This window comes from Odontesthes bonariensis, chromosome 4 (genome assembly GCF_027942865.1).
Source record: "Odontesthes bonariensis isolate fOdoBon6 chromosome 4, fOdoBon6.hap1, whole genome shotgun sequence".
Taxonomy (NCBI): Eukaryota; Metazoa; Chordata; class Actinopteri; order Atheriniformes; family Atherinopsidae; genus Odontesthes; species Odontesthes bonariensis.
This window is the reverse complement of record NC_134509.1, coordinates 28,286,305-28,353,332: the sequence shown is the minus strand read 5'-3', so window position 1 is coordinate 28,353,332 and position 67,028 is coordinate 28,286,305. Positions and strand designations below refer to the sequence as shown.

Below are 67,028 nucleotides of genomic sequence, written 5' to 3'. Positions count from 1 at the left end.
AGGTAAAAATATCGAAACCTACGATGCTGATGTAGACCAAGCTCCAAAAACACTGTGCTCCACGTTTCTCTCTGAGAATTTTTACCATGTTGACTTGTAAAGGCCAGTGTCTTTAGATATCTGCAATTCCAGGTTGTAAAGTCTCCAAGTCTAAGTTGAGATTGTGTACAGTGAGGTCACCGTGGAAAAATCTGAGCTTTTACAGACTGTGAAGTCCTTCATGTGTAAACTCATCATAATGTGTGAATATGTGGAGTGTGAATGATTAAACAGCTATGGCAGTACAGACAGCATTGTATTATTACATGGTTCCAAAAGCAATGAAACATGATAGACCCGTACAAGCAAGATAGAATTATTAACAGTGATATATATATATATATATATATCTCTATCATGTACTTTGATTTTAGGACATTGTCTTCCAATTGCTTTCTAAAAGGAAGCAGATGGTTTCTGTTTTGATAGTAAATTCCTCTGCAGAGGAAAAAAGGTGTGGTCAAGTTTCTTTTTTTTTTGTTGTTGTTGTAACAGTGTAACCAACCTGGACCAGTGCATGACCAACTTTACTGAGAGAAAAACCACGCACAACCTGCACGTATTTGGAGACTCTTTGGACAGAGGCTATCGTATCTACCTAAATAAATATTTAAAACTTTTAGAACTCCTGTGTTTGTTTTTTTTTATTAATCACCAAATCTTCACAAGAATGGTTGACCCACAACATTTGTCTCTTTAAAGCAATATAACCATCATTTGTTAACCAACACTGACATCATCACATCCATATTTAACACAAACAGCAAGCATGCTTAACATTTTCCAGTTAGCACTGCTACATCAGATTTATCAATAGGTGCCGTTCATTTAGTCAAAAATAATAATAGTCAGTAATAAAGACATTAAATCACAAAATTGTGAAATTTACCATTGAAACTTATCACTAATATTTTTCACATATAGGCTGCAGCTTCACATTAACATGAGTCTTATCAAGCACATATTAATGACAGTCTACACAAAGAACAAAGGGTTTGGATGTATTTGTGTCAACAGAATGTTTTTGTGTGTGTCTCTTTGTTTTCAGGACGGAAGATGGCAGGTTACTTTCTGGTTTAGATGAGAAGGAAAAAACATAAACCAGAGAGGATCCATCACAAAAGCTGCAACTTCTATAAAAAATACTGACATTCTGATCAATGAGTACAAAGTATTCACTACTACTCTGTCCTCATTGTTTGGATCACACCTATCTTCCAGCTTCTCATTCAGTTTGTATGTTTATATTTTCAATAATCTGTTCACAGACAAATACACACACATAAGAAACTAGCAAAGTACCCAAAACTAACACTGAGCCAAGGTTGTTTTGGCCAAACGATTTTATCCGCCTAAAAATCTATGAAGCATGAAGTATTGAGACAAATATCAAGCAAAATTAATAATCTCCAGTGAATTTATGTAAATGTTCCCCTGTTTGGATGTCTTTCACACAAGATACATTGCATAAAAATACAAAAAGAAATGAAATAAAATCCTCACTGCAGAGCAGAATAGTGAACTAGAAACACAAATCAAGATCATTATTAGTAATCTTCTGTATGGCTTGGATGAATGTCCTGCCAAAGGTTCTATAACTTATTCCAAAATTTGTCTTGAAAATAAATTAGCACTCAGGTAGCACATCCTCTGGCAAGGTCAATTCTCAGTTTCTTTGTGAAAAGTGATTCTAGCATCTCTTCTGTGTGGATTCAGCCCTCCTAAAAAAACAGTCTGTCCTTATTTGAAGAAAAATGAAAGGATGGAAAACAATGGTTGTGAATCTTTTTCAACATGTTCATGGAGTGACAGGATCAACAAGTTCGGAACTTTCTGTGTGTAAAATAAAACTGTGGATTCAGCAGTAACACAATACAGACTCGAAATGTTATCTAAACATTCCTCACGACAACGTTTAGCATGCTGAAGGGAACAGTTTCCTGTTGGCCAATGTACTCTTCCCGTCCTCACTGCAACTTCCTCTATAACAGGAAATCGCTCGTTTTCTTCAGGAGAGTGGGGGAGGGGCTCTGCACACATTTGTGGACCAGGAAAGGGGTTTCTTTTTTCTTTCTTTCTGTCAACACCTTATAAATTTGAGTCGTCCATTTGTCCTTCACATTCAGCCTTACAAAGCATCTCATGGACATCACAGTGATGCAGATGATGCAGTCCATGTGTTTGGGTTAGTGTGGTCAGTGGTAACCAAACAGGAATCAGAAGTTAGGTCTTACCGTTAAAGGGTGTCTTTGTGTCGACATGTCATGATTACGAAAGGTGGTTTTTTGGGGGAAATACTTTGTTCATAACATGACTGAAACTTTGTGATAACAAGCTGATTCCCTCATGTGGTTAGAGTTTGTGCTACTCTGAGTTTCTTTGGAATCGCACCCACATCTAGTTATTAATTAGTGAAACACAAACATATCATTGTTGATGTATGATGAGGAGGGACTGCAAATTCCTGAGAAAGATTATGTTTCCACTTGAGACCGTTGAAGCAGTTTGTTAAAAATAACTTCAGTTTCCAAACAATTTGGACCAGAAATACTCAGTCACCTGGGACTATGTGAGGGGTTCTGAATCGTGAAAAAACATATGACATCACTTGGTCTTTGTCTGACAATACACTTTGTTACTTTAGCTACATTAAACATTGTAAAATGAATATTCAGGTGATGTGTTACACCTATGAAACCTACAAGCACACCAGTTTTCTTCAAAATGCAAACTGTTCTGATTCGAAAACCAAATAATAGACTTAGAAATATGTTTAAATGATAAAAACACAATCATTTTCTCATACTGTGCTCTGCTCTGGCTCCTGTCTCTTTCAGTCCCAGTCGGCTCAGTCGGATCGGCTGTTTGATGAAAAGTATTAAAGTCAATGCAGCTGCTATTTTTTGCTTTAGACATGCAAACTAGCCACTAGGCAGGCATTATGCAAATGTCTTTCAGTGAAACTGCAAGAAAAAAACATACTGATTTGCTACAATTAACATTACATTTACTACAAGAGCAAATAAATCAGAAGTACTAAAACAAATCTGAGTATTTTGCTGGTATATTCAATTTGAATTGTTTGGGACTTTACATTGTACAGTAAAACATTTCTCCATATTGGCACAGATAATATGTCTTTTAAAGGTGGAATTCTATGTCTAAAAGCACACGAATGTCTCCTGCAAAAGAGCTGTTGTTGTTCATACATTTTTTACATGTACATACTGTTCTTGCTTGTCTAGATATCCAAAAAAAAAAGGACAAAGAAGTTCATGTCCGAAAGGGTAATTAATAGCTTTCAAATGCTAAAATATGGAGCCTAGTTTTTCTTTCTGTTAAATTGTAGAATTTTTTTGTAACTGACTTTATTTACATGTCTTATCTCATGGTGAACACTCCCTAGTCAAATTGTCTGGATCCTGGGGGGAAGGAAACAGACATGGTGCATGGTATCTGGGCCCTACACTCTCGGCCCCTGTTTACCCACCAACATCCTGCACAAACAGGCCTGCCTCAGAGTCAGACAACAGTGAGTAATCTTGACCAATCTGTTCCTCCATTCCTCTGGCTTCTGCTTCCTCCCAGCAGGCCATAATCCTGAGCCAAGAGCTCAGCTCGCGTCATGCAGAGCTGCCGGGCGGGAGAGCGGTGTGCTGTGTGCGCACGCAGCCCACCTGGCTGTTAAACTAGGTGTGATCTGTGGGGATGATGGTAACGGGGCTACTGTCAGTGAGGATGATCATGACAAAGCTGATATACAATAGGAAATGGGATCCCATCTGGACAAAAATGCTGATGAGCATTTGAGCTGGCCAATTTGGCTGATGCTCCACTGGAGCTACAGTTTTTCCACAGAACATGTTTTTATGTATTTTATCAACTGATATTGATTCTGACTGTAATAAGAAAGTTAATCTGTAATGAGCAGAAGCGCGGCTGATAGTGATCATTGTGTTGCGTAATACAGGTGTCACTTTCTACTGAATAAGTCTGAAATCTTAAAAAGGAAATCAGGTGCTCTCTATTTTAGAAATACGTGAAGAGGTTTGGTCCGGGGAAACATGAGCTGAAAGTGAAACACTCACTGGAAACCACCTGGAAACACCTGGTTGGCTCAAGCAGAACAAACTTCCCCACACTGTTTCGAGCCTGGCAAAGAAACTTTGTAAGTGAGTTTTCTATAAGCGTTGTTAATCTTTATTACATTTTTACACAACATTGAGATTAAAACAATTTATGTTTACCAGCAACAGACAGCACTACAACTTCAAAGTCAACCATCACCAAACCAAGTGTGAAGTAGTGCACCAGGAAGTGCTAGACTAAAAAAATCGTATCCCATGAGCTTCATATTCCTGATCTCCAATGGCAAAAGCTTAAGCCATCAATTAAATAACAATTTTTTCATCATTGATCAGTATGTCTGGCAAGAGGTTGGAATCATATGTTCTGTTTCCAGCAATGTTTTCTTGTTCACATATTTTGATGTTTGGCTACGTTAGACCAGTTTTGAAAAGATTTTAATCAGTCTTGAATACATTTGGCTAAGAAACTGAGAACCCGAAACTACTCCTGACAAAGACCAATTTGAGATGTCTTGTACATTACATGTAATTTCTGTCAAGTGTGACAGGTTGTAAAGTATTACTTGTCACGGTCATTATTACATACCGAGCCCAGTAACCTAACATTAGCATTAAAGGGGAACTGCGGTATTTTCAACATTAAGCCTCTTTTGACATTTTGTACTGGATGTTCGTTGATATTACTCCGCCACCGCTAAGAAAATAGTCCGAGCATGAACGAGCTGCCAAATAAAACACGACAGAAGCAACTTTTCGCAACGAAATTTGATATGGATTACCAGTACACACCAGTAACCACTCCGGTGAGTTGATGATTTTGAAAATGGACGTTTATGGTGCTTTTACGGACCTTTTTGTACATGCACATGACTTGCCGTTCTGAAGCAGGTTGAGATGAATCAAAATTAGGCAAATACCTGAGACAGCAGTAAACATCAAAAAAGCGGTGAGGGGGGGGTTCTAAAACATTGCAGACGACTCATAAAAGAGGCTTAATGTTGAAAATACCGCAGTTCCCCTTTAACATCACCATATTGCTATTATCAAATAAGAAGAGCAGAAACACAACAGTCAAAACCCAGGTGATTCAAAATTTATTGGAATAAAAAAGCTGTTTATTACAGTTATTACAGTTTATTATCGTGCCCAAGTCCCTATACTGCCATTTTGTCACCTGCATGTGCTCACATCCAGTAATGTCTGTAAGCATAAATAATGTGGTTATATGTCTTCAAAACTACATACATACAAAAGTTCTTAAGACTCTAATACCTGACTTGATTCTTATGTATTAAACTGAAGCAACGTTTTTCCACTTTGGGAATTATATTTTGCTCTCGTCAAGAATCAGGTGATTCATTGAGACTTGGACTCTTGTCTGTCCCTTAGAAATCTATACACAGCAGCCTGTAAGCTAAGGCCAAACGGCAAGCTGTCTTTTCTAAACTGCAACTTCTGTACAAACAAAATCAAGATTCAGTGTCAACAAGGAACCTTTAGAGTATCTTGTTGAATGATAGTGTTACCTAGCACAACCAAATCTGATGTAAGCTCATGTGGCAGCTTATGTGCCAAGCTAAGCTAACATGCAACTGACTCAACATTAAACCTTGAAGCTTTTCTGCTAAGCTAAGCTAATGTGCTACTGGCTCCAACTTTGATACTCTGTATAGGCTACAGGAAAACAAAAGTTTATACCAATCTGGTCTTAGCACAACATACCGAAGCAAAATATTGAAATTTTTTTTTGCATGAATAAACTATGGGACTTTGGGTAAGTATAAAGAAAGAGAACGTGGAGGTCATCTAATGTTCCCACAAAGATGTGCATATTTTAGTTTCACATGAAGTACTTTCATGCCCAGCTGGCAGAGAGGATGACACGTTTAACAAAATAGGGCGTGCTACTACAGGAGAGGCTGAGATCTGTGACTCAGCTGTGACAACTCATCCCTACAAGTACTTAAGTCACATGTTCTTTACAATTTACTGATCTTGCCTTTGTATTTCAGTTTGTCATACACATGTCACTGCCATTAACGCAGTAGCCTACTCTTATTCTATGTTTATGTCACAAGACGTTTCTTAGATCAACTATCATACCTTTCACATGAGTGATGAATAAGTAATTGAATCAAATTTGCTAATTAAACACCTAGTCACACTCCTTAAATTGTGTATGCACATGCCTTCCTGATGAGTCTGCTGAGTTTGTATCTTTTGCTTCATGTGATTTGCCATGTGTCATATATTTGTTCACAAGTTATCTTGCAAAAAAACAACCCAACATTTTGGCCTAATCAGATGTTTTCAGGGGATTTCATTGCTGAAATAGATTTTTTTTTAAATGATCTTTTTACATCCATTATCACTGACAATTCTGATAGTTTTGGTCTGGAAGCACACATTTAATTCTGTCTCATAAGGTTAACTTTCATGATAATTAGTTGTCTAACTGTTCAAAATCTCACCCAGATCTAAATATGGCTTCAGGCGATAACCCTGCTCATAGCCTGACAATAACAAATGTTATGGGATAATCACATCACAAGTGGACAAAGTGCATCACACACCTGTTATTAGAATGCAATACCACATGTGTCTATGACAATTTCACTGTCCCACTCCATTTGAAAATGAATACATACATATTTTGTTTAAAAGACCAAATGTCAGACTTCTGCAGGGACCCGGTTTTGCTAACAAATATCAACCCCTGTAGCTTATGATCCTACCTGAACCTGTAAATGCAACTCTTGCAAATGAGAGTGAGAGTTGTTCACTTTAAAGTGCTTTTTTTCTGAACCTGTGCAACTGGCCAATAATATTATACCAAACAAAATGCTAAATAATGCACCAAATATTTTTCACCAGCAGGAGAAACGTCCTCCAATCTTGGAGGATATTTATTCAACTTTTTTATTTTGAATTACAATCTTGAACGGTTTTATAATCTGTTCCATTATTTCCACTGACAGTTCCACTGGCCATGTTTCCTTTTAATCAGCCAGGTGCACCAGCTCATTAAGATTTGCAAGGGCTTGTTTTTTAACCAGATTTATTTGCATATTTAGACTTGTGCAGGTATTTGTTTTAGAAATGCAAAATTGCTTCAAACAAACAAGAAATAAAAAAGTGTTTAAAATATGTGAAATAGAGCAGCTTCATTGGGAATTTGGTGGTAATATATTATCTGTTGTATTCTAATGCTTTACTGTTTTTAAATAAAGATGCAAAAAATCTTTGCATCTGGGTGTGTTAGTATGGTTTTAGGAAGCTCAATTTTCTACAGTTTCAATTGGATTAACATACACAAAGTCCTGTTTTGGTTGGAATAGATTAGGAAGAAATCTAGCATTTTTACCTTGTTAAAATGAACAAACTATATAAAAAAATATTGTTTCAGGTTGTCTTCACCAAATCTTCCAAAAATAATCTGAGGATATGAACTCATAATGGTTTAAAAAGAATGAGGATTGCTATCACTGGATAATTAAGATTTTTTTTAAATATATTTTGGGGCTTTTTATGCCTTTAATGATAGGACAGTTGGAGAGAGATAGGAAGTAGGGGGCAGAGAAAGGGGGAGATCTGCAGCAAACGGCCGCCCAGTGCTGGACTTGAACCAGGGCCAGCCGCAGCGAGGACCACAGCCTCCATACATGGGGCGGCTGCTTAACCCACTACGCCACCGCCCACCCTGATAATTAAGAAACTTTAAATGAAACTCAGATCCTTTATCCATTTAAAATAAATAAGAATACAACAAAAACCTTGACAGAAACAAGAAAATTAAGAAAAACACCCCTCACATGTTTAGGAAAAAGAGAAAAAAAAAAACCTGGGAGGTAGAACACACCTGGGACAGTGGAATGGCAGATATTAATGGAGAATGACGGTTAAATGACAAACATCTAGAGTCAGAGGAGACAGAAAGATCACAGGATCACAGATAAGTAATTTGTGTGTAAACCCAACATCCACAAGACTTGAATGATTTTATAAATGTTATGATGTCACAAATAAGTAATCGTCATGACTGTGCTCAAACATTAAGTCTGAACAAAGCAAACAGTCACTGTGTGTGAGGCACACACCTTCAGTTTCTGATGCCATTCCTGCTCAGTGCCATCTTTGGCAACAGTGAAAAACTGGCCTGACGCCCCAAGGGACCAGCCCTCTCCCCCAGGTCTTTTGATGACTCAAGCCCTGATGTAGCTGTCTCCAGCTGGGGAGACAACTTTGTCATCTCAGCCTCTCCTTGCAGAAGTTCTGTTAAGGCCAGAGTCATCTTCGCCACTGCTTCACAACCTCCCACGAGCACCCAGACGGCCTGTAAGGAAAGTTAGGTTCCACAGTGGGAGATGAAGGGTGAGGTGTTATTTTGAGCTCCTGTCTTACGCATGGAGGTGTATCATTACGTAAAGCTCGTGAGTTGGACAAAGAGGCTGTACACACAGGCTGTACTTTTCCTATTTCTCTGACATTACATGAATTGAGTCTTCTAAAGGTTCTAGCATTACGAACATAGAAAATTTACTTAAAACCTTCAACCTTTAGAGCAGCTTAAAGGTAGTATCATTCCAAAAGTTTATACATAATATTTTGTTTAAATATGTTCAGAAGAAACGGTATCTTTCTATATATATGTGTGTGTGTGTGTTATTCATTCTTTTTTTTATTCGCAATTTTCCTTGCAAAGACTCAGGACACTGACTTTGTGTACATGGACAGCAATATTCTAATCGTTGACTTGCCATTGATGAGCTGCCATTACGATATAACATTCATATTCTTGGAAATGTTAAAAAGCATAGTCTGAGTAATGCCTCATGCCCACATAACATCCACTTACACAACTGCTCTATTTGATGTAAGCCTTCCTTATGTCAACATCCCTCAAAAGAGGAAGATTTGGGTTTATCTCTTGCCCCAAAAGTGTCTTCATCCTTCCTGTTCTGCACTGACCTCTGAAAGAGCCAGTGTTGCCAGATCTTATGATAAAAAACAAGCTATCCCAACATTATAAACAAGCCTAAAACAAGTGTCAGTTTTCTTAAACAAGGTTGCTCATATTAATCAGGCCTGCCAACTCTGGTCCGTGTATCATCCGTTCATTCAATTATTCCATTCAATCTAGCAAACAGAAAAATGAAAAAACGAGTCAAAAACGAGTTTTTCTGTTTTTCTGTTTAACCAAAAAATGGAAGATTGGTGTTTGTTTTCCTATTTTCAGCTTTTTGGTGGACTTACTATCAAATACAGCTGTTTATCTCAAATAAACTTGCTGCTTATCTTAGATAGCTAGCTAGATAAGTAGTAAGGCAGTATCCCTAATGGTAAATACACGTCAGGTTGGGCAAAACCGGGCCTGTCTGTACTGACGTTGATGCAGGCGGCAAATTCCTTAAATTCATTCCAAATGCAACAGCCGTGCTCATTAAATCAGGCAAAGGACTTACAGCTGCCACGGTTACTTTAAATTTGGATAACCACTGTTGTTTTTATTAATCTGCTTTAAAGGAAAAAAAGCAGCTAGTTTTGAAAGTTAAAAGTTTGAACAGTCAGAGTGTATTCTGATAAAAGAAAGTGCAACAACTATTGAGACAGATTGAGACAGCACACAGGACTCCTTATGCTTAAAGGAGTCTTTAAAATAACCATGATGAGTGCATCTGAGATGTCAGACTGTGGCTCAAATCAGCAGCTGCTGCATCCCTGTAGCCACTCACCACCATTCAGCATCACTGCCTCCTTTGTCTGTCCCACTTTGCTTGATGCAAAGTCATCGGTGACATCATTACAGTACACCTGCCCGCTGGCGTTTAGTTTATACTAACAAGTGAAATGACAAGTGCGGTAAGCCATCAAAGCCCTGCCTCTTATCTTCAGTCTAGAGGCGTTTTTGTTTGGGACCGATGGCCTCAAAACATGTCACAGCTCAATGTTGACGTCAAGCAGCACAGCACGGGCTGTGTGCTTTGGAATGGTAGTTTGCTGCATAACGCACGTACAAAATCAAATTCACAGTTATGGAAGAAGCTAATATGAGTATTTGGGGCAATATTATCCTGTAAGTCTACAGAGGAATATCATCTTTGATTGACCACATTTATCTGTGGGCACGGTTTAAAAGACGATTAAATATTTTCTGGTACAGATATGGGAAAAAGTCAACAATTTCCATGGGATGAGTTTATAAATCTATATTCTGGGTGTAATGCCAAGTTACGGTGTTTAAAAGTCTATTTGTTCCAATGAAATACATCCCAATGGTTTGTGCTTTGTGTCATACTTCATTCATGTGTCAGAACGCAGAGGAACACAAACAACGCTGCAGGCACATGCATATCAAGACAGAGACAGACTCCTGCAGGCGTTAACACACACAACAAAGAAAAAGAGGGACAGACGGAGGAAGAAGCCGATGGGCATTAACACAAATACAGAGAAGAGAGAGTATGGCAGTAGAGAAAGAGAAAAGAAGAAAAGAGGGAAGCAGCACACACAGAGAAAAGGCTTTAATGTGTAATTAACTGGTGACTCAGACTCTTTTGTCAAACCACTCACATGCATCTCCATGTGCACACACGCAGCCACATAAAGCTGATGTTGCATTGCTCTGTCAGTTCTTTTCATACAGCAGATGAAGACGGCAGGCTACTGAAGCTTAGAGGGCAGAGTTGCCCTCCATCCTCAGTGTAACAGGATGGGACTGGTTTGGAGGTAGTCACCGGTGTTCGACCCGGTCTTTGCATTTCAACAGACTAAGAACCAACTCTTGGCCAGAAAAACTAGCTTCAGCTTGGACTGTATCTTTAAAGTGTCTTATTCTGGACTGGACCCAATAAGTACTTATGTCAGGGCAGGATTATGAACAATGACACAAACTAAAACTTTGTGGTTGACATTAAAAAACAAACTCAAAAATAATCTGAATAATTCAAGCGACATCTGGAGCATTTGGGTATGAAATTTATGCAGCAGTATAACGTCATTGACGTAATAATTTGTGCATTGTTCAAATAATTCTGGACACCCAAAAACACTATTACAAACTATTTACAAACAGATTATTTTATTTGTTATACGACCCATAGCATCCTGTAAAGTACCACCCCAACAAGCCTCAAGAGGAAAATGTATCTAATATGAGTGTTTCTAGATAAGAACAGATTCAATCCACTTTTAATCCACTGAATTAATGATAAGATTCATATCTAATATTTGAAGTCCACCAACGGGCAAATTAATATAAAGGTATGAGACAGAAAAGAGAACTAATATGGAGAAGTCCCTCTCTACTAGTCTCTACATAATATGAAGCAGTGGAGGCTTCTTCGAAAACACATCAAGCCTTGTCACAAAGGCTTTATTAAGATGTGTGGTGATGACATGACTGTGTTCCCAGTGTGATTCACTATTCCTCATTTCCTGTTGACCACAGTCAGGGAGGCACAAAGCGCCACAAGGATCAAGGCGGACAGAGAGCAGAGCATGGAGATCAGAGGGAGATCAAGCAGGCGAAAACATGACTGCTTCATCATGGTCGATGCAACCACCACAGATAGTTCTCATTAGTGTTGATATGATAAGGTGTGAATGACGCTGAGTGTCAGGCGTACCAGATCTTACACTCTCACAGTCTCACGTCCAATTGAACTGGTGGCGGCTTTACTCATGTTGTTGTTGTTGCAGTTTGAGGGAGGCAGGGTGCTTAGAGGCAAGGACGGATGAAATAACAAAGGAATGTCTGTGATACTCTTTCACACAAAGGCAAACCCACGCAGGCTCATATCACCAGACAAAATGTCCTGTGTTTTCTTAACATAAAAGAAAAAGAAAAAAAGCTGTGCAGAAAATAATACGCACATACGCACATTCATAGCTCTGGGAGATGATACTGTGAAATTTGAATTTCATTAACACGGTTTTCCTTCTCTGGTGTAAGATGTGGCGGTGCGGGGGTGATGCTGCTAGTGCCGTTAACGTAGCAATTATCCCTTTTGTGCTCCAGTATTATAGCCAATCCTCGAAGATTAAGGCCACAGAAGAAGAGGAGTTAGTCATTAACCTAGCACAAGCTAGCGTCATCTCTTTCATCATACAGTCATCTGCTGTAAAGACACGTTATTAAAGGGGGAAGCAGCTTTGATGAGTCTGATCAGAAGAGATGCCTTTAGAGAGCCTCCTCAGCAGGTGAATTCCTGCGGCTTCCTCTGTTCTTTTCTGATGCAAGATCTAGCTGAATAAACCTCTGAGAGAGGCCTGCAGCACCACCAGCAGCAGCAACTTCTTCTGATGAATGCAAATTACAGTGATTCCATACGTTTTTTCCATGGGCTGTAGATAAATCGTACACACCTTTGAAAATACTGGGGAATCCCTCCTGTATTCAATTTTTCATGTGGTGACAATTCCAGTATAGACTGGCATACACAAACACTGTGATTTCCTGTACCTCTTACTTGTCGTTGCCCTTGTATAGTTGTCAAACAACTTGAAAGACAATCTGTTATATAAGCTATGCAATCTAGGCTTGTTCCGGCCAGCAACCAGATCTCTTGTATTCACTGTAGCCATTGGTCATTGAAGGTGTAACTGACAACCTTTGCAATTAGTGGTCAATTAGTGCCCCCCCCCCCCAGTTGCCAGGCAAATCCAAAAGTCCAACAAATTATATGCCCCACCTGAGTGCGGCCAATGGCTATTAAGTAACATATATTTCAAATTATTTTTTTAAATAGAACAGGCTTGCTCTGGGATGCAATTTTAACAGTGCATAAGTGGAATATGTGATATTGAATAATACTAACAGCCGCAGTCACTACATGAAAAGAGATTTTTTTTTAAATGTGCTTAATAACTTTATTATAGATAGATTATATCGAATAGAAATTAAATGCTTTGAAATGCCATGTTCTCACTGTGTTCATTATGATATTTGTCACAGCCCCGTTCTGAGACTGGCAAAGATAGGAGACCAGACTGTACAGTGAAATTATTCCAAGCATTTATTCACAACCCAGGAGTGTTAACAGAGGAAAATATATATAAAAGTGCGTAATCAGTCATGTAAGCATGTGTTTGAGTGTGTCAAACAAAAAAAGCAAACAGAACAAAAGGAGTGGATGCGGCGCCAGGAGCAAGACAGAGCTCTGCAGTATGGATAGCCTTATCTAGACACCACACCAGGTGCATCATGAACAGGATAACACTCCCACAAGTTGGTATCTGCAAAGGAAAGCTTGGGAAGGAGAAAACAAAGAGGCACCTTGATAGAACCTTACAAAAACAGCGATGAGACCATAAAAAATTAAAAGAACGAAAATTGCTGACTTTTTTACAGACTCTGTGCCTTTTCAACAACTTCTCCATTTAAAAAGATTTGAGAACTCTAGGTACAGTGGTTTTTGATCTGGGCCTGGTCTAATGTGGTCTACATGCTGAAAAAACGGTATAATGTGCCTTTATTGCATTTTCACAAATAGAAAAAGGTTTCACAAATCAGGGACTGTGTTATAATGAATCTTCAGGGTCTGTACTTCAATCCAGTCCAGATTTGAGAAGTCTAATGTAGTTTCCATACAGGACCCTTTTAGGGTGAGCAGAATACCAAAAATGCATTGAAATTGACCTGTTCTGCATTTTCACAAATCAGAAAAAGGTTTCACAAATCACAAACGAGGTTTTAATGAATCTACAACCTCTTTAGAATAATTCCATCCAGATTTGAGCAGTCTAAGTAATGTAGTTTCCATACAGGACTATGTTTTGGCCGATCAAAATGCAAGAAATGCAGTGAAATGGCCCTTTATGCCCATCCTTTTAATTCGCGAATCGGAGGCTGGCGAATCGGATGCCAACTTCAGCGTCGTCTGCTGGTAGATTTACAAAAGTTTCGGCCATTGCTGTGTTTACTGTGTCATTAATTAGGAACCTGTCCTTCAACAAGATCGACAAAACGTTGTAATCGTACACGGTATTAGTGAAAAATACAGTCTGTGCAGTGCTGCCTCCCCTTCCCCTCCCTCTCTCATGTTAGACTGAGAGCAGACTGGAGACTAAAATGACTCACTATCCACTTTGAGGTAAAAATGGTTATGCGGGATGGGATTGTTGTTAGGAAGCCCCTTTCAGCTCACATCTCAGCAACATGACATAACGCAGTGGCTGTTGTTTCTGCATCTTCTGTTGATCATTTTAGTTTATTTTCAAACCTGAATCATTTGATTTTCTCTTCATTTGAAGAGCAGAGACTTAGATTAATTGTTGTTGTTTGGGATGGTGCCATATGCTTCTTTGGTGGTGCAAAAAAAGGCCTCCTAATATGCCACTCAGATGAGTGGTAAAAAATGTCTGTCAGTGTAATGAGAAATTCTCATCTTTCTATCTCATTTCAGATTATAGTTGTCATTACAAACACACAGTGAACGTTGGCTCATGTTCCTGTGAATTGATGACCATAAAAGGAGATGATCCTTTGCTTGCTGGTAAGTTAATTTGCATTTTGTCATAAATATCACAACAAGTATTACTTGTAATTATCAAGACAGGCCAGAATTACAATTGATAATCAATAAACGACAAATATCATTGATAATATCGCACGTCGCAAATGTGTCTGTTAGTGGAGTAAGCAGAAGTTCATTTATTTGTCATGTAGAATAATGAACAGCATAACTTAGCCTGTTAACTCTGAGGGAGCTTTAGAAAGAAATAAAATGACCCAGCAAATGTCACTGTGTTTTTTCAGGTACAGCTTAGAGCTTTTATGTTCAACTGACAAAACAGCCTGTTTTACATACTGCTGGTTGAGAAATAAACCAACATTATATACATGATATAATGTTTTAAAGAAACTTGCTATTAAGATGTTTTTTAACATGACGAACAAAAGACAGTCAGGATACCTCTGCCTAGAAATCGTCTAATTCTGCTGGGAGTTTTTTCTTTCTTTCTTTTTTATTTTTCATGAGCATTTGAAACAAAAAATAATCAGAACCTCAATGACAATCTTCTAATTGAGAAAAAAAAATATTATTGCTTATTGCTCATTTTGTTGCAGACATTTTTTCAGTGTTGCTCTAAAGGTTAAAACCGTAAAAATGTTATACAAAAACGTTTTATAATAACTACAAGCTAATAGTGTGGTGACAGGGCTTTGCCAACCTAAAATACATGTTTTTAAGATGTAAATTCACTAGATTTTGCTTAAATTAAATACCTTTTGGTCACATTCTTTGAGATTTGTTGCCTTGCCTTGTAGTGGTAAACAAATAGCTGCAGGGAATGGAGAGAAATACAGAGAAAGAGTCAGACAAACTGATCGGGACTATGCTTGTCATTCATACCACAAACTCTGGTGACTCATAGTCTCCCTTCTCTCTATTTTCTTCTTCACAAACAACATTTTTCAGCTCTTATTGTTTTGTTAGAAACTTTTCTGCGGATATTCACACTCACACTTGTGTATCCATGGCTTCAGAGAATTTTGCACTGACTCAAATGCATCTCCTGGAGACTTGAATACTCACTCACAAACAAAAATATTATACTTGAGATCCCCTGCTGAGCTCCTTTCCACTTTTTTTTAAATAATTTTTTGGGCTTTTTTTGCCTTTATTAGATAGGACAGTGTAGAGAGACAGGAAGCAGGGGGCAGAGAGAGGGGGAACAACAAGCAGCAAAGGGCCATCCGATGCGGGACTCAAACCGGGGCCAGCTGCAGCGAGGACTATTGCCTCTTGTACATGGGGCGCCTACTGTACCCACTACGCCATAGACCGCCCCTCCTTGCCACTTTTGACATGTACCCATCCCCATCTGATGGGGGCTACGGGACAGGTGAGGAGACAGATGGAGGGTCTCCACAAAGACAGGGCTCCATGCCTGGATGGTATCAGCCGGCAGGTGTCTGATCTGTCCCGGCCAGCTGTTTGCAAGCCTGAGACTCATTTACAGTGTGAGTCTGAACCAGGGGACGATACAAAGGATGTTGGCGACCTTCTGCCTGAGTCCTGTTCAAGAAGCCAACTCTATCTGACCCCAGTGACTATCAACCAGTTGCTCCCACAACTCATGTGATAAAGGTGCTGGAGAGGCTTGGGTTGACCTTCCATACATCACAGGTGTTTAGTATGCATGATCCTCTGCAGTCTGCGGATCAACCTGGACCTGGAAGTGAATGATGCTATATTCTATGTGCTGCAGACAGCTCACTCATATTTGGATGGAATTTTGAACACCTGGATTTGTGCAGCAGGAATCCAATTCTTGGATTTCAACAATGTAATGAACAGAATTCAGCCAGTCTTACTGAGGAAGCCGCTGCACATTTACACCTCAGATCATCAATATAGGTCAGGCTCTACCACTTCTAGAAGTTTTCTTTGCAGAGCTTGAGCATTTAAATGGTGAGTGAGAGGAGGAAAACAGAGGACTGGTGTATTTTATCTGCCTCAGAGCGTGGCAGAGACTGGGGGGATGTGGCTGACGTCACAGGGGAGAGGAAGTGGACAGCTATAATCCTCCTGGATACTATAGGAGAGCACATTTGAGACTATAAGTACCTGGGAGTTCACACTAAGAATAGACTGAACTGGAAACCCAACCAACTTTCCTGAAAAGGATCCTCTCTTTGGCCGGTGCAATGTCCTGCACTGTGCTGTAAGAGTAGAGTTGGAGCTGGCCACATCAGCACACTCAATAAATTGATCAAGCGCTTTCTTACTGGCTAATATCCAGATATGAAGATGTGGTGGGAAGGAGGATGCTGACAAACTGTTATCTATTATAGATGATCCCATCCACCCCTCTCTACTGTCCTTCTTTCAAAACTGACCCCACTGGTCGTTGGTTAATGCAATAATTATGTTAAATGAATATGTTACCTCCAGTCGTTGTGAAAGCAACTGCATGTGTCAAACTGGTGTCAGTGACACCAAAATGATCACAGTTAGAAAGTATGAGGAATGTATTTAGTCCTAACTGGGATGTTTTTATCGAACCCTAAACAAGTAGTATGAATTTCTCACCAAAACCAATGATGTTACAACCTAAAGCTAACAGGGACATGACAAAGTTTTATTGCAATGTGTTGTTGTGTTTGCATGTAACACTGAAACCTTGTAGGTGTCAGATGCTTTCTAAAAAGGATGCATTTTTAGTTCAAACCATGCTCGTTTTTAACAGTTCAAAAGCAGTATTTTGTCTAAAGCCGACAAAGATGTGAAATGAGTGTTTTAATGTTGTTGTGTTAATAACAGAGCATATGTTGGTCTCAAACTCACGTTTCACAAAAACCTGTGGCTGAAATCACAGCTTTTAGCTGCTCAATGCAAGCACCCGTTCTTCCTCCTTATGCAGACTTTATGGCTTGTTAAACAGTAGACTTTACAATGACTTCAGCTCCAGTGTGGAAATGCCTATGTGAGGTGTATTTCCCTCAAGTTGCTTGTAGGGACGGTACTTTACAGGGCAGTATACAGGGTTGTATAAAAGGCTATGGACAAACAACAGATTGGAGGACTTGGTAAAACCTAAAGTTTACGGACTTTTATGATCAATTGTGGATATTAAATAGGAGATAACAGAAAGGTGGAAAAATAAATATACTCTGAATACTTGACTGTCACAAATGTTCAAGCCCCACCCCAAAGGTTCAGAGTAATCTACAAAATATTACCTCCCTGTCAGGGCTCTTTTTGGGGCTGAAATACTTTTACTGGTTCTGCAATCAAAATGGAGGGGGCCAACGAAAGGACCCTGCTTTCTGGAAAATGTTCCTGTGGTGGAAATACAGTTTTTAACAATCTACCATATTCTACCTTATCTGTCCCCAAAATTTAAACATCACAAGTAAAATAATCTCCCCACAACACGAGCAACTGAAATACACACAAACACACACACTGCAGATGCCGGATGATGATGTGCTGACAGTTTCCATGATGTAGTCCCGTCTCAGCACTGACATCTTTGCTGCTGTAATCAGACCAACCCACACTAACTCAGTGCACGCCAAACACAGAGCTGCATTCATAAATCTGCTATCATAAAACCAAACCAGGTGAACTACCAGTGAATCAGCTTCAGCGTTTCCAGGTGTGAGGCAGCAGTTCTGTCACATACGTAGGTCATTCAAACCACCCTGTCACCACTGAAAACGCTGAACTATACAACAAATCAACCAGCATTTGAAACTCAGAGATGGTCAGAACAGACAGACATGAAGTAAATGTCAATTTCAGGAAACTTACAGAAACTTGATTCATGAAAGCCCCAAACTAGTGCTTTTTTGTTTAATAGTTAAAGTGTTTATGGTCAAAATGTTAATCCTAACATTCTTTTATGGTTTGTTTCGCTTGTGGTTTAAAAGTAAATCACTTATTCAAAGTACGACAGTCAGTTATGAAAAACAACGCACATACTAATACAGAATGCTGTGTTTTTTCACTGGGGAACATAAACTATGCAACATGATGCTTGCTCATCCTCCAAACAGGCGTGTGGTTGCACACATCACCTACCAAGCCCACAGAGTCTGTCTCAACAACGTTAGAGTGGATGATTATCGTATGAGACATCTCCAGGGCAGCTGCTCTAACTGGCTCAGGTCTCTCTGCATGCTGTGCCTTTTAAAACTGCAGAATGTCTCTTTGCTTCTGCAATATTACTCCCACACACTGAAAACACACACACATACCCAGAAAACAAGATTGATTTCTGTGTTGTGAACCCTATGTTAGAGGATATTCACTCCTTAAGTCATACAAAAATCAGATGAGGACAGACACTACTGAGCCAGCAGGTCAGACATTTTTGGATTTTTAAAGGTATTGACATAAATAAATGAAGGTTAAATGAATAATAGATAATGAGACGAGAAAGAAAAGCACCAGTTGCATTGTTACATGTGACAACAGCAAGGGGTTAGTCAGCAATAAGGACACCTATGGAGTAGAACAACCAAGTCTATCAGCAGAACATGAAATAGTTACACATCTTTGAGTGGTACCAAACATGAAAGTAGCCTCAAAGAGGGACACCCTGTCAGCACATTTTATGAAATAGTCATGAGACAACTGTTTTATCACATCAACGAGTCAACAAAGTCAGCCTTTAGAGGCCAGAGGGGTGTGGGGATGGCGCTACACTAACACCGCCTCGACTCCTGTCCCACCTGCGCCTGTTTAAACTGGCTTTACTTCAAAATGTCATTTCAGGATTCAGTTGATGTTTTGTCACTGTTTTACGCATGAAAATGTCTTATTACAAGACTATAAATCAAAACACACACGGCAAACACACATCGCATCAAAACTGGCGACCGAGTCCAACCACATCGGCAAAACACACATAAACTTATTGAACCCCTGACTTTAAAAAAAAATGTATTTCAGCAGAAGTGGAGGTCGCCCTGATATGTGTTCCTTTTAAAGATGTGTAAGTTCCATTGGCACTATCAGAAATGCAGGCTTTTGAACTGAGCGCTGATAACAAGCCAGATGGTCCCACTCCTCTTAAAGTTTGTTTTGTTTGACCACAGAGCAGTTTTCCACATTGCCTCAGTCAATCTCAAATAAACTTTGGCTCCGAGAAGGATGGCAGCGTTTCTGGATCATGTTCACATATGGCTTCTTCTTTGCATGATAGACCTTTAACATGCATTTGCGAATGGCACAGAGAACTGTGTTAACAATGATTTCTGGAAGTGTTTCTGAGCATTCTGTCATGAGTAATTTCCATGACAGAATCATATCTGTTTTTAGTGCAGTGCTGCCCGAGGTTCCAAAGATCAATGCCATCCATTGTATATATTAGGCCATCTCCCTTTGTCACAGAGATGTCCCCAGATTCTCTGAATCTTTTGATGATATTATCTACTGTGATACATCTAATGTCCAAAGTCTTCTCAATTTTACATTGAGGAAGAGTATGCTTAGATTGCTTCACAATTTGAGATGCACTTTTTATGCAGATTGCTGAACCTCTGCCCATTTTTATCTCTCAGAGACTCTGCCTGTCTCAGGGGCATGTTACTAATCTGTTGCCAATTAACAGAGGCTGAACCTACATACTGTATTCAGATAGCCAGAAACAGAGTATTTTTACAAATAATTTTACACAGCGTCCCATTTGAAATATTCTCTGCCCTCGCTCACTGCCATCACTGCTTCACTGTCACCAGTTCATTTAGAAAGGAAGAAGAGTAATGTAGCAATGAGACGAAGGGGGGGCCAGCGTCAAAGGATAAGAAAGACAAGGTTGATGGATCTGTGCTGCTGTCCTCCAAAAGCTGTCACCTCTCCAGAGGCTACAAACGCTGGCAAACAACACTGCAGAGCTGAGAAGAGAAACAGCAAGAGTAGGAAATCAGGGCAGGTTGGATGAAGAGAAGGGGAGATTGGAAAATAGAAACTAGAAAGCAAAAAGAGGTTTACAGTAAGCCCTTACATAAATACTCCTACCAAACCTCGAGGGTCTAGCAAGAGCAGCCCGGCGTCTATGCGACATCATGACCAAGTCAGTGCAATAAAAGTGTGTTTGTACCCAAAATGTGTCATTGGTCTATGTAGAAGTGCATGTGTGTGTGTGTGTGTGAAGCAGGACAGTGGAAATGACACATCACTCTATCAGCAAAGTGCTACTTTGCAATATTCATCACTAAAGAGATGGTGCTCAGCAAAACAGAGAGGGCAGAGGGGAGTTCAGAGCGGGAGGGAGGGAACTTTACCCACGCAGGGTTGAGATTCATCACTGCTGCACATGTCAGGCCGTGAGGCAGAAAGACAGGTATCCATCTCTGGTTGTTAGTCATAGAAAACAGTTTGTCTCATGGCCACACGTGTAAATCTCACAAGAAGAAGCTGCTGGCAAAGACTTGCTTTGGGAGAGTTTATGAGAGATGGTACATAACAGCATGCTTTGAGGTTGCAGTGTGGAACTTTTTCTTCATGTCCTCCCTCCTCCACATAGTGTGTAATAAAAAAACACATGCTTTTCTCTTTAATTTGGTACATAGAAACTGTTGGTCTTCCTGCAAGACCGGGTCTGATGATGAGGCTGTAAATTAGTACAAGTGTCTCCTGCAGGCTCGGATTTCAATTGTATTTCGACTCAGGGTTAGATGCAGCGTGACAAAGTGTGTATTCTATTTTTCATAATGCAGCAATCACAATACTGTGATGCCAGAACCTTGTCTCCTAAGGAAGGCTTTGAAACCTCGTTTCAAAAAAAGGTTTTGAAGCCGTGTTGAATATAGATAAAAAACAGAACTACATGACTAATTCATACTCTCCACACACCATTTGATTCCTTAAAATATATGCTCATTTAGGATTTAAGGGATTTTCAAATTAATAATAATAATAATAATAAATTTAATTTAGAAGGCGCCTTTCTGGACACTCAAGGTCACCTTACATAAAGTAGATAAAAACACATCAATATCACAAGTAGTAAAAAAAACCAAAAAAATAACAATATCACAAATAGACAGAATATGGATTGTTACAAACAAAGGCTGGGACAAGGAAGTTGATATCAAACAGAATAAGCAATTTTGTGATTTGAAATGGGGGAGTGAGTCAGTGTTTCTAAGTGGGTGGTAGAGAATTCCAGAGGCGAGGGGCAGAGCGGCTGAATGCTCTGCTCCCCATGGTGGTGAGACGGGCGGAGGGGACAGACAGGTGTATGGCAGAGGAGGATCTGAGAGAGCGGGAGAGGGTGGGAACATGGAGGAGGTCTGACAGATATGAGGGGCCGAGATTGTGAAGAGCCTTGAATGTTACCATGTACCTTTGTACTGAATGCGAAACTGAACCGGGAGCCAGTGGAGCCGCTGAAGGATACGGGTGATGTGGTGGATAGAGTTTTTTTTTTTTACATAATGCGGGCAGCTGAATTCTGGACCAGTTGGAGTTTGTGGAGTGATTTTTGAGGGAGGCTAAAGAGGAGAGAGTTGCAATAGTCCAGGCGGGAGGTGACCATTAATTGCCAAATGGTCAGTCACTTGATTGAGTATATAAAAAAAATAAAAATGAACTGCCTCCCTGTCTTTTTACCAACTTAAAACTAGCATTTCTCAACAGAAAACTGCAATGATTTTGGTCATTTAATCATTTCTGGTTCATTGTTAACATATAAGAGTCATAAAGCTTAAAGAAATACATGCACTTTAAAGCGGTTAAAATTCTGAAGTGGAGATCAGGGTTGCAGGGGAGCTGGAGCCCATCCCAGCTGCCATCGGGTAAGAGGCGGGGTATATCGTGAAGAGGTCACCCATCTGTTGCAGGGTCATTTTCAACCATCAGTGCTGAAATTCAGTGAATCTTTCAGTCAATTCAGTGAAAAACTCTTTTCAAATAAATTTCCAAAGAGGTATAACAGGCGGCCGACAATTCACAGCTATATCTTGGTGTTAATTGTAGCAGACATAAATTCTGTGAATAAACTGGTTATTTCATGGAAGCTGCTGTCACTTCAGTGTACTTTTCCTAATGTTTTTAAGAAAAAAAAAAGTAGATTTGTCTCCTTTTCCATCAAACAAAAAGAGCTTCCTTTATGGAGTTCACCTACAGATGTATGGAAGGCATAAGAAAAATCGAAATCTTTTATTTTATATTTGATTTAAAATCTCCAGAACAGCCTTCCTCCAAAATGTAACAACAGCTTGCCTGTGAAAGAGTCCACCTGTTTTGCTCAGGCTCTCCACCTGCTCAAAAGGGAATGTATTTATGGGAGTGGAAATGGGTTATAGGACCAGTTGTTCTGTTGCCAAGCTGCTCTTCACATTCGCAAACACAAACGGATGCTCCAATTACAAAAATAACATTTGCTCAAGAAATGTAGTCTGTTTAATACTGTGCTCACAGTCAGAGTGACGTAAAGTTTGTTAAAGTGGATGCACTGTATGACGTATGAACGATCCGGACTGCTGCTGGCCAAGCCTCCATTCAGAAATCTACCCAACACCATCACTATGCGTCAAAAGCTCTTTCTTATCTTGCAGAATTAGTTGCTCGAATGCAGCTGGCAAACAAAGCGGTAAACAACGGCTTCATCAGAAAATGTCTGGCTGACTCACGGGTCACGGCCTGCAAATTTTCCATCCAGGCTTTTCACGTTTGTGTTTGCCAGGCTCTGAAAAAGCTGGACTACGTGAGTTGAGGGAGAGACCTACGTGCCTGCTGGGTCTCCTCTCCCTGACAGCACGACTGAACTGAACCCACAGCAGAGACACACACAGAAGACTTGTTATGATTGGGTGCCCTGGAGTCTGTTGGGTGTGACGTCGACCAGCCTCCAAACCTGTCCTTCTCCCTGCAACTGCAATTACTCTCACTGTCTATCACACTGATATCACAGACGCACACACACCTGTCTCTTTGTTTCAGAATAACAACACACCTCAGGTTCTTCTACACGCTGCCAGTCTACGCAGAGACTTGATGAATAATTTGCCCTCATCCTTCGGCGTTGAAGGACATTTGTAGCGAATTGCTTTCCTCCTCTGATAAGACTGCTGTGATGTCAGAAGCCGAGTTGCCGTGGGGATGGTGACTCATGCACATCACCAGAGGAACCCCCAACCCTCATCCCCACACACAGAGCCCCAGTGCCCGGCTTAATTTTACCTCCTCTTAAACCCCTGCGGATTCCAGCAGCTCCTCAGCCTGTGCAGTAATTGGCTGCATGGGTTTGCTCCCCCGCGAGCAAACTGGAGGGGGGTTGAACAGGGACTACGATATGGCGATGAGGTTCCGGAGTATGAGTCATAAAGCAGAGCAGATATTGCTTGAAACAGCCAAACTCCAGTGTTTGCCCTTTCAGAGGACCGAAGCACCTCTGGCGATAAAGGAGACATGACCTTGACCAAAGTGCAACTCACTGAGTTGAAATCACGTATGAAAAAAAAAACGCCCTTCCATGTTTACTCGCTTTGACTCTTTAGTCCCAGTCCCAGCCACATAAACACAGGCATGTGCCTCTTTCTTATCAAACTGTCAGCAGTGGCTCGTTGATTTCACCTGACGACTCAGTCCCTGACAGAGGGTGGCTTCCCACCACAAAGTGCAGCTAGAATTCCTTATATAACACCGATGACGGAGTCTCACATCTCATGTACCGTCTAAATCTAAGCGCTGCGCAGACTGAATCATGGCAGTTCCATGTGAAAAGTAAAAAGAAAATGAGAAATATCTTACACTAAAACCAGGCATTAACATGTTTAACGTGCTGCAGCAGCCACTTCAGTGGAAAGCCAGCAGCTTTTGTGGATGACATTTCTAGGACGGCGCGATCACCAACACGACTAAAAATTCATGATCTGGAGTTGCCTGCAGCTTCTTTTTTCGCCTGCCCAGAAGCGTGTATGTAAATTGTAGCCGAGTTTCTTCACTTTGACATTTTTACAGCTTGGCAGCCTCTTAACATGAGCTAACTGTGCCATATTGTTGGCATTGCAGTTCATTTTTGAATGTTTACGATGAGCAGTGGGCTTCCCAGGAGCAAGAGTCAGTGTGTCAGTAGTGATCGTCGTCTAGAAAGGTTGTGTTGGTCTCCCTCGGATGACAGATCTCTGATGTTTTGACCGGTAGGACAACTGAAGCACTGAACCTCGTTTTCAGAAGTTGTTTTGTAAAACTAATTCAAATCCAACAAATAGATTCACATCTTCCCAGGTATAACTATGGACAGGTCGGGTGGGAGGATGTCTCATTTTTAGTAGCACGGATTGATGCTTTTGTGTGGCAGAAGGCTTCAGTAACTCGGATTTTTGTGGCATATCTGGAGAGCACACTCTTATCCCACTTATCATGCAACAACTCTTCACAGCCTCTCTGTTTTCTAATGTTTCATTCAAAGCAGCTCTCTGATGATGTAGATGCCAGCTTTCTCTGAGTCCTCGTCATGTTTTGTGGTGCTTTTGTGCGGCCTTGTGTTGTAATTAAACATTGCGGCTTCTCATTGTGCCTACAGGCACCTTAGTCCCATGTTTTGCAGTACATTGACCTTTGTTATAAAACTGCCCCAGAGCATCTCTGGGCTGAGGTACAGCAGTTCATGACTTTGGTTTGCAGCCCCATACGAAGAAGTGTTGCTTTACGGTCACTTGACTTTTTTTTTATGGGCTTTTGATGGTGTTCTTGTGGCCTCTTAAACATGACATCAAAGTGTGTGGCTGTACATTTGCTGGGCCCACATGAAAACTGTTTTTTATGACATCACTCTTCGTGTGCGATCTCTAACCGGCCACAAAAGCAACTCATTCAACTCCAGACTTTGACGGGGACTCAAAACGTTTACTGTGTGTCTTCTGAGCCACCCAGATGTGCTCTTTCTCTTTTGCTTGGGATTTTTGCTATGCAGATTAAGACAGCTGTTTTTGAGCTTCACCTCACAGGCTGATCACCCGATGCTAAATTCAGCATTTCAGTATTCATGCTCCCATAAAAAATAGCATTTTTCTCTGAGGCAGCAGTATATTTTTTTAATCACACCTTTTTGTACCAAGGACAAAGTTTTCCAAAAAAAAAAAATATTATTGGATCCATTTAGATATGAAAACTGACTCCAATCTGGATGAATCATCTTAGGTTTAGCCGTTCCGTCCCTGTCTCCACATGATTTGCTGCTGTCAGTGGACACAGACACACTTGAAAGTGTCTAGTGTCACCTAGTGGTTTAAACTGTGCTGCATTACAGTGGCTTGGTGCAGAAAAAATGCATCAAATGTTTTTTTTCACATTGTTCATGATAACCACATGTTCTACGTTGATATTCTGAGATTATAACTGAATGAGAAGCCATCTTATCACACACAGTTTGTCTTTCATAGGAAGATAAAGGGTTGTTCTGATAATAATAAATGATAATAATCTGATTAGACATCACTTTTCTTTGGGGTTTTATTCATTCCTTTGCACAACATGCTGATATATCATGCCAATGATAACAGTCACACACACAAACCTTATATGTTTGTGCCAATATGAGCCACACTCTGATTAATAAGGCATTTTTATTTGACTAAGCGTTTTCTTCTGGCTGGAAATGACATCACAAAGTGACAAAAGAAAGCATGATGAATGCTTACTAAACATGGAAATTGTTCAAAGTTTTTGATTGGTCCTGTCACACAACGTTCCACGATCACTGCCACTGGTGTCATTTCCAGCCAGACGACACTTAATGGTAAAATAAGAAGACATTATGAAGAAAAGAGATTTTTTTTCTTTCTTTTTAGAGATGAAAGTAAGAGATCAGACAGTTGAACTGCGCTGTCATCATCAGAAACTACTGACAGCTTTTTATCCACTGGGTGGAAGCATTTCCCTGATAAAGGGAGACTCCCACAGTTACTACACAATGTTCTAGGTTATCTCAGCAGCAGAAAGACAGGACACTCTGTCTTTAATAACAGGACATGAGTCTACACTCATCTTTCCTTCCAGATGATACACCCTGAGATAACCAGATAAATATAAGTAGTGATTACTGCAAATAATTGCTCTTGTCATACTGCCATTTACTGTGAAACTGAATCCTTTTATGGAGCTGATGCTGGTCATAGACTCTAGTTTTATACTCACTGAATTATAGGTTCATTTATAAGCCTCCTTGTTTCCAATTTGCTTTTTAACTTTTGATCACAGTTTCTGTTTGCATGCTTCAACATATCGGTAACAGCTGACGAGGAGTTGTAATCAACCCCAGATTGTCTGGAGCCACCGTGAGCTCTTCCTGACGTGGAAAGTGCAACGTCTTCATTACCACATGTCCACTCCGGTGCAACATGGTGATTTTGTGCATCTGGGAAGAGTTCAGCTTCTAAATCTTCTTTCCTCAAACTGAGCTTTTACGAATGATAAAACATTAAGTACATGCAACCCTCGATCACACGCACTTCATGTGTTCTGAGACAGATTTACAGCTCGTGCAGACTGCTGGACGTAGTCCTAAAAGCAGTGTGCACAGTTCTGAAAAATATGACACCTGACAGTAAAGAGAAGCTGCTTTCTGCAACTCATAAAATCTGTCTCTCTTTTAACTTAACTTCCTGTTTTACATGACAATTCAGAAACTTCTGACCATAAATGACTGTTACTATCATGAATAAGTGTTAATCATTTCAATACTGTACATTTTTCTTTTTCTTTTTCTGTTCTTTTTTTTTTTTTTTTAGATTTTTTAAAAGAAAATTGTGCCTTAAATGGATTGTGAAAGTTTTGTTACAGGACACAGGCCTTGGTGGTGAGAGGTCTATATGCGGTATATAAATACATATATAAATATATATATATATATATATAAATCTAAAATGGGTTTGAGAGAAGTAGGCTACTTATGAGTAGTCGGTTTAAGGAATCAGAACGTTTCCTTATGCGTGAGCTAAGCTAATAGTTGCTCAGAAGAAGGGTGCCAGAAGATGGAATATTTCTCCATTTAAAACAACTCGAACCAAAAAGATTTCAAAGAAGTTTAAGCTAACGCAGTATTTTGGATTTTCACATCACTTCGGTTCTGCATCGGTAAAGAAATGTCTAGCTATGAAATTTAGGAGGTATGGGTTGTTTTAGAAGCTGAAAAAGAAATCACTCCTCTGATAGCCCCGCTCTGAGTAGCTTCAAGCTTAGCTCTCCTGGTAGGATTTTGTTTCCGATTCTCCAAATTGAGAGTGCTTCGACCGCTGTCAACAGCAGGTCGACACCGGCTACTCTTAAGTGCTTCAAACAACCCCGACTGGTCAGGTTCTCTCGACCATCTGGGGGTTCCCAACCCTTAGGGAAGGAGATATATTGTCATTTCACATGAATAAAAGCAGTTTTGATTTAATTATGAAGATGAAAGTCAGTAAAAATCTATATTTAGTTGATAACGGCATGCATCTCAAGGTGGGAGAGACACAGAATGTTCAACCACATCCCAACACTTTCATCTGTGAATCTTGCTGTGCTCAGTTACCAAAAACCATCAAACCCCCCCACCCCACCACCCCCAGACTGCATCTCAGGAGAAAACGGGTCCACACAGAAACTATTTCTGTGTGTAAAACCTCATTCTCACCTAACAGTTATGAGACACAAGCATGTTACAGCTAATCTCTAAAAATTCTGGCTTCTCATGTGACTTAAGTTTATTATTATATGGTCTGATTTATCTTGAGACCCACAGAAAGGGTGCAGACTGCCTGCAGGCAACAACTGTGGCATGATGTGTCTTTTCAGGAGTAAAGCGAGAATAATGTGAACAAACTGCTTATGTTTTTTCTTGTGGAAATAATGTGAGCAAGTGACTAGGACAAAAGCCTTTAAAAGGTTTTTGATACAGGGTGTTTTAAAGTCACAACCTTTATTCATCTCAGTCAGTGTGAGCCATTGCTTTACAGTACATTCAGGATAGAGACATTTCATTGTATTAAGAGCTTCAGTCCTTCAGGTTTGAAAATCTTGGTGTTTTTATTGTAAGTATTGCATCTTCAACTTACACGGCTAGAATCAAAACCATCGAAGTGCAAGTTTTACAAAGGATGGCCACAGGTTCAGAACAACAGGAGGGCTCCCGACTGCACACAGGACTGCTTGCTGAACTGGGCTGACCTGGGACCCATTCGCTCAAATCAGCCTCCTGAGAGACCAACCCCAGAGTGGGGCGTGGTTTACAGGCAACACTGCAACTTTCACCTCGGCAGGCCGGTCCGCTTCAGGCCAAGGGGATAAACTAGAACTCAACCTTTATCAAAGTCTAAACCTTAAACAGAGAGGTGGATAATATAGCTTATAAATCTGCAGCGTAGCCAGAAATATTGTTCAGACCTCCCAGTTAACTGATCCAGGACCTGTCCGAACTAAATTCTCAGTGCAACATTAAAGCTGCACTAGCTGCACTAGACAGATTTGTCATTTTAAGATAAAAATTCTTCAAAAGCCTGATATTCACCGAACAGCAGCCTGAAAAGATCTGTCCAGATCTTTAGTCCCGGATCAGGGGCCCTTCTAAAGCTCAGCCTCAGGAAGAACATGAAGACAAACAGACGCTGTACACACTCACACGAGAAAGGACGGACCTGGCTTCAGTCAAAGCAATTCTTAAACTTTGTTTTAACCCATCATGGATACACAGAGTACAGAGCTTACAAACACTCCGATTTGTCCCAGTGCAGTAAAACAACACGTTTTACAGGTTAAAAAGTCAAGCATCCGATTCAGGTCCGACCAGCGAGCGGAATACATCCGTTGTCAAACTAGGGACCCGTCTCCCGTCAGCAGTCAGGTTCATAAAAACCAATAAATGAGGAAGAAATCAGAGCAACGATAAGATGAAGGTTAATAACTTAAATGGGGCAGAATACATGTAAACTGTCCCTCAGAGAGAGATAAAGAGAGAGGACACTGAGGTGTTCGGAGGTGTTTTTGGCATTTTTGAAAAATATTCAAGCACCAAAAGTGGTGACTTTCTGATTCCGTGCCAAGCCCAACAACCTCAAAAGATCTCTGCACAGAGCTTACAAGTCAAACTCTACACCATAGCGACGTCCTTCAGAGAAACCAAAGGTTTGTTCTTTTGAGTTGAATTTTGCTTTAAATCCTCAGTCGGAGGCCTTGTAAATGTAAGACACATTTTGTCAACTAAAACACGAGTCTAATAGAGACTACGATCCTCCTAATAGAGGAAAGTGGAGTTTTAGACCCCTTTAATTGTGTAGTAGCCGGCTCAGTATTTGCCAGTAAAGTCTTGGCTATCAGTGAGTCTTGAGCAGAGGAAACTCCCCTCAGCGCAGGTCCCAAACAAGATGGAGAACCTCGTGACGGCGGGCAGCGGTCGGTTTGGGTCCGTGTTAATCGTCACAGGAATGGCGTGCTGTTGGGGAGTCGGCTCTGAACAAGTGACTCTAAACAGGCGAGGCTCAGCACTAGGAGCAGCTTAGGGGCCAATTACATTTCAAGTGTCCACTGAATAAAACATTAGAAAAAAAAAAATGGCTACATTTTTTTTAATAACCCTCCCACCCTCCCCACCAAAAAGATAAAACACAATAACCCATAAAATATATAATTCTTAATATAAGGAATGAGGAATATGCATCAAAAATAGGAGTAAAATAAGACAGAACCAAAATAAGTTAGCTTTTTCCCATTTCTTGTGCTCTTTTAGGGATGGAGAAATAAATATTTAAAATGGTGGAGTTCTTTTTTTTTTCCTTTCACACACAAACGGATGGATGACAGAAAGTAAAGAAAACTACGGCCGAAGTGCAGTTCTTAATGCCAGTGGAGATGGCGATAATTGACATCATTACAACCCGTTTTCTTCTTGCCACACTTCAAACACCCGCCCACCAGTGGAATGCCACATGCAGCTTTTTTTTTACCCCCCCGTTCACAAGTAATATAAACAGGAGGAGACCAAACGAAAAAAAAAAAAAAAAAAAAAAAAAAAAAGAGTCTAATAAATAAAAATTGTGCCAAAAAAAATAAAATTAAATAAAATTAAATCTGCGTCCTCCAATAAGTCCTGCTGGATGGGGGAGCTGCTCTGTTGTTTTAATCACATGGGTTTGTTTCAACCAGCAAAGAAATTCACTCTGAAAAGGACGAGAAAAATGTGTTTTTCCCCCAAAAAATGGAATTAAAAAAGCACAATAAACACAGGTCAAACAGCAACAGAGGCAATACTTCTATGTTCCATGAGCTCTACCGTTTTTAAAACTCATCTTTAAAGTTTCATTTGTTAAACTATTTGTATGTACAAAAAATAAGAATATTTACTTTTTTTTGGGGGGGGGGGGACGGTCACACACACGACTCTTAAATGAGGGGGAAAAACAACAGGAAGGACCTCAAACTGACGAAATGAAAACTACAAGAGTTATTGCTTGTTACTGCTGGATAAAGGATGGGTTTTTATTCCAAAGTTTGTAGTTTGTTTGGACTGTTTTCCTTGTTGCTGTTGTTTTCTGTGTGTTTTTCATTTCTTGGTTTGCGCCTTCTCGTTGTAGCTGCTTGTGGAGGGCAAAGAAACCAAAACAGAACACGCACATACACACAAAGTTACAATTTCCACTCTGAAAATGCACCGAGAACCCACATTCGACAGGAATGTTTGTTTTCTTTTTCCTTTCCTCCACCTTTGGAGCCGTTTTCCTCCACGTCTGGTTAAAAAAAAAAAAAACAATCACGGCAGACGAGCTCAGCGGTGGTGGATTTGATCGGCTTCCACATCGGTTGGTTTGTTTCACAATAGCACCAATTCAAGAGTCCGAGCTTCTGCGGTGTCAAGCAGAGGTAATGAAAGAATAAGATGGGGATTAAATTCGGGGCTGGAGGGATTTATTTATTTATTTATTTTTCCAGGGCCAAGCTAGCTGCGTTGATATGGCAAAGTTCAGCCACAGTGTGCATAAGACGTGCTCTGCTGTATCCAGGCCCAGCACCAGGAGGGGTAAGGTGACGCACACTGGATCAGCTCAACACACACCCACACTGGAGAGAAACTCTGCATTTCTTCAATTTTATAAGGATTTAAGTGCATTTCGAGTAAAAGTAGGGGTTGTAAATCTCTTAAAAATTCAAACATTTGGTGGTCTAAAGAAACAACAGGAGTCAAAATCAACAGCTAATTTTTGTTGTGGGTTTAAGAATCAAGATGATGTGTATACATTAAGTGTCTAATCTCCCTTTAAAATAAGCTTCAAACCAATTGGCAGCCTCGCATCACTGCGTCTGAGTCCCTGGTACCAGTGTTGGTCGGGGGCGTAGGGGCTCAAAGTTCAGAGGCAAGGCTCCTGCAGTGGGTTCAGCAGCGTGGACTGAAAGGATGGGCAGAAACTAAAAGGCTCAGTGCGAGCGGGGGCCGGCGTTGGGGGATGCAGTTGGAACGCCATTAGCTGTGGGCCTGCCCGTCGTCGTAGGTGATGGCATGGCTGGATGGACAAACAGATGGGAGGGCAGGCGGGGTTTGGCAGGGGTGGTGGTGGCGGTGTGGGGCTCTAGGAGGAGAAGGCAAGTTTGACACTGCAGGAGGAGTAGCCCTCGTCACTGGCCATGCTCTGCAGGCTGCTGTGGTCGTCCAGGTCGCTGGTGCTGGCCATGCTCACACTGTCCAGCTCTCCATGGGAGAACTCCGTGCTTTCCACGTCAACCTCGATCTCCTCTGCAACCGAGGATGGAGAGAAAAACAGACGACAAAGGGGGAGAAAAAAGAGAAATGAAGCATTTTGTTGAAAAAAAATCTCTTCTACGACTACAAAGACAACAAACAATATCGGTTTCCTGACAGAGAAACGTTCGCATTCTAAACCTTTAGCCTGTAAATCTCCTCCCACTGACGGCTGTAAAATTAGCCCGAGAGCAGCTGAGGCTGGAGGCTTACTCACCTTGGTCGGAGTCGGAGCGGTCGGAGCAGAGGGTGGAGCCAACGCTGTCCATGCGTATCCTCTCCCCCTCCCCTGGGCTGTTCTGGACTGCATCAACATTGCCTCCCCTCAGCAGCTCCAGCTGACGTTGGAGGTGTCTCTGCTCCCGCTCCAGAGACTCCAGTTGGTACTGGCTCTTCCTGTCCGCCTCTTCAAGTTTCTGCTCCAGAAAAAGAGAGAAGAGAAGACAGAGGAAAGGTCAGCTGTGGTCACCAAGAGTTATTAAGACTTTTATTTCAATTTCATTTGAAATGATGGCTATTGAAAGCTATCAGGACATGATTTTACAGACAGCATCATGTAGCCTTTGTTTCAGAACCTCTCAGGTTGTGCGGAGAGAAAATAGGAGCACAGGCAAAAAATGGTTATCCGACCTGAACGTGATCATATGCTATCAGTGAATGTTTCTTTCTCATAAGCTTCTGCAGAAGAAGTGTAACTGTTTGATTGAGACAGTATCCTGAAAAGCAACCCACCCTCACAATAATAAACCTCTGAGTTTAAAAATGTTCACCAGCAGGATATCTATTCACTGGCAAAGAAAATGTGAAGTGATCTTTGGAAAAGTCACAAAAAATGAAAGTGAGTAAACTTGGACTACATATGGTCTCCAGAGGGTGGTGGTATAGCTTTTGTGTAACTCAAGAGAACTTTGTTTTTACCATTTCTGTCTACCTTTTCTTTTTCACATCTTCTAAATGCAAATCAAAAACAGTCGTGGGGAACCTCGGTATAGGCCGATTGCACGTGGAACTGTGGCAAAGCTCTGTCGGTTACAGCTGCCCTCTTCCGCTCCAGCTCAGACTCGGGCCCTGCGCAACTCAACACAGAACAGCCCCAGTCGAGATTCAATATAATATCTATATTTAGAGTGTTACCGACCATTCTTATTTGAGAGCTGAGAGATAAGAACGTGATTAGAGGGAGGGGAATGACATGCAGAAAAGGGCCAAAAGTCAAACCTCAACGTGAACAGAGGAAGGGAAGTAATATAACTAGAGGAGCAACCTAAACATCAGTGCTAAATTAGGTGTAAATCATAATGTAAGGACAACGATTTCATAAGGAAACTAAACCACAGCAGCACAAAACAAACCTGAATGATTTTCCTCTCTCGTGGTGTTTACACTGCGCTGGCTCCTCGCTGCCTTTGTTTATGTCATGACGATACAAGCAGGGGCCGTGGCAGCGCCTGATACAGCAGTGCTGTGCTCTAACCTTGTAGTCTTATGTCACAGTCGCTAACACTAACGAGCGTGACTCCCAGCGACACACCAAAACAATAGGCCATCAATGAGCATTGGAGAGACTCCAGTTGACAGCAGCAGAAGTGCAGAGTGTTGGTAGTGAGGGACAACAATATCGGCTTTATACTCCCCTCCACCTCTGTCACGTGAATGCAGCTAAGCCAAGCTTTTCACATGCGGGCTGCTCAATCTGAGGCAGTCACATGCCTGTTTTCACTGTGGATGGGAATGTGCGATGCAGAACGTCTTGGTGCTTTAAAGCCCAATTATGAGGCAGGGAAAATATCACCAGTGACCAGCTGAGTTCTATTTTACACGAGCCAATCTTAAGCTGCCTGTGGTGTCTGTGCATGTCTAACTAATTACTGTAGGTACAATGTCAATTCACCACTGACCACTGATGAAAGGCTCCCTAACAGGACCGGCTGAATTTCTCGCCTTCAATTAGTAAAGAAAGATTTACTTCCAAATACTTCCAATTCAGATTTATTACAAAGCAAGTGCTCCATTCTCCTCATCTTCCAGCTTTCGCGATGAATTTGTTCATAAACTCAATGATTTTTCATTGGTACTCTAGTTTCTTTCTTTTTTTAAATCACAGTTTTGATCAGAAACTATGTGCATCATTAGGTCTTATGAATGATCCAAGCAGTGGGTCTCTGGCAGCAAAGGTCAAATCAAACTAAATCCAAACAAAGACTTATTTTTCTTTATGGTACATATATTTAAAAATTGAACAGTACGTTATTAGATGCCATTTAGGCAGGGTTCAAATTACAGGGGTAAAGAAGAGTTTGACCCCTCGAAATAAGACTTGGATTCCCCACTTAAAAAGGAAAAAAAAACAACAGGTTGGTGGGTTGTTGAATGATTTATGTAATTATGTGAATAATCTATACACTCAATCTTCTATCTTACTTGTAAGCGTAAAAGCGAAAATGTATGTGTTTATGTAAGTTGCTATCTAGTCAGTTTAATACACTTTACTTGTTTTCAGAGCTCCTAAATTAGTCTGTGTCATTCAGGCCAGTCCATAAAGCCCCCGACTACAGGAGGTAGATGAAGAGTTCTCAACTGTTGCTATGACAGTAGATTGAGTCAGGACATGAGGGTGCTGCTGCTTCAACCACAAACTCGGGTTGGTGAAGAACTGAGGCTTTCATGGCCCAGCTACAAAACACTAGCTCAGCGGTTCTTCGTTGTTTTTGTTTTTTTTCTTTGCAAAAAATAAATGATAGCGAGATAAAACAACTATCTCAGAATCAGGATATTCCAAAACAAAAAACTGACCTTACAAACGGCGTCATAGACTAGCTTACAAAATATATTTACCCGAGTGAGAGAAAAGCTCAACATACTAAGTGTAGAAGCAGACAGGAAGCTAAGCTCACGTCATCATAAATGAGACTAAATCCAAGGCACACCAGTCGGTGTGATCAGATAACAGATTAAGTCCCAATACATATTAAATAAACACATAAATATCTTATCAGCGCGGCGTGTGCTGTACTGATTCCCTTTGTGCCCTGAAGAAAAAGCCCCCCCCCCTCAACTGTCACTGTAATATTTACACCCGGCATTTAAGTAGTGCGTGGTCTGATTTTCATCTTAATCCATTTCGACTTAAAGCTTCATTTAAAACAGACTTCAAACACCTTTTGGGCTTTTGGGAAAACTTGAAAATGTCCACTGAAACGTCTTCTCTCTCAGAAGAATCGAAAGACACGGATCAGAGGCCATCTGATGTGTTAAACCTTCAGCTTTTATTGTTAATGATTGACTTTGCCCTCATGTTCAGAAATACTTCCTAAAATGCTAAGTTACTGTGTCTTGAAAGTGTGGATGTGAGGAGTGTATCGCTTCAGGCTAGAAAAGGTAAAATTACACAGGGGTTAGCTGTGCCTCATTCTAACATTCTTTGGGTCCCTGTAATGTAAATCATTCCACCATTGGTGGGTTTTTTGTGCGCCAAAACATGTAACCAGGATCAGCTTTAACATACGTACTTTTATATGTGCTTTGGCTTTGGTGAGTAGGCCCAGGGTGGTGTGGCGATTGCAGTCAGGTCCCAGAGGTATGAGGGCCTTCAAGCGCTCCAGACACAGCCGTAGATGAGCTCTTCTGAAAAAGGAGAGACAAACAGAGAGAAACAAAAACAGTTGAATGAGTAAGAATGCACAGTGGGCCAGGGCGATGGCATGGGCAGCATAATGTGACAACAAGCTGGTAGTTTAGTGGCTTGTTCAAAAGCATTTGTGACGTTGTTCAGGTTATTCAGAATATGAGATCCCTTTGAATTCCAAAAATCATGTCAAAAACATGATGCAATCCATCACAAACACACATCAAAAGGTCTGAAGGCTCTTAAAAGCACCCTAAAAACCCAGCTGAAGGCAGAGAGCTGTCATCACACCGTGATTCTCACTTTGTAGGAATCCTGCAGCTACGCACGTGGCTCACGTATAGTCGATCTCCAGTTTTCAGGTCAGCAAGACAGCAGGTCACATATGATTCATGTCGAACGTGAGCCCCGAGGCGATACATTATCCTGTGTCTTGCGCCCAGTTTTAGCTACTCTCCTTGTCTACATTACAAACAAGTTTCACCTGGTGGGTGTAGGAAGGGTGATGGTGGTTGCAGTGGTGTAATGGCATTTCCTGGACCCTGCTCGGCTCATACGCTCCATCATCCTGATAGTACCTTATTCTGTCACTGGAGACAGGCACCAGGTACTATCTATCCAGCTAATGGACCCGAGTTGAGAGGTAAAGAGAGATAATTGTTGCTTTAACACAATCAGCGCTCCATTAGTAGGGGCTGCCCTTTCAGCCAGCCTGTAGGGAGGGGTGGAGAGACATTAAGAGTCAGTATAGTAAGTGGAGTGACCCCAGACTTAGGAATGATCTCTGGGGAGCTAGAAGGAGACAAGCCCAGAGGTCCAGAGCAGGAATTCGCTGGACATGCTGGGCTACACAGCTCTCTGCCATGCTCTGCTGCTTTAAGACTGGTGGATACGTGTGAGTGCTAACTAGAGCATATCCGTCTGTGTGCATGTGTGTGTGCGCAGGGGTTAAGGTATGCATGGATGGTGCTGATAAGAACATAACAGCAAGCCATTCCATCAGTACTGTATGGGTTATTGTATGTGCATAAGTGCTTCACGTCTACAAAACAAGAAAATGCCCTGATGCAGTCTGCACTGCTATGAGTTTGGAAGTCACAAGACACACACGTGCGCAGCCGTTAATACTGAAGGCTCGTATGATGCCTATCAGTCTGGCTCGCGTATTCTGTGGGTTTAATCAGTTCTATTCAACCCACCTTTTCATGTCATCAGGGAAATGTCTACCTGTACCTTTCATCTGCACATACACAGATATCAATCACCACCTATTCACATCCTACTCTCACAGCAGCCTGAGGGGATGCACACAGCTCCACCTGGACGATATCACAGACACAACACGGCAGAACATTTCTCAGTGATTCCATCTCTGTCCATTGTGTTCGGCACTGTAATCAGGAAAATTAGTCCGGGGGAAACAAGTGTATTTTACTATGACATGCCACGTCTGTTATCAGACCAAACAGAGTGGGCCATGCAGGAGGCGTGTTTAAGCACTGCATATGTTCCAATAAATTATTCACTGTAAGGCTGTAGCTGACGACCTGACACAATTAGAATTTTACATTACACACAAAAGCAACTGTTAAGCTACACAAACCTCATATTTTACATTTTAAAACCTAACCTCGCACATATGGACCTTGAAACTACTTATGCCTGAGTCACAAATGCAAACACAGGCTCTACAGAGCCATGGACTGCCTGAAAAAGAGAGCTACGAGGGAGGAGCTGGACACACAGTGGTCATGCATGGGCCTGTCAGTTTGGGTGTCTAGTCTACCAGGGAGAAAATGCACCAACTCCAGACACTGAAGGGTCTTAGTTGAGATTAAAACCACCATCTTGGCAGACAACCCCAGATAACCCCATTTACAAGCACTCCTGTTCTTCATCCTCCCTTCACCCAGACCCACTGACATGATAAATGTTCAGACGGAGCCGAGGTACACCGACCACACAGGCACCGCAGAGAGTCACCATATTTCACTCTTGGCAATTATTGAAGCATCTCATTACGGCTCTTAGTACTTAGACCACAAGTAGTGGGTGTGGTATGAAGCGTCACTTGCTGGGCTGCTCATCCCCACTTTTTCCTGAACCAGTGTGAAACCACAAACACCTTTCTGCCCTTTTTCACAGCAACTTTAACTACAGTTTAATATCCTCTCGTGGCAAAAAAAAAAAAAAACTTCCTGACAGCATTCAGACACCCCCACTGTACCTCTTATTGATGGATGGGTGTGAGAGATGTGTGCTGGCATTTTATCTAATCTCTCCAAGTATGACACACTCCTCTGTGTAGCATTCTGATAATTACAGACGGCAAAGAAGCTCCAGACAGCATAAGAGGGAGTGTCGAATGAGCAGTGTGTGGTTGTGAAAGCAAAAAAAAGGAGATTGTTGCAACTCATTGAATTGGACGTCAAACTGTAAAGCCCTTTTTAAAAACCCGCTAACATCTGCCGCTTCAGTGCAATAAGCAGGTGATGAATCAGCCTTCAGTCCCCCATCAAATGACCATACAGTAGACATGGGTTTTTATTGGTAAGCATGAATAGGAACACAAGTGTGCATGCTAATGTTCAATGAGGATGCTGCGGTCAGGGCAAGATGGGCATAGCTCACTTTGTCTTCACACACACGTCTGCTGACTGTAACATCTCACATGGAGGTAAAAACCCAAACAGTGGACAAATAGAGATGAGATTAATCAATTCCAATCAAAAAAAAGTAAACTGCTCTTATTATGTCAGAGTTGTGATTATCAGAAAATGTGATCCAACACAGACTATATAGAATACAGAGTAATGATACCATCTCTTCATGTTATCTAGCCTGTCCTGTGGGCTTTGGTTCCTTTAAAAACGGTGTAAGTTTCAGTAGTTTATAATGCCAGTCAAAACCACCAGCACTATCTCAAATACCAGGATACCAGATGATGGACATTTGACACTTAAAGAGTATTTCAAAGTTAAATGATCTTTAAATGTTTATGTCTATTCATTCTGTATTCCTGAAAGCAATGCAAGTATCTAAAGTTTCTCTGGCTGTGAGGCCATGTCAGCTGATGCAGTCCGACCGACACAGACAGACCCCTGCATCAAAGTGTCAGGCTGAATCAAGCATAGCTGCTTCTCTAAGGGGCTAAAGGTCATTAGCTCCTGGGTCCTGGTGATGCCCCAAACAAGAGGGTTTAATCCCTGGAAAGCCTCGTTTATCGTGTAGACCCACAGCCAAAAAAGCTTAAGCCATGCACAGCTTAAAATATGAGTGGCAGCTTGTGACCATAAATACCTGCATGCTACGGGCAAAAATCTCCATTTGCCTCCGCCCTCTGCAGCCACATTACCAGCAACAGCCTTCTGTTTCCAGTTCTGGTTCTTAGAAAAGACCGATGCCTGTTACATAAACAGCTATGGATTTACTGTGCAGGCTCATAACTTTGTGTCCTCAGCTACTGAAGCTAAAGGACGGTTAAGTATACCTGGTTAAAGGATGTGACGTCAATGGATCACACGCAGTTTCAGTGGATGGCTGTCAGTGTGGCTGACTGAGAGATTTGTTTTTTGATTCAGAAAAAAGATACACATATGTGGTAATGTTAGGTCACACTTCCTGTTTTAAAACTCAAAAGGCAATACGATGGGAGAGTGCTCTCTCAACACGAGCTCTTCCTCTCATCCAAACTCTTTCAGCCCTTGTGTACTCGGGCAGATGCTGAGAAGACTGAAAGACCAAAATCATCTCAAATAATTCTACAAATGCAAAAATAAAAGATGCCAGATAAGTGGCTGATAATAGTTTCACACTTTAAACCTGTAGTGTCCAGCGTCTAATGAATGGCGCAGTAAGCTGCAGGTTGCCTGAATGAAGAACTCTCCATCTGTGGCGGATTACATAACACGTGGCCACTTGCTACCAGGACCTTTGCTCCTAACTGTCACGCACAGCGGGGATATCAAATCCCTCACTGTCAGTAGGACAGCATAGGAAAAAAATAGCCTTGTTTGTCCTTGGATTCAGCAGAAGGAGATCCCCGGGAATCTAAGCAAATATAACAGCACGATTGTTTCTCTTTTGTGTGGTGCCCTGTGGGTATATCAAGGCAAACAGCCGCCGTAGAGATTCTAGGCTTTCTTTGAGAGTGAGCACTTATACACAGAGCGACCAATACATTTCAAAGAAATCCACATCTAAAGCTGCTGCTCTTGCTGCTGATCTCTCACAAGTTCATGGGTTACCTGCGGCTCAGAGAAAAATATTCATAGCATTCATAAAAAGAGCTTTACAGGAGCTCTTAGCTCTTGCTAAACCATCAAAATGGTCAGCAGTGGTGAAAGGTCTTTTTTTGTATGCTGTACTTCAGTGAAAAAAAAAAAGGATTTATTAGCTGTTTCTTTCTTTTCAAGCTACTCTTTACTGCCTTATCTTTAGAGGTAAATATCAATGTTATCGGCTTTACAAATTCAGAATTTCAGCACAAAAAACAGGAAGAAATGATGCAATCTGATGTTTTGCTATGGATTAAAATACCCAACAGTTTGTACAAGTGAAGCAGAGGCAAATCAGTTGATTTGTTAATACTCAATTGACATAAAATTGGCAGCTCCTGTGAAATGCACTCCTCTGCTCTGTCTTTAAAGAGAGGATGGCAAGCAGCCAGCCTTCCCTTTCCTCCTGAGACAATGGGGCACTTCCACTCTACTCACTCCATGAAACACGTGTGTCTTCGTCTTGTTCGGAATTGTGTGTCTGTGTGTGTGCTCCCGTGACGACCTGTGTTCCTGATGGGCCCCAGATGGGCACGCAGGCAGGCAGGCAGCTCTGCCTTTTGGCTTTGACATGTGAACAAGCAGCCAGCCAGCCCTGGCTCACCGCACCGCACCGCACCTTCCCTCCGCATCCACCCATGCACACCGCATCCCCTTTCTTTCAATTCCCACAACTTTAGGTGCTCTTAGCCTGTTTCAGTCCAATTTAAATCAAATGCAATTTCTGCCTCATTCGTGGGGCCCCATTTGACTTCCGATATGAATACAGAACATGTACGTGACCACATTTTGCAGAAAGAAAAGCAGTTGACCAATCAAAATTATGATAACTGATAGATGAGTATTTGTACTGAAACAAACTCGGGTGCCATTGCTGCTGTTGAAATGCATCAGACTGCCTCCAATGTCATCGAAGCTTGAGTCTTTTTAGAGATGCACTTTGAAGCTCTCCATGTTGGTATGGAAGAGCTGCCCACCATAACTCTTACAGAACCTACGCACATCCTATGCACAACAGCTCAGCGCACACCTCCCATTGTTCTTGCATCATCCATGCACACAGCTTTAAAATGGAACTGAAAGGCACACACACTCTGGAGAATTCAGTCTGAATAATGTATGATACAAAATGATAACACGGTGACACAGAGACAAAAACCTCTTTGAATGTGAGTCGATGTGAAGTGAAACAAGTGTTAAAACTATTACTTTTGCATTAACAAGGTGACCAGAGAAATCAGAATGAATTGGCTGTAGTTTCTTGGAAATATCAGAGCGATCGTGGAGAACAATGAGAAATGTGAGAATATCATCAACAAGAACCAGGAAAGTAACAAAAACAGCTTTTGTGTTTTCTGGTAAATCAACTTCTGAACAGAAGTTTTGTTGTCCTTATCTAATCGGTGTTCAATAATAAAGAATTTGTAAAAAGTCATACTATCTCAGGACGAAAAACAATATCTCACATAATTTAAGTCATCATCATCATTACCAACAGTCCAGTCCCTAAGCGAGTTGCTTTTAAACTACACGCTATCTTATACAATCCATCCCTCTATTTACTATATCCGCCCCATCCTATTCAGGATCCTGAAGGGAGGGGGGGCTGCCAAAGGGTGGGATGTAGGGTACACCCTAAACATGTCGCCAGTCCATCACAGAATAAACACAAGACAAAACAACCACTCACTCCTACGGCTAATTTACAATCACCAATTAACCAGACATGCATGTTTTTTATGGGAGAAAGGCAAATGATTGTGCAGCCCACATCTGACACCACTAACATCTACTCTAATATATAGTTAGTCTTTCCCCCCTCATTTATAGAACACAGATCATAGATTTTTTTTTCATATCGCAAAGGGAACTCTTTTCAATCGATTGTAAGGTGAAAATGCAAACTGTTATTTGCTCAAATGCAGTCCATTACACCCCTCCATGCAATTAGGGAGATGTCTGGAAAATAAACAGTTTTTGAACTGTTATTTACACAAACTCAGCCGAGATTCTATCTCATGTTACAGAGAGAAAATAAGACTTCCTTTACTGAAGACTACTGTGTTGCTACTTGGCTTTGCGCCGTCTGTATTTGAAAGGTGAGAGACCTCTCCTGTTCCTTTCAGTGAAAATCACAAGAACGGGTGGCACCTGTGGAGCACCAAGTTAAAAAAAAAAACCCTAAGAGTCAAAGATTCGAAAGTTCAGTCTTTCTTCTGAACCCAAAAGTCACTTTGAAAGACTTGTGATTGATTAAGTTGGGTTTTTTACACTTTTTACAAATTTAGCTTCACGGAAATCCTGCTATAGCAGTTCATGACTGGCTCTGCAAGGAAAATACATTTTCATGTACCTGTTCTTAGTGAAATGTGTGGCGATACAGATGTTTTCTGACTACCCCACCCAAAAAAAATAAAAAATCTGCACAGTGAGTCGAAGGAGGATCTATGGAGAAAAAAGAAAAATATATAGCTGCCCTAGATTCTAAACTTGTGATCACGTAAATAATGGATAAGTTCTCAGGTCGTCCAAAATGTCTGACATAAATACTGGACATGCTTTTAAAAGCCAGGGTCAGATTTCAAGCACAGATCCCAATCAATACACTCCTATTCGGCAAATCCCCCACTCTCTGAAACCCATTACACACACACACACACACACACACACACACTGACCCATTTCTAATACAAGTAGAGAGAGGAAATGTGACCCTTTACCCAGTTAATAAACTAATTACACATCACCAATGACTGCCTCTGTGATAAATCTCTTAAATTGACATAAGAAAGAAAATTAAGACATCATTAGACAGTCCCTATTATAGAGGGGGAAAAGAACAGTGGAATTTACGAGGGAAAGCGACTTCTCTTCTGCCTTACTGCGGCATCAGGCCTCATTGAAAGCAGCCAGAAATCATGATTCACAGTGAGGTCAAAGATTATTGAAGTGATTCGGGTATCGTGTGATGCAAAGTCTCGTTTAAAGAATACTGAACCATGTCCAAACCATACAGAGGAGGGCAATTAAAGCAATCAAAAAACATTGGAACAGAAGTTTCATCCCTCCTCTCGGTACATGAAGAATTTTTTTCTTCCATTAGCTCAACATTAAAAAGGCTCCTTCACTCAGGTCATGCATAGTGAAACAACATGTGGCATATCCACACACTTTGGATCCACACTCTGCAGATGGTAACATGTAATATAGATGGAAGGGGGCGGGTCTTAAGCTACATGCCAACCCATACATTTGTTCCCCATAATGATCTGCTCTGACTAAAGCAACTGAATAGACTTTGTCAAAGGCAGATGATTACGCTCATACTTATTTACAAAAATCAATGCAATAGTGTCCTCTAATTGCATATTTGAAGGCAAATCAAATCAAAAGGTCTATTTTTCTAATTTATTTTCAGTGATAAGAAGAAAAGATAAAATGATGCAGTTCCATTTTAACTTCCAGTCAGTGTAAATAAATCTGACATTTGAGGAAGCAACAGTTGGCCGTACATTACAGTCCATATAAAAGTCAAACATTGGAGTTCTCCGTGTTTGCACAACACCTTTGTCTACGGGTTCTGTGCGAACACAAAGGGAAGGGTTGTCTTTTTTATGACAGAGATGCCAAATCTAGGATAAAAGCTGAATCTTAGATTTGGCATCTCTGTCAGAAAAAAGACAACCCTTCCCTTTTTTAAATTTTTTTTTTCTGTATTTCTTTCATTCTTTGTCGAAGTAGATTCATACCCTCCCTCCCCGCTTCGCTCTCTCACATGACTGCTGTCAGGCTGCAGCTAAGGTCACATGTTTACCCGTACAGAAAATGGCACCTGACTAAATACAGCTTTTTTCATAGGGGAAGGTCCTACTCACTAGGTTAACTGCTGGAAAAGTCATCATAGAGGCACCAGCTTGGCTGCAAAACTGCAGGCCTTTGTATGCGATTCAGCAGGTTACAGCTTTCTAATTTGAGCTATAAATAGAAAGTTAAGGAAATTACACAGTGAGACACAGCCAGGCTTAAATGTTGATGTCGCTGTCAAAAAGGAGGTCATTATTACTGGTTTGATTCATGTTCTTTGAACTTTGTACCGATTAATTCTTATTTATCAACAGGTATAAAAGTATTAGACCTCAACTGATATTGGCAAGTTATAGTGATAAATAGCCTACTGGACAATGCACTCGACTTCGACTTACTGCTGAAACCTACATGACTTGAGTAACGCTATAACTGTTACAGAAGCAAAGACAGACAAATATAAAAGCTTTAAATTGAGACCAATTTGGTAAAAGTTTAATTTAACTCGTGCGGCGGCTCATCTGGAACATTTTGCACACAAGGTTACAGCGATCTTTGCCGTATAGCAACTGAAGGTTAGTTTTTTCTGATAGGCTGATGCCTCTCTCATCTTCTCTGTGGAACATGGACAGATGGGGTAGATGTAGAAAGAGTCAGAGTGAGACATAGAGGATGAGAGATATAGTGAGTGGGGGAGGAAGGGTAGTGTTGTATCTATGTAATCTGCCCAGAAACTAGCCATGGGCACGAATGCAAGCCAGTCCGTCAGGAATTCCACTGAGTTTAACAACAGCAAGTGACTAAAATCTGCTCAGTTTGCTTCAAGTTTCCGTCTCACATTTGAAGATCACTGTGTCCTATGACAAAAAAAAAGTTGCTTTTTGTTGACTGTGTGTGTGTGTACCCGTTAACGGTTTGTTTTATGACCACTTTGACAGGGAAAGTATGCGAGCGCTCAGCAGGATACTTCAAGTTCAAAGAGTAGAAGAACCTCAAGGTGCCCATCCTTCAGTTGGCAGTAAATTCAAATCATCTGCATGAAACAAGGCAAAAGTTTGGGCCTACTGACAGAAGCAGCACAAAGAAAGTTTGCACATGGATGCTGCTCTTTGCTCACGCACTGAGGGGTTCCTGCAAAGTCCAAACTAAAAGCCAAATCGTAAATTTGACTAAAAGACAAGGAAATGAGAACCAAGCTCAATTTAAAGTTGAACAATTATTAGCACATTTCCCGTTGCCTATCCTGCAGGAGAACCAATTGTATGGCTGGGGCAGGAGCAAAAAAGAAATGCCGGGGGATGAGGGGTGCACCGCTGCCTGTGGGTGGATGGGAATAAGAGATCTGAACATTTAGGCAGTTGTGACCTCAATCCCACCCAAAAAAAGATCCAGTGTGTGGAAAAGATATTTCCAACTGGCAGTAGGCTCACAGTAAAAACATCATGTGGACTCAGGGCTGAAACCACACTAGAAAGTGAGAGCAGTAAAATGCAAATGAGAGTTCAAAAATCAATGTGGACTTCCATGAACCCCAAGGCCACAAGTAGTAAATAAATGAAGAGCTGTTAATTACTATGTAGATAGAACAATGTTGCTGCCACGAGAAACTCACTGAGGCCAGTGGGCTCCTGACACATGTCAACAGAGCAAAGTAGTAGAGTCAAACATGAAGCAGAATGACAGAGAGGAGGGATAAAAGAGTACTGCAGCAATTTAGCCTCTGCAAGCAGCAACCACAGACATAAACACGTGCTCACACATATACACACATGTGCAGAGTTTGATGGAGTTGAAAGAGGGGGATGCAAGCTCTGTGTGTGGCTGGGCCAAGAGACTCTGGGAATGAAACCCATCACTAGCGGACGGATTAGTTCACACGTGCACACTGCCTTTTAATCTGCTCCACTGACAAAGGTTGGAATAAAGAACAGAAGAGAGAGGAAAGACAAAGAGATGGAGTAAACGAAAGGGATAGCAACAGAAACTGAGCCAGAGAGTGAAAGATGGGGGGGTGGGGGTTGAGTTTGTAGGACAGAGGGGAGGAGAGAGGAAGGAGAGGGGGTCATGCTTTTAGGTGCACAATGATCCTGACATCTAAAAGTGGGGGGAAAAAACAGTAATCAATTAAATTGTCTTTTGCAAATCCCTGTCATATATAGCTAATGTGGCTAGATTATCTGTCCAACACACAATACAAACATCTCCCTCTGCTTGTCCAAATTCTTTTGAAAGATTTAATCTTTATCTTTGATGTTACACATGCAACAACGGTCTTCTATCTCCTTCCTGAATCCTAACCTACACATATCTGACCCAGGCCAGAACCCTTACGCTTCAGCCCTCTGCGAGGGAGCTTTGGATTAAAACTCCAATATGGCTTGACTCCAAAAATGTGCCTACTTTAAAGCCGGGGAGATCCAGCCAGATGTTGGCTTCATAGGCAGGTTGGAGGATGGAGTATGCATGTAAGTTAGGGGGTTGTCCTGTCAGAACACAACCCTCTTACAGTTGTTCATGTGTTTAATACATCCAACAGAGGGTGGGGGAAGGAATGTAATCCAAACATTCTACAATAATCTTTAATGCGCAAAACACCCATTTCTGAAAAGACGCACACACTCAGCTTCTCACTCAACCAGCTTAAATTTACCAAACTCATTGAGCCACTTGTGCCTGTTGGTGGCAGGCAGGTCCGTAGGGTGTTATTCCTTAGTTATCATCGTTTAAATAGGAAATAATGGCATTCAGAGAGGGCTCTGATGATGGGAAAGTATGTGAAGTAGCTGCTGTGGGAGTAGGGGGTGGAGACTTCTCTCACTACTGCTTCAGCTCACTGCTCTGCTCTCATTGGCGAAAAGATAACCTCTATGATTGGTCAAAAGGCCATGGTGTTTCCCTTTTTCCTAGGCTGTGTGGCTAAAAATAGAAGCCGCAGTCAGATTTAGCCTAATTGAGACAGTCCTGCATCCTTGACAAGCATCCTATTTTGTCTCTTTCTCCTCTCAGACTAAATTAGCACGGCAGTTAATGTAACAAACTGCTTTAGGATTAAGGAAAGAAAATGGGGATTTCTTCCTGGAAAAATATGTAACAACAGCCTCATCTGTTCCGTACAAAGTGAACGTATTAACAAGCCGTACACAATGTTGTTAATGGAACATGTTGAACAGACCACACACTGTGTGTGGGAGGAACTGAACACTCTGCAGAATGATGCAGAGAAACCTTTACATACTGTACTTACTGAAATTGATTCATTTAAACACCTACATACAAAATAGAGGGAAAAAAAACAAGGTCAGTCAGTATAACAGATTATAGTTGCTCTACCAGCTTTATCATCTTTATATCATCCAAGAAGTTACACCGACCTTCAACAAAATGTTGTACGTGCACAATTTTCTATGCCAAGCCAACAACAACAGGGTATCACACAGAGTTCAATTAAGGCTTAGAAGAACCCGAGGTGACTGATGGGTGGGCCATTAAGTGGCAACATCATGTCCTTCCCGTGGGGCGTTTCTTTACTTCTATGTACACAACATACGTGTGGGGATGGATTCTGAGACAGAGCAGGGATGATCTCTGGTTTTACACGGCCCTCTACTATTTGACAACAAACCAGTGGGGGGTGGCAGGATAGTGAGGATTGTACAGGTTCACACTTCTTGCACTTAAAATCCCTCAAAGTGCTTTTTAAGCCCCCGATTTCAGTCTCACCTTATGGCATTCGATACAGGAAACATGCATATAAAAACCATAGTCAAGCCACCAAGATCAGTTCTCTTCAGCAAGAAGCATTAAGAAAAGCAGCTACAGGAAGTCGAGTTTCTTTTAGGAATCCCTTCATTGCAAAAACAGTCTTTCATTGTTTCATGTTTATGTTTATGCATTTAGCAGACACTTTTATCCAAAGCGACTTACAAATGAGTATATAACATTACAGCAAACATCAAAGCTAACAATAAGCTACATAGAGGGAAATCACTAGTTTCATAGTGGCTTGCTCCCTCGTCACTTGTTGCTGTAGCCTTATCTGTCCAGTTTTCTTGATCAGATGTTAGAAAATCAAGTTTTAGGGATGTGGTTTTTTCAATTTCTTGCTTGTAAAAAATTGAGTCTCTCTTAAAAGCAAACATGTAACAGACATGCTGAAAATGCAAAATGACGAGAAGGTTGTACAGCAAGAAAGATGCGACGGAAATTTTTTTCAATAAAGGGTCAGTCCTCCTCCACTTTATGGCCCCCTCCAAAAACCAAGTGACTCATTGTGACTTGATGCTTGTTCTACTTGCCTAGAAAGAAGGTAATACATGCACTCCTGACCGCACAGCGTAAACAAGGTACTTACTTCCACCATCTTATGGGCCAAGTAAACCTTTAGAAAACAAAGTATCATAGCTCATTACCGCTGGTGACCTGCAACAAGGGAGAGGGGGCAGCTAATCCCCCCCCATCTGACTGTGGTGGCAGGTGAGAATATCCTACTCTGATACTGGCTCATGCCTCACAGTGGTAATTACAGTACGAAAATGCTCACTGTACGCAAATCAGGACGTCATTTCAGGCATGCGTGCGACTCAAGGCTTCCATTAGTCAGGTGTGTTTGACCAATCCCGCTATTCATCCCATTAGCCTGTCAATTACTTCCTTGCCCTAAGAGACCTTTGCTAGCTAAGTCAAAGCCTAGCCGGGCCGTAAAGAATGAGAACCGGGTGGCCACGGAATGAGGGGAGTTGAAATGCGGCAGCACGTGTGCATGCTCTAGCTGGGCTCACCAGACCAAAGATCAAGTCCCTTAAGCTGCTTTTCTGAGCCAAAAAAAAAGCTTACAAGTTGTCACGTTGGTCAGAACAAATAGTCCCAGTTTTAGGCCCTGCAGCAGTGCCTGAGAATAGGCTGCACTCACTGGGCAGGCAACAGAGAGACTGGAGAGGCAGATTTTCTTTCTTTAAAAGGCATCCGAACAACCAGGAAAAGCAAACCAAGCTTATTCATGTTTAACTGTTTATCCAAGCCCAAGGCTGGAAGAACACGCCACCGAAGTATGACTACACTGGCCAAGAGTCAGCTTTATTAATATTCCACATGCAAACACTGAAATGTGTTTAACATACACTGTTTGCCCAGCTCCTTTAATGAAAAAATAAATAAATCAAGCAGAAAAATCCACGACCAAGGCATTGGGGAAATAATTTCCCATGTTTAAGATAATGCTGGCGCTGGTAAAAACTATTAAAATGAATAAGAGGCGGTGGATAAGGAATCAGTTCTAGTGAATTTAAGTAAAAGCTTGTTGTATTAACTCGTCTGAGTCAGGTGGGAAAAAAAAAACAGGCGGTTGAACATCTATAGATTAAAAGCTGAGGTATGAAAATTGTTGCTATTAATGAAGATCCGCTACATACCACAAAGATCAACAAACAGCCGGAGCTTGGGAATTTATTATCAACATGTTCAAAAGAAAATGACTAAGAGGTATGAGATCAAAGTAGTAGGGAAGCAGACCTGCAAGCCTCTTCCTGTTAAAACCTACCGAGGTAGTGTAATTTAGTAGTGACATGTGGAAGTTAAATATGGCTGTTAGGAGGTACATGATCAAAGCGGCAGAGCCACCACATTATCTGGTAACACCGCAGAGGCTAAGTATCTGGAATGTGTGTGTTTTATCCTTTCCTTTCACCGCCTTTCATCCACCTCCTGAGTTCTCTGCTGTCACAACAGGCCTACACCTTAAAGAGGTTATCAAGACCTGTGTTAACCACGCCAAGCAAAAAGTCTCGCCGGCCGCAGATACAAAGGGTTGATAAGTGTTGGGAGAAGCTGCGGCCAGGTCTTTCAAGATGGAAAAAGAAAAAAAAAAAAAAAAGCTAGCGCTGTCGCTGTTGTTGAAGGATCATGGCACAAGCCTGACACACTTGGGTGAACAGCTATGCTTCATATGTATAACTTAATGTCAGGCATGAGCTGGAAGGGAATTGGATTAGCTGCTGGCAAAATAGGGGGATTATAAAAGATTTTGACTTTAAATGTGCTTCTGGATTACCATTTCAGTTTAATTCTTCTTTTTTTGCTAATGAAAATCGGAATTACTGTGCAACGGCATTATGCTCACTGTTTCAAGCTCGTAACAAAGACAAGAGAAAAGAAATGTGTGTTGTCGGTATCTGGACTTGATACTGCATTGTGGAACACGTTGGTCTGTTCCCTGCTTGTCCTGGTCTGGTAGATATATCAGATAAAAACATAAACACAATGATGTTAAACCTACATTGTCAGAAGCACAAATAAGAAGGCAAACCAGCGTGGCGTTTCCCTAAATAAATTCATAATACATGAGGAAACTATCTAACCACTTTTCAAATGAACCGTATCGTATGGTTAATAGCTATGCAGCAACCTTAAAGCTGTGGTATTCGACTACTCACAACCAATCCACACTCATCCTTTCTGTCCTGCCATCTACAGGCTTTACTCTAGTCTGTTATGATTGGCAGAGATGGCTATAAGCCATAAATGGTCATCGTAACAGACCATGCAACAAAGAATTTGGAATGAGCTCAGAAACACTCTTGGTACTGTGTTGTAGGAACAAATAAATGACCTGGCGCTTTTTCTTTGTACATGTATTTGTGTGGGTGGAAAACTGAAAAATGCAATCCTGCATTTGTGCCGCAATCTGCCGAGGCCAGTCAGCCAAACGGCTGGCCTTGGCTGGCTATGCATATGAGCACGAAGATGACACATCAACTCTCGTCTATATTTAACTCACTGGATCTCCTTCCAATGCTCCCATCCTTTCAGAGGAGGCTACCAGGGAGCATGGTGAGAAAAGCAGGCTGAGGTGATATGTAATTACACCGAATTGATCCAGTCTCCTACATCCGTTCATTGCACCCAGACGCTCTTAGATAATGAAATGGATGGCAAGCTTTTTTCTATTTACCATAAATCCGTTACGTCTAGCCACTCTTATTTATAGTGTCAAAGGAAACCCTTTACGGCTTGATTCTTCAAGCTTGCAAAGTCACAGTGCATAAATACCCCATGTGGGTGGCAATTTCAATCTGATAAGGGCTTCTTCTAAACCAGCTCTCGCTCTCTTCAGAGGATGCTGTGGTAACAATCACAAACCAAGGTCTTTCTGAATACCCCACTTCTCATCATGTAGATAGATAACATCGTACATTCCGAGATATATTTTGTATAGAAGCATGTTTGGGCTCGAAAACCACCAAGAGAACATTTTCTTTAGATATGATGCTGACTTTGTCGCCTCAACTACAATCTGTAACAGTCAAAAAACAGGCATCAACACGGGAGAATAAAAGTTTGGGATTTTTGGCTTTTTCAGTCTCTGTGTGCTGACTTTCCTAAAGATGTAACTCCAAAAATCTTAAGCTTGAGGTCAGACACTGACAGCACCGACTATGCTTGCGTCCACCCAGCTGTACTCAGTGGGACTAACTGGGAGGGGATTCAACACATTCTCACAAGAAAAGATGTTGCCAAACACCCGGCAGCCAAGAGAAAAGCACCTTTGTTTGAAAAGCAACACGAAGAAGAAAAAAAAAAGGATGTGTGACTGCTTAATGAGAATGTACAATAAAGTGTGCACATCTACTGGCCCATGTGGTCACAAATGTTGAGTTTCATGCAGACACAGGTAATGACATTTGCATGACAGGGACCAGACAGCCGCATGGATGAAACCAAACTATTACATTTGCATAAAAGGGTGCAAAGACTCTGTGCAAAAGGTGGGGAAATCAGGGAGATGCAAAAAAGGCAGTCAGGTGTCCTGGAAATGCTTTGGGAACCTCTGACTTTTAAAAAGACGAGTAAGTGCTTACTTGAAGAAGGGCAAAGATCTTGTAGAGCGAAACGAAAGTAGGACAAGCACTTGCCTACGTAAAAAGGTATGCTGTGAACGTGTCTGGAGGTTTTGCTGCACGTTATAAATCTGAAGAGTTGTAAAAAATTAGGAGCGACTCACCTGTTCTTTTCCAGCTCATTATGCGTTGACCTGCAAAAACAGAAAAAAAAAAGGCTGTCAAGTAAAGCCAGTGGAAAATAATTGTAAAATCAAGAGAACATGTCTATTACATACTCAGACATGGGTTCAGAGGCACATGGTGAACTGGAATGTCTAAATTGATTCATTGGTTTTATCAATTAATCCCAAACAAGACCAACTGTAAGTCGAGCACACTGAAGCCTTTACACCAACAAATGTCAACGTGACGTCCAGGCATGCACTGTGGCACCACTTAGCCTCTTCCTCAATAATACACAACATAACTCTGAGAGGATGTGTGTGACAATTTCAGGCACTTATGTCCACACTGTGTACAGTATAAAGCATACAGTATATGTGTGTGCGCGTATGAGTCTGGGCAGGTATAAGCATGCACTCACACATACAGACAAGCAGCCAGGTTCAGTGCTCTGTTATTAATGTAAAGTGAATCAGCTGGTCCCTGAGAGTGTCTTTGTGCGGCAAAAAGGGAACAAGAAGTTCCCCTCAACACAAACAGCATCCTGCCTCATCTGAGGGGGTAAAGGGTTGATGGATACAACCTAATGAAAAACTTCATCCTGCTATCCAGTTTTTCCTGATCTTTTTTTTCTTTTTCCCCAACGCTGAGCTCACTTAACAGATCATACATCAACATGAGAATGCATGAGAATGCTATTTTTGTGTCCTGAAATGCAGTGCATGTTAATTCAACTGTGGTAATATATTTATCCAACATGACAGGGTCTATGACCACACTGAGTAGCTGCTATCACAGCAAAACACATGGCTCACATGTATGCTGGTGCAGGCCACTTTCTGCAAATCTATGAGCACTTAAGTGCTCACATGTGTGCTCTTGACAGGTTTCATCTCCCATATTGCCATCCAGCCACATATTCTCGGATCATAAATCAAGGTTTTATTTGTTCTTAAGATTCAAGATAGTTTTATTTGTCACATACACAATCATACACAGTACAATTTGCAGTGAAATTCTTCCTTGTCCTGCTACCAATAAAAAGAGAATTAAAATTAAATATGAAATGTGAATAAAAAAATATAAAATAAAAATAAAAAATGTATAAGGTATCTGAAATGTACAGTATTCTTCTACAAGCTTTATATCAGAAAGTGAACTGCAGTTTAAAGATGTGTTTTTTTATTCAGAAAAAAGGAAAAGTCTTGTGTTCAATACTGACTTTTTTTTGGAAATGTAATCATGCTTCGATGGCAGCACGTAGGTCTTTTATTATCTCCATCAATTTGTGAGTCAAAGCAATAGTTTTGCCAACAGATTATGAACATGGGCCTAATTTGAATCATTTGCGTCAGTAGCTGTCAGAGCAACTTCACTGCATCTGTGCTGCTTTATGACCTAAATTCCACATTTTACATGGTTTCCTATCCAAACCATGTTACAAAAATGTTTAAAAAATCCAAGAAACCCATGTGACTTAAAATTATTTTTGAGAACAAGGTACAATTTTGAAAATTGGATTTCCACTTTAGAGCAATGCTGATATCAAAAATCAAGCAACTTGACACATATGACACACAATACATCTGAGAAATTAACAGCTATCAGGTGGAGTCCGACAACAACTCAATGCAGATTATAAACTGGCTGAAAGCCATATATAACAGCATCAAGCTTTTTATTGTAGGCATGCAAACGTACGTGTATGTGTGCATGTATAAACATACTCAGAGTGGGTCAACCAGATAAGGCATCCCTGCTATAAACGGTAGGCATGAGAGGACAGACTCGGATAAGTCCATTTCTTAAAGCCCCAACATGCTACTAAGAAGACAAGACAAATATAACTGAAGCAAGATAGAACTACAAAGGAAAGTGTGTATATGTAATTGTAATGTTAAGAGTTTATATTGTAAAAAAAATACATTATAATAATCCTTAGGAAGACATCTAGAAATTAATTTGTAAGGTCTTCACTATGCTTACGTGAGTGAGGAATAAACGAGAACGCACATGTAACTGACATGTAGGTTAATAATTATACTCTACTCCAAACATCACTATTGACCATTCATGAAATTAAGTTTTTATTTTAGCCCTTATCAAATTTGCAAACACAGAAAATGGCAGAGTTGTACATGTTAAGCTAAGCCCTAATGCATGACACTTTAATTTGTTTGAGAACTGCAATATGACACAGCAAAGTGATAAAACTGCTTGCAACGTAAACAAATTAGTAAGATGTCTCAGCTATATTGCCAGGCCACACACTGTATATAGGACAGTTAAATTAAAACAGATCACTACTGAAACAGAAAATGCTCCCCTTAAGCAACCCTGATATCAGCGGCGACATCCAAATAATGCTGTTTTTGTTGTTTTGCGAGGGCTGCAACTCATGTGGGAATAAAATGAGCCACATCACAATATGCAGCTCTGAAATGGTGTTAGATAATAAATGTGTTAAATTGCAGGGTGAATTGTGAAGATGTCTCCATGGAGAACAAGACCAACACCCGCAAAAATCTAATCCAAAATGCTTATCTGTGTTACAGTGCATTTAACGAACAAATCTGTTCTCTGTGCCTCTCGCTGCCATTTACTCTCTTCCATTACACACTTTCAAAGTTGTCACCCCTCAGATACTCATTCAAGGGCCAAGATACTCATCAGACTCATTTTTACACTGACAGAAAATGTATCCAAAACATCGTCTGTTGATGCGTTCTTACGTATCTTCGCTATTGAACTAATTCACATGAAGCGCTATAAATAGGGCCACAGACTTTCAGTTTATTTGATCATGACTGTTGCCATGCAGATCGAGGCAGCGTTCAGTGCTCATGATGAGTAATGCACAGTTCCTGTTTGTGGCCCTCTCTCACATTAATATTAAAAGGCTCAGAGAGATACGTAGAGGAGCTTGTATTTGATGTATGATTGTCAATGGACAGATTAATGTAAGCAGCCTAGCGCAGAGACAATACACAATGCCAGTGGGTCTTAACTTGAGAAATCCTCCCAACTATTACAACTAAATACAAGTTCTTCTCATTTAGAAGGACCTTAATCAATGTGCCAGCTACTGATGTTTTATCATAGTTTTAAATCAAACTGGATAGGAGAGCAGACATGATACAGGAAGGGTTTCACATTTTAACCTTTGAATGTCTGCAAACAACAACAGCCATAAATAGCAATGTTTCCTCTTTAGGGCAAAAGAGAAACTGTCAGTCTAAGCCACAGTTGAGAATTTATTAAACAGAAAAGAAAAAACACCAAATCAAATTTTCAACTGCAGGTATAGTGATGACAGAACACAAAAGTTATTTGCTTTAAAGCTATCACTTTCACCAAGCTCCCTAACCCTGGCTGCTGTACTCTGTTTGACAATCAGCTGATGAAGCCCTACTAACCCACATGTCCCAAAACAGCAGGGCAGACGGTCAGATGTGCACCTTGGTATTCTGATAGTTTATCCAAGTTTAAGAAATGCCTTTTGTGAATCGAAACAAAGTTCCATGCACGTAGAAAAGCAAAGAAAATGCTCCCAGGTAGGATTTGTTGACGGCTCGCCTGCTTACCAAACGTGTTGGTAAGGATCACATGCTGTCTGCAGAACACTCATCCCACAAAGTCTGATTAACTACTAGCACCTATGATTATCATCAGGGAACATGTTCATATAGCGTTACAAAAATTCCACAATTTCCTAAGGATCATGACATGAAAGAGAGCAAATTCTTACCTGTTGTGGTTACTGCTGAACTTCTTATTTCGGAATTTTCTTTGCCTCTGGTAGTTTGTGCTCTGATTTGAAGGAAAGGTCGAAGCATATCCGTGTTCACACTTTCTTTCTGTTGAAAGACAACTTGTGGTTAACCATGAGCCATAATGCAAGTTTGGACACTTTTTCTCAATCCTGTTACACAGTCTTTAGGTGACAAAAGTGTAAGAAATTCCCTACAGATGGCGGAAGCGTTTTCTGAAAACACTTCCTTTTTTTTGAGTCCCTAAATCATGTCATTTTAAGCAGTTAAAAGATAACAGTACAAGCGTAAAATCACCTTTTTCTCTCCTTTCTAGATATTCTGCTGCCTCCAATAACCGTTGGATATTTATTAGCTGAATAGCCGTCATTTTTTCCTGAGGCTGGCTGCCGTCAATGTTGCTCTATTCAGCCTTTAAACGTTAGAAAAGACCTGTCAGTTTCTATATACAGGGAAAACAGTACATCAGTACACCAGATGAAAACGACGTGTTATTATCTTGATCCGTGCCTTCACTAGTTGGGCATTTGTCGAAATGAAAGAAAAAAGTCCAGTGTTGGAAGCTAGCAAGCTACACCCAATCCTTGCGAAACTTCGTGATTTTAAAAATGTCAAAACCAGTTTATCACCAGTTTATCAAAGTATTAAAATTTTCTATGAAATTAGATATCAAATTTTTACAAAAAACGAATATAAACACTATAAAATTTCGCCGAGGGAGCCGAGAGCCAGCAAACTGCCTCTTCCTGCCAGTTTCCTCTCCTCTCCTGTTTGTTTACCTAGCAGCTCAGCTGGGAGGCGGGAACATGACGGGGGAGAGGCTGGTTTAAACGTGGTGCATTCTGGGAAACTGAGTAGATAAGTGCCTTTGCTAAATACTATAAAACATTTAACGTTTTATTTTTTTTTAGAATTTAGCGCGCCTTTGTCATGCTGAACATCCTCTGTGATAGTTTCATGATACAAGTGATATTCTAGCACTTCAATTTAATTAATAAATATGTGTATCAATTTTATTTATATAAAGAAATATGCATATTAGGGCAGAGCAACAGTTCTCAGATCGATAAAGGTAGAGTGGTGATCATTTTTTTTTCTCAGTTTAATTAGGTCACAAAGAGAAATGTAGAAATAAATAACAATATTTACATTTTTATTCCAGTTCTCAGATCCAAGTTTAGCTATAATGTATGAGGTATTTGTGTTGTTTTTATTTTCTTTTTACAATAACAAAAGGGAATTTATCATTAATGAATATATTAAGGCTGATGTTTGTTTGATCTGTTATTGGTTTAACTAAAACAGCCACAACGTAATGAACTCATCTGGTCAGTTTTTTTCTCACTAAAGCCTACAAAAAAAACTACAAGTCCCGTGCTTCACTAGGACCGTGGGCGGGTACTTGCTGGCTGAAGCCAGGCCCAGCAACACGTGACGTAGTTCACGAACGGGCGTCTGATTGGGAAATGGCTTTGACAGGCGTCGAGGGTTGAGCACGCACATGACCAACCGCAGAGGAAGTTTGCGCCATGTGGAAACCAATGCGAAACGCCCCCAAATAGCAGGAAGCAAACAACTGAAAGAAGGGCTGTCTCCGACGATCTGATTAAATTCCCCACGGTACATTATAAGAGGTTATATAACATAAAAGTACTTTCTATGCAAACATGTGCTCGCGTGATGGATACATCTGTACAAAATAGGTTATGCACGAACAGGTCGCATGCGAAAGTAGCGGAGAAACAGCCTATTTGTAAGCCTCAATTAATCATGACTGGTCGAGGGGAAACAAGTGACAGTACCAAGGAATCATTTTTCATATTGCAGTTCTTAAGTGACAAGCCATTAAATAATATATAGCCTCAAACCCGCTTTCATTTTAAGTGATTTGCCATCTGCAGTCAGTCCCGTAACTTATTTTATAGATACATAATTCCTGAAAGATTAGAAATCAAGCAAAGTAAACATACAAGTCAGTAATTTCTGTTTTAATAATGCAATATAAAAAATGTGAGCTCGGAGGTTTCTTTCTATATATATATATATATATATATATATATATATATTTTGAATGAGTCTGCGGGGGTACAATGACATCATCCTAAAGTGAGCAGGAGGACGCCGCAATGTGATCAGATTTATTATAACAGAACGGGAGCCAACATCCACGCACACGCACACACCTAATCATTATGTCATACTGTATCTGTGCTGCAGGGAAAAATGACGGATTCCTGGTTTGAGAGTTGTGGAGGCGCAAAGCGACGGTGCCCAACACGCAGAAACCGTAGATAAAACAGTCCAGAAATTAAATAAAGCTTGTGGCGTTATCCTCTCCCACAAATGCAGCGAATAAATAACCCATATTTGTCTGGTGCCTTGTCATAGACTGTGCTTACTGCAGGAGTTGAATGAACTCAGCCCTTTGTTGTCTGAGTATGTTGACTATGAAGTATTGTTTTTGCTGAAATTCAGATGAAAACATAAAGCATCAAACGCAGTTAAACTCACTTCCGTCCTTGAGCTCGGAGCTCTCGAGAAACCTCGCAGCCTCCAGCAAAACTTGTACATTTTTCAGAAAAGTGTTGATCTGCTCCATGTGGGAGTCTTTGGAGTTGAAGACGTCATTGAAAGGACAGCTAGACATCTCGAAGTCTTGCTGATCCAAGAGAGACGCCTCGGAATCAAAGAAGAACTCCTCACTCTTCAAACTTCTTCTTTGCCTTTCACTTTTGGCCATTTTTCCTCTTAGTTTGAGCGCTTGCTGGAAACGTGATGATGGGCGCAGTACACAGTGAGGTCAGCGACCAGTAAACACCGCTCTTGTTAGACTGTTTCTCGTTTCTCGTTTCTTTTTCCTTTTTTTTTTTTTTTTTATGAATGCAGGGTGTTTAATGTGGAGCAGTGGCCAATGTCAGTGGATGCTGGTGCATGGGGAAACGAGAGCCCGGCCCCTCTGTGTCGGAGGACTCTGCATGGTCCTTGTGACCGCCTTTTAGTGGTATAACCGTGCGGAACAAAATATCAAAGGATGAATGATCACATCTAGATGTAACCGTCAAATGATCATTTCCCAATAAACATTATTATGTAATCTTGTTTTTTTATGTGAAATTGAACCATGACAGAATAAACTGCTGGCTTAATAGTGGTAGTAACTATGATAAAAGCTTGGAAAAGTAGTTCTGACAACTATTATTGGGTTGCTATTCTACATGAAATAGCCAAGAGATGAACTGATAAAAAGTAATGCGAGTATGTAGTTTAGTAATATAGTAAGAGAATGAAAGGAAATTCAAAGAAAACTGGTTATTCTTAGATAAGGTTGCAAAAGATTTCTTTGGTCTCAAGATCAATGGAGATGAGTGGACAGGTGTCACATCCCTTCACATTACAATTTAACATATATGCAGCACCCAACTGTCAATCATTTGTATGTGAAATATCCTGTTGATGTGTCGCCAAGGGAACCTAAATAATGATGTGTAAGCCCAACCTCTTTTTCTCATCCTCATCAAGTCATTTTTGTACCTAACCCTAACCAATTGTTGGTTAGGTGATAGCTTAACATAAGCACAAAGCAAGTAATACAGCAGAAGAATTCAATGTGAGAAGGAATGATAAAAAAAAATACTAGTAAGTGAATAAAAACATCCTTGACTCATGGTATTATATCAAAGAGTTATATTTCTCAGTATGTTCCCTTCAGCCTCCTTACAAACCATGTTGCCTGTTGAGTAAACACTTCATAATGATGTTTGCTTCTTTGGTATAATACAATGCTTAGGAAGGATATGAGTAATTTTTCAGAGCATATGCAAACAACATTTATGGTCATTTACAGAAGATTTGAGATATGATATGTGTCATGCAGCCTGCTGTGACGTAGACAATTCTCCTACGGCTACCATTTAAGTTTATGAGACAGCCACAAATAAGTTTGCCAGAACTTAGTAGTAAAGGCACAACAAATCTTATCACTGACAGGCTAAGTGCCAAGATTTCATATCTTCAGCCTCTATGAAACATGTCTCCTCCCTTAAATTTAAACTTACTGCTGACGTCTTTGTTGAGGTAGCAGAAGCACTAATAGTGTTAGTTAAGCGTTTGCATTTTTGAAATTTTAAATCTGTATTACACCAAATCCAAGATGAATTTTAGCACACACACCTACAAGAAAAATGATAATGAGAGTTAAGAGCTAAATATCTGTGCGTAACATAATATGCACATCAATAGATATGTCTCTATGTGGTAGAAAAAGTGACTGAGTGATCAGTTCTAAGCCTTGATCTTCTGCCATTTTCTGTCGACCATCGGATGAGCTGCTTGTTGCCGAGTTCGTTTTGAACCAGAACATGTCGAGGCAGAGGTCTGTATTCAGTCCTGATACCCCCGCCCCCTTTGCCACTTCAAAGAACTAGCGGTAGCCCATAATCGTTTGATGTAAAGTTCACAGCAACTGAAAACTTTCAAGTCCAATGCACGGGGGAATCTCTGAAGGTCCCTCCTTCCTCTGCCCTTCCACCTCTTCAGCATCAGTGAGGGGTAGCTGCACAGGAAGGAAACCCTTCTGAGAGTGGTTCATTTTAGACTGCGAATAGGTTTCTTTGCCGGGACATTACAAAATGGGTGGATTTTAAAAAGCACTTGGCCACACTGTCTTTAGGACTTAAGTATAGCTTTAAAGTATACCTTTAAACACTTGATGATAGTATCATCTTCTGAGGGAACAGTCACAAATTGGGTCAGTCAGGTCACTTTCTGCAAGGATGGTGAATAAAGGAATTCTGTTAAACATGAGTCATGTGTCCCAGCAGGCAACACTGGTAATGGTGTGACGGTAAAGATTTATGAGAGATTGCTGCTCAGAGGTATGAATGTCCAACAGGCACACAGTGAAGTCAAACCATTCCTCCTCACACTATCCCTCTGATTAAAGGCCACCCCATGATCCTTTACTTTGAAGGCAATGACCGTGTCAAAACAAGCTGCAGTGAACCAGCTTAGACACCCAGAGGAGAGACAGGCGCAGAGGTCAAACGCTCACAAGAAGACAGACTCATTTTTCCAAGTCATAAGCCCTATTCGGACGGGACTAGTTCAATGGGGGGACGTATGGTAATGTTGGTTAACCAGACGACGCCAGGGAGAAGAAATGACCAATTCGGACGGGACAAGAAATCCCTGTAATATTCATCTAACATGGGAGGAGTTGTTGGTTACGCACAACCGTCACATCCTGGATGCCATGCACGTCTTCATTTCACTTCCGTAAACCCCATCTGTAAACAGACATGGCGCCGACCATGCGTGCTTGGAAGCAGCGCTTCATCCAGAACCTCCATGTTTGCAAACAGACACACCTAATTGTTTCTCTCTTTAAAAGGATGTGACGACATATTCCGTACTTATTACCGAAGGTCGCATTCGCACGGGATTAGTATTACCTATGGTAGAAACTCCGGACCGTTTCACAGGAGGTAGAATTCTCGGCAAAGTTTACCGACATACTCCGCTATCTTTACTGACATGGCGCGTTCGGACGGGACTAGATTTCCCGGTTATTATTACTTTACCCCAGGTCCCCCCATTAAACTAGTCCCGTCCGAATAGGGCTTTAGAGGCCAAACCAGCCCAGTCTCACAAGTAAAAGTGTAATATGTATTTATCCACATGTCCAAAATGTGGTAGTGTCATGGAAATTGTAAGATGGTAACATGTATATTTAGGCAGTCGTTTTCTGCAGGGCAGCGCCTACGTGAGATAACAGTAATTTTGAACCGTGACCATTAAAACGTCCTTGCACTAAACATGCATATTTTTTCAACCATAACCAGTAACCACGGTTTGAGTCGGGGGTTGGGGGACTTACTCTTAACTCTTGCAATTCGTGGTTGAAAGAAAAGTTCAATAGTGAGAAATTGTGAGTGAGAGACAAACAGAAAAGCTGTGGTAAAGGAAAGGTTGAAATGGATGTAGGGACATCTCATATGAAGGTCTACATGTACTGAGAACACCAAGATACTGAAAATGCAAGTAGGGATATTTGTTGTAAACATCACGTCAGCTGCTTCTCTGTATTTACAATCGAAAATGAGCCAGGAAAACATCATCATTATATGATTTTTTAGCTCTTTTTGAGAAACTGCATGCTATGGATTTGTTTACGGGCAGGATCCAACAGAAACAGAGCGAGGCAGATATGTAAATTGTTAAGTGATTTTATTTACAACATAGTACAATGTTTCTAGTTCCACAGGGAGAAAGGTTGTAGTGATTTCTCTGGGTGACTGGCTTAGGTTCTGAAAGATGGGGTATAAGGTCGTGAGCAGTCCATGAAAGTTCCATGGAGAAGGTGATATCCAGAAAGGTTTTGGTACTGATCAGTGAGTGGTTGGTATGAGACTTGGACTGACTTCCCTGTGGTGTAATAGACTTGGACTCGGCAGGTCTGGTACAGTCTTCCTAACAGGCAGGCAAAGAGAAACCATGAAAAGGTACATGACACTTGACTTAAATTGGCTAAGATTGTACCACTTGGGAGAACAAACGATCTGGTGACAAGCGGAGAGGAGACTGAGGCATTAAGCCACTAACACCAGATGAGTCACAGGTGAGGATGATGAGGAATCAAGGCACCCCACCAGGACCCACATACGCATGCACACACCCACAGGGAGAGAAACATGGAGAAAAAAACAAAAAATACAAACCATAAACCCTGCTAGTGGAACAGTTTGCAAGGCGGACAAGTATAGTTATTATTATTCTGACTTGAAACTGGGTTGGCAAACCACTAAAAACCTTTAGGTCAGTAAGCAAACCAATGCTATTATCTCTAATACTTGGCTGTAACACAGATTTTTATCATACATTAACCCCTTAACGCCTATTGTCGCATATATGCTACCGTTTGACTCAATCAACCAGCTGAGATAGTATCTTTATTCCCCCAATGCCGGTTAGTCCATATTCACTACGGACCTAGGAACCTTTATATAAATAAATATGTAAAAAAAAAAAGGGTGAATAAAAAAAAGATTGTTTTTTCACTGTTATATTACTGTGTTGTTGTTATCTTATTATTGACCATTATGCCTGGGGTTGCAAATAAGCAACATACCAAATTACATACCAAACATACCAAATTGACTCCAAATTGACCAGGATGCCTGTTGTCGCAAATTTGCAACATACCAAAATTTCTATTTATTTTTTGTGCACAAGTGAAATGAATAATCTCAGCATTAGTTAACATCTACTTAAAGGCTAAAACACACACAAATTTTTTTTTTATATACAGCTATATAAATTTAGGCGTTAAGGGGTTAAATTGAATGTCATATGATCATTAGTAAAATATGCGATAGTATACGGGAACGGATTAATGGGCATTTCTATAATGTATGCTAATGGCACAGCTCAGGGATGGCGGTGTCACTCTGTATACTGCTTATATGTTACATTTAAAAAATATTTCTCACAAAAATCTAAAAAGCAAAACAATTGGTTAAAATATACATTCGTCAAATTCATTCCCTTTTCCAGGTTCGACATAGTCTTAATGCACCTTAATTTGCCTTGTGTACGAATTGTGCTCTACAAATAAAATTGCCTTGCCTTAATGAGAACTTTTTAAATTGAAGAGCTGTAATATTAAAAACCTTTGTGATTCCTCTCTTCATTTCACCCTGATGGAGACGAGGTGTTGCCTGAGTGGTCTACATACCTAATCTGACGCAAGAGGTTTCAATATCATGTAAGGCATCTCACAAAAGCATTACTGCCATGCAAGAATAACCACATCTAACCCTTGAAAAGATGAATCCTTATGTAGGTAGATGATTGTAGCCCTTTTTTTCTCACCTGATCAAGGCAGAAATATGACACCACTGTTGCACCTTATTTGTAACGTATGGCGGCTAAATGCAGGATTAAGTTGATGCACGTCTGAGCCAGCAGCAGAAGTGTCACAGAGATGAATCAACATGTGTGAGAAAGAGGACATATTAATTTGACAAGTAACAGAGTAAAAGACATCTTAAAGGAAAGTCACTTTGAAATATCAGTGGCCGGAGTGGGAGTTAAACTTGGGTCTTTAGCTTAACAATCTTGTGTACAGTAACATGCAGACACTGCTGCATGTTAAATGTGATGCAACCATACTTCCATGAGCATTTGACGAAATGTGGTGACAACACTATATTCCTCTACAAAGTTATTTTCATGTTCATTCGCATGAAAATCCTGTCCAAGAACAAAAATGATTGGTTTAGTTATTTGTGTAAGTTTTTACAGACAGGGTTGTCTGACTCTGCATCTTCATATGGCACTAACTACTTTAGTCAGAATGAATGAACAAAGATAAACAATAGGGGCATGAAGAGAGTGTGATGCTTGTAGCAATATAGCATAATCTCTATTAATAGGCTTCTGCAACAATCTGCTGTTGTTCTCGGCTGTAGCTCAGGAGGAATTGTGATTATTGTACAAGCGTAAGGTTTGGAAGATTTGATCCCCAACTTCCCCAGTCTACATGTTGAAATGTCCTTGGATTAGACACTGAACCCCACATAGCCTGTCAATGTGTTCCTTACTGGTATGTTGCTATGGATAAATGTGTCTTCAAAATAAATGTAATGCAATCTTCATAAAAAACAGACTGCTACTTCTTCATCTATTGCCATTTGTGGTCAAGACTAGCTTTCTGAGGGGCTGATCCAACTCTCCAAGGTATTAGCCTCACATTGGTTTATTTGACAAAGGGAATAGCAGTGTTCAAACACACATACACAGATAATTAAAACAACAAAAAATGGTTTTAAAACACAAAGTTTTACTTGTGACATGACAGAAAAAACGTTACTTGGAATAGGTCAATTGACTGTTTGTACTAATTCTCCTCTCTTATAAAAAAAAAAACTGATATGTGTCACGAGGACTCTCCTCAGTCCTAAATGTCAAAAATATATTTACAAATTAATGTTGAGCCCACTCACCAGGAAAAATATGTTTGTGTTCATATTCATATGTTTCCTGAAACCAAATTTACTCTACTTTAAAGAAGCCAGCTGTGACCATCTATAATGACTGTTTGTTGTGAATGTGCAGATCATGTGAGTTGGATATTTAATGCCAAAACATGATGTTTTAATAAGTTTTTCTTTCTAACCTGGAGCAAGTATTTTAATGAACCAACAATTGGATTGAACACAGAGTGAAACACATGACAGTCAGTGTGTCGAAGCTATCAGCCGTCCTACTTTGCCTTTAATAAGCTTGTATTTGCTGGTTGGCAAATGTAAATGTCACACAGGTAAAAACAGTTTTTGTGTGTATTCAAAAGCAAATTAAAAAAAAAAGATAAAACTGACAGAGATCCATAAAAATGGATTGTTTCCCGGAGAAGTTAAGTTGTTTCCGGACCATCATGAATTAGCATTTGGCCACGGGACAGATATCAGAATGAGTTTTTTGCAGAGGCCATCTTGCATCATCCGTAAGTCAGCACCATCCACTGATTCTCAGTAGACTTCGTTCATGACAAAAAAGAAACTCCCAAATCTTTTAAAGACTCTAGCACAGGGAGAGTAAACATATTTGTAAAATGAAAATGCTTTGTTATAATGGTTCTCCATCACCTCTTATTGCTTCCCTTGAAAACTCACTGACATTTTCATAAATGTCACCGATTTACATCATTCTCGGTGGACCACTTCAGATGAAGCTTGTTCGTGGGTAATTACACAACATCCGCCATGCGCAATTCTGCACTCAGGGTGGTCGAGTGGGAGTAAAATGGACACAAAAAAGAGGGTTGGCACGATACAAAGGCAAAGAAAAGTTGTTAAAAGGGTTTGAAGAAAAACGACTACGGTAATAGCTGAGAATGATGTTAAATGAATCACTTTACAATAATCATGCAGGGCTGTCCACAGGAACACTTTTGTCCTAGCAATGTCGCTCAGAGTTTCGAAGAGTGGCTATTCATGCTCCTGACCTTTTAAAAGCCTGCATGTTTAACTTCCCAAAATACTAGAAGGACCCTTTTGCTTCTCATTCACCAGGCCGACCTTTTGGTGAGGTCAACTTGAGTAAAAGTGTGAACTTTGGTCACAACAAAAGGAATTGTGCTGGATAAAATACAGCATTGTTTCAAATGTACCATATTGTGTACTTGTTGAATTAAAAGATTTGTATAGAGTGTAAATTGGTTTGTCATAAGAATGGAGACAGACCATGTGAGCGTCAGTTGCAGAGTTGCACAACCTTAAATCAACCTCTCTCAGTGTGGTAAACAAGGACTCTGAAAGAGCGTCTCATTCTGAACCTTTATGTCCTCATCTCATCAGAAACAATAGGTATTTGCTCTCCATGGGAGGTGGCGCCTGATCACACAAACACTAAACACGAGTTGTGCTAACTATTTTCCTCCTCCACAGATCAATTACTATAATTGATAGCTTACATGTGAACCTGTTATAGAGGTCCTTTACATTAACACACAAATCCGCAAATCCCTCGTTGGGTTGTCCTAGTTACACAAATAAAAGCTAACCTGCTCTGCTTTTCAGCTTGAGCTTACTTACTGAACTTGCTGTAAACTAACAACACAGCTGCACCGGTGTCTGTTTTTAATTGGTCAGAACACTATCCAGACAGAGGGAACACTTGTTCAAGTAAAAGTGACAAAGCATTTTTTTGTTTTGTTTTGTTTTGTTTTTGGGGTTGTAACCTCTTCTATTGACCTCATGTTGACACTGCAGGCAGTGTGCTTACTTTCCCAAGGCCACAAGCTGCATGGTTCTCTGCCTTTCCAGCCCAGATACTAATCTGTCTTCCATCAAGATTGCAGTCAGCCTTTTCTTTTGTTTGGCTTGAACTGTGCAGGCGCTGGGGAAATGCTTTCTGGGTATTATCTCCATTGCAGGATATTCTCAGCCTTCCCTTCTGATACAGTATCAAAACAACACATTACAGCTACACCCCACCCTGTTCCTCAAATTAGTAATGCTGATGTAGCTACAACGGCACCTTCTCATTTCTCACTTCCTGTCACAACACTGTCCCCTGCGCATATTTTCTCCACTTTTCAAACAACTACTTCGGCGTCCTGTTGTGGGAGAACACACGAGAAACATCCACAGCACCCACTCCCTCACAAATATGCTGATGAAAAGACATGCTGGGTGAAACGTAAACCTGTTGCCCCTCCCCAGGCAATTGCCTTTTGGCTCTTAGTGACCATTGTTTGCCTCTGT

At 40.7% G+C, this 67,028-nt stretch overlaps 1 protein-coding gene across 3 annotated transcripts; it reads right to left on the bottom strand.

Moving 5' to 3' along the window:
* Positions 1-30,158: 30,158 nt before the first annotated feature.
* mxi1 (max interactor 1, dimerization protein) lies at positions 30,159-58,665 on the bottom strand. Of its 3 annotated transcripts, XM_075463836.1 has the most exons (7): positions 56,275-56,539; positions 56,062-56,176; positions 55,743-55,851; positions 51,994-52,023; positions 35,801-35,915; positions 32,509-32,707; positions 30,159-32,285 (listed from the first exon to the last, which is right to left on the bottom strand). In XM_075463836.1, the coding sequence occupies exons 2-7, from the start codon at positions 56,132-56,134 to the stop codon at positions 32,122-32,124; spliced, it is 690 nt and encodes a 229-aa protein (XP_075319951.1). In that variant the 5' UTR covers positions 56,135-56,176; positions 56,275-56,539; the 3' UTR covers positions 30,159-32,121. The 3 variants fall into 3 exon arrangements, with proteins under 3 accessions (XP_075319951.1, XP_075319950.1, XP_075319949.1); XM_075463835.1 differs by lacking the exons at positions 56,062-56,176; positions 56,275-56,539 and adding an exon at positions 58,276-58,665 and having other exon boundaries at positions 35,801-35,912; XM_075463834.1 differs by lacking the exons at positions 56,062-56,176; positions 56,275-56,539 and adding an exon at positions 58,276-58,664.
* Between the last annotated feature and the right edge of the window lie 8,363 nt (positions 58,666-67,028).

Excerpts from the sequence above, each read along its gene's own strand:
- mxi1 (XM_075463834.1), bottom strand. The coding sequence starts at position 58,504 with ATGGCCAAAAGTGAAAGGCAAAGAAGAAGTTTGAAGAGTGAGGAGTTC. Across the intron at positions 35,916-51,993 it reads AATGAGCTGGAAAAGAACAG|AAGAGCTCATCTACGGCTGT; the intron begins GTGAGTCGCTCC and ends CTCCTTTTTCAG. Across the intron at positions 32,286-32,508 it reads CCGCTCCGACTCCGACCAAG|AGGAGATCGAGGTTGACGTG; the intron begins GTGAGTAAGCCT and ends CCTCGGTTGCAG.